We start from the raw sequence: 72,089 nt of genomic DNA, 5'->3' as shown, positions 1-72,089 counted from the left end.
TTCATTTCTTTCATTGCGGCTGGAAAAAAGAAGAGAGAAAGAAGATTGCTTAAAGCTTTGTGGGCTGGAACAGTGTGGTTGCTCTGGGAAAGCAGGAATGGTAGTCGTTTTCAGAACAAGGCTTGGGATATTGATAGACTTGTATTACAGATTAAGGGGAGACTTTGGAGTTGGAACGAGGCCTACAAAATCGTGGAGTTAGGAATTCCTTTTACTACTTGGTGTTCCAAAGACTTCAAACTTGTTTTGCTGTTTTGATTGGCATTCCTGATGCCTTGATACATTTTCTTTCAATAAAAATTTTACTTTACTGACCAAAAAAAAATAACATATGGAGAACTATAATAAATAAATAAAACAGTTTTATGTTAGAATGTCCACATGTAATTAAGAGAATAATACATAGATTACGAAGTATGTGTTTAACACCATTCCAATGTCTTCGTGTAGGAGAAGCACTGAATCTTGCTAGCAAGTTAACCGCAAATGCTATGTCAGGCCTTGTGCAATTTGCGAGATAAAGTAGTGCTCCAATTGCACTCAAATAAGGAACTTCTGGTCCTAAAATATCCTCATTATCTTCTTTAGGTCTAAATGGGTCCTTATCTACTTCTAGTGATCGGACAACCATAGGTGTGCTAAGTGGATGTGATTTATCCATATAGAATTTCTCTAAAATCTTACTCACATAAGTTGACTGGTGTACGAGAATTCCTTCAGGGAGATGCTCGATCTGCAGGCCGAGACAAAACTTGGTTTTACCCAAGTCTTTCATTTCAAACTCCATCTTTAAGCACACCTAGATACCAGTAGAAGCTATGCTTGAATATCTATGTTCTGTTGATAATTATATTTCTCCAATCTCCCATTGTGTTCTATGCAAAATTTAGCGGTTTTTATTGCTTAAAAAAAAAAAGAGTTTAAAATCTTCTCAATTCAGTGTTTAATTGGAAATTTTTTGAATTATTTGAGTTTATTTCGATGTATTCTGCGAAAATTCGAAGTGAAATACATCATGCCAGTTTGCCAGAAGCAAATTTGGAGTTTAATGCCGATGATGATGATTTAATGCAACTTGATCTTGAAGATTATGGAGATCAAAAGTAATTTGATGTGTTGGACTATTCAGACATTTTAGGATTTTATTTTATGGTTCATGTTTTATTTGCAAACTGTTAGTAATTTAGTTTGTTTTTGTGTGTTTGCAATACTTAAAATTCTATTATTATTGTGACTTATTTGCTATCTTTATTTGTTATTTTCTTGATTTATATTTACTTATTTGCTTTTAGAGTGTCAAACTCAAACTTGCAACTCATGGAGAATGAAAGTACATTGTGTCTAGTGGATAGTGCCACAACACATACTATACTTACTGATAGAAAATATTTTCAAACTCTTACTGAAAAAAGGGGGAGCGTTACTACAATTGCAAATGACAATATCCTTATTGTCGGCTCTGGAAGAGCTTCTCTAATACTCCCTATGAGTACAGAATTAATTATCAATGATGCACTTTTGTATCCACAATCAAAACGTACCCTTCTTAGTTTTAAAGACATCCGACTAAACGGTTTTCACATTGAAACTGAAACCGATAACAATAGTGAATTTCTTCTCATCACTCAAAAAGTTGGATGTAGGAAACAAATTCTTGAGAAGTTCCCTTCTTTCTCCTCTGGGTTGTATTATACTCATATTAAATCTAACAATCATGTTGCGTTAAGCATAAAATTTAAAGACCCAAAATCTTTTATATTATGGCATGAACGATTGGGTCATCCTGGGCAAAATATGATACGTCGGATTATTAATAATGCTATTGGGCACAATATACAAACAAAAGATCTATCACCTTCAAATGAATTTGTTTGTGAAGCATGTGCAAAAGGTAAGCTTATAGTACGACCTTCTCGTACCAAAGTTAAATTAGAATCTCCTTCTTTTCTTGAACGAATTCAAGGAGATATATGTGGACCAATTCACCCGGCGTCCGGACCATTTCAATATTTTATGGTCCTAATTGATGCTTCTACTCGATGGACTTATGTATGCTTATTATCTACTCGCAATAAAGCATTTGCAAAGCTTATTGCCAAAATAATTGAATTAAGAGCTCAATTTCCTGATTACCCAATAAAGTCCATTCGAATGGACAACGCTGGTGAATTCACATCAAAATCTTTTGATGAATATTGTATGTCATTGGGTATCAAAGTGGAGCATCCTGTTCCATATGTCCACACGCAAAATGGTCTAGCTGAATCCTTAATCAAACGTTTAAAACTAGTAGCTAGACCATTGCTACAAAAATCAAACTTACCTATTACTTGTTGGGGTCATGCGATTTTGCATGCTGCAAATTTGCTCCAAATCCGACCAACTGCATATCATGAATATTCCCCAATACAATTAGTACGTGGTAAAGAACCAAATATTTCCCATCTGCGAATATTTGGTTGTGGAGTTTATACTCCAATAGCGCCACCAAAACGTACCACAATGGGCCCTCAGCGTAAGCTAGGTATATACGTGGGTTATGAATCTCCATCTATAATTAAATTTTTTGAACCCATGACTGGGGATCAATTTACTGCCCGGTACGCTGACTGTATTTTTGATGAAGATCATTTCCCGACATTAGGGGGAGACAAAAGCCCAACTTTAACACAATGTCGAGAAATTTCATGGAATGAAAAGAATCTTCACTATTTAGATCCACGTACTAATGAATCTGAACTGGAAGTTCAAAGGATAATTAACTTGCAATATTTAGCAAGTAATTTGCCAGATGCATTTACTGATCATAAAGGAGTGACAAAATCTCATATTCCTGCTATGAATGCACCACAAAGGATTGAAGTTCCATATGGACAAAATAAATCAGCTGATAATCCCGAATGCCAGAAGCGTGGGAGACCTATTGGTGCTAAAGATAAAAATTCCCGCAAAGCAAAATCAAATAAGAATATGATATCACTCCAACAACCTCTTGAAGATGATCATCATGTAGATGATAATCCTAGTACTTCTAAAAGTGCACTAACTAATACTGGGATTGCGGAACAACCAGATCATAATATAATGGGAATTGATAAAAATCTGGTTGATGTCAACATTGAAGTTGCTATGAACTTTATAAATACGGGAGAAACTTATAACAGAAATGTTATTGTAATAGACGATGTATTTGTCTCTACAATTGCATGTACTATTTCAAATGATAATCTGGATCCAGAACCAAAAACAGTAGCACAGTGCCGGAAGCGCTCTGATTGGTTGAAATGGAAGGAAGCAATTGAGGCAGAGTATAACTCGCTAAAGAAAAGAAAAGTTCTTGGTACTATAATACTTATACCCGACAATGTTGAACCATTGAGATATAGATGGGTATTTGTACGAAAGAGAGATGAGAACAATGAGGTGGCAAGATATAAAGCGAGATTAGTAGCTCAAGGGTTTTTCGCAGAGACCTGGAATTGATTTTGATCAAACATATTCTCCTGTTTTAGATGGCATAACATTCCGCTATTTGATATCTCTGGCATCATCAATGAATTTAGAAATGCAGTTAATGGACGTCGTGACTGCATATTTATATGGGTCACTAGACGCTGATATCTATATAAAAATCCCTGAAGGATTCAAAATTCCTCATATGAAGGAAAATGAAACTCGTGACATGTATTGTGTGAAATTAGAAAAATCGTTGTACGGTTTAAAACAGTCGGGAAAGATGTGGTATAACCGACTTAGTGAATTCCTCTTGAAGAAGGAATATGTGAACAATGATATATGCCCTTGTGTGTTCATTAAAAGATCACAAAATGGTTTTTGTATCATTTCTGTTTATGTTGATGATATAAATATAATTGGAACACGCAAAGAGGTTGAAGAAGCTCGTTCATGCTTAAAGATGGAGTTTGAAATGAAAGACTTAGGTAAAACCAAGTTTTGTCTCGGCCTGCAGATCGAGCATCTCCCTGAAGGAATTCTTGTACACCAGTCAACTTATGTGAGTAAGATTTTAGAGAAATTCTATATGGATAAATCACATCCACTTAGCACACCTATGGTTGTCCGATCATTAGAAGTAGATAAGGACCCATTTAGACCTAAAGAAGATAATGAGGATATTTTAGGACCAGAAGTTCCTTATTTGAGTGCAATTGGAGCACTACTTTATCTCGCAAATTGCACAAGGCCTGACATAGCATTTGCGGTTAACTTGCTAGCAAGATTCAGTGCTTCTCCTACACGAAGACATTGGAATGGTGTTAAACACATACTTCGTTATCTTCAAGGTACAAAAGATCTTGGTTTGTTCTATCCAAGAAACCAAGACATGACATTGGTAGGCTATGCGGATGCTGGTTATTTATCTGATCCCCATAATGCTAAATCTCAGACTAGTTATGTTTTCCTCTGTGATGGTACAACTATTTCTTGGAGATCTGTTAAACAGACTCTAGTTACTACATCCTCAAACCACTCAGAGATTATCGCTTTACATGAGACCGCTAAAGAATGTGCATGGTTAAGATCATTGATACAACACATTCGCGGATCTTGTGGTATTGCGGATGATAAATCTCCCACTGTCCTATATGAGGACAATGCTGCTTGTGTTGCACAAATGGATAGCGGGTACATTAAAGGAAATTTAACAAAACATATATTACCTAAATTCTTTTACCCGCATGAGCTCCAGAAGAGCGGCGAAATTAAAATAAATAAAATTCGCTCTTGTGATAATCTGGCAGATTTATTCACAAAATCCCTTCCTACGTCAACTTTTGAAAAACATGTTTATAATATTGGAATGCGTAGGCTTAGTAGATTATTAGTTTGAGGGGGAGCGAATTCATTATGCCTTGAAGGTGTATTTTTGTTGTACTCTTTTTTCCTTACTAAGTTTTTCCCATTGGGTTTTCTTAGTTAAGGTTTTTAATGAGGCAACAAATGCAACACAAAGTTATACATATCACATGTACTCTTTTCTTTGACTGTTTTTTCCCACAGGGTTTTTCAGCGAGAGAGACATGAACATAATCAAGTAATGTCCAAGGGGGAGTATTGTAAATAATATTATTTATTATATATTGTACATTACTTATTCATATATATACATATATATATATATATATATATATATATATATATATATATATGATGGAACTTGGAGATACGGTTAATGAGAATACATAATCAGTTTTCTCTCTGGCAAAAATGTGTGGATTAATTTGCATTTTGGTCTTTCGAATAATAGATGACTTCAGACAAGCTAGAGTTAAGTCGAACAATAGTAGATTCGCAATAAACAAGTCAAAACTCAAAAGTTGAAGCTCTCGAAACAAGTTGATTGATTTCTTTCAAAATCCTCGTAAGCTTTTTACAGCTAGCCTTGAGGCCAGCTAAGAAAACTAAAGCCAATAGTTTTCTCGAGCTAAAAATGGCAATGACTAGACTTAGCTTTAGCAAAATCAAAGAAAGTAATCGGAAATGTACGTCGAAAAAAATTAAATAAAAGTTAGGGTTATTTGCTACCCAGTCAATAGGCGTTGTAACTAATATCATGCACAAAAATTTAGAGAAGGACTGGTCCATTTTTCAGGTCGAATTGCTACTTTGTTACGGCTTGAAAAATTTCCGACCAAAAATTTATGTAGCCTAATCTAAGCATATAACTCGATCGGTTCACTTTTCACAGCTCTAATAAGCTTTGTATATTTAGAAAAGAAATATAAAACATGTACATTTTTAATTGCTTCGAGAAAGAGATCGACTATCATCACATGGGAATCATGAGATCCTTTTGTTCCAGAATTTAGTGTGTACCACCGTATTCCACTCTTAATTAATTTTTCTTCAATGTTAATTTATTGTGTTTTAATATAACAAAAAGATAATTAACAAGGATTCAATCATCCAATTAAGATTTATAATTATTTTTTTATATTTATTTGAATTAATAATGGATTATTTTGGTTAATCAATCCAAAGTTAGGATACATATATATTTTTTTAATTTTAATTTTTAATGATAAATATTAATTAGAGCTCATTATATAATAATATTTATATATATATATATAACAAATACTTATAAAATAGAGAAATTAAGAGAGAGATACGGTGGTACACACTAAATTATGGACTATCGTCCAAGAAAGCTAGAAATGTTTTACTCATAATTAATGAGTCTTATGATCACCTTCAACACCGTCTCGGGAATGGGATGAATACAATGTTCTGGGAGGACGTGTGGGCTGTTAACAAACCTCTCAAGTTCTCTTTCCCGAGATTGTATAACTTGTGTTCGAATAAGAAAAGCCTAGTCGGAGAGTGTGGGTTTTGGGAAGGAGAAGAGTGGGTGTGGTCGGTGAATTGGAGGAGGGATTTGAGGGAAAGGGAGACTGGACAGGTAGAGGAACTTTTGAGACTTGTTGCTGCTTTTGTCCCTTCTACAGGTTTAACTGATGGATGGAGTTGGAAGGCAACTACGGACGGTAAATTCTCAACAAAGTCGGCTTATGATTTGGTGGCGGCTCCCAGAGAGGCACAACAAACTCAACCGGCTGAGATGGCAATGGTTTGGGAGGCTCCAACATCGCACAAAGCCAAGGTGACAGCGTGGAGATGTCTTAGAAATCGTTTGGCTACCTGTGACAACTTAAGAAGACGACAAATTCAAATTAGCTGGGAAGAGAGAGGATGCAACTCTTGCTTTGCTGGAGAGGAGACGACGGAACATCTTTTTCTTCATTGCCCGAAAGCTGCAGCGGTGTGGGACAAAATCTTCCAATGGTTACACATCAAAACGGCAAATCCTAGAGGTACTCTTCATTACTACACTTCCTTCATCTCTGCTGCCAAAAAGAAGAAAGGAAGAAGATTGCTAAATGCGTTATGGGTGGGAACGGTTTGGACGTTATGGGAAAAAAGAAACGAGAGTCGTTTTCAAGGAAAGATTTGGGATATTGAGAGACTTGTTTTACAGATCAAGGGTAGACTTTGGAGTTGGAATGAGGTATATAAAGTTTTGGAGTTGAGAATCCCTTTCACCATGTGGTGCTCAAAGGGTTTCAATCTTTCCTTCTTGTTTTGATTGGCATCCCTGGTGCCTTGCTTTTTATCTAAATAAAATATTAATTTTACCGATAAAAAAAAAATGAGTCTTATGATAAGTAACTCCATCTAAAAAAAATGGTAAGTAACTCGGTTAAAAACTACAAGACAAATTAACCATAAGAAATGACCTTCAATTAAAATAGAATTTATCGTAGATTGTGATTTTATGTTTGTAATTTAACATTTAACTACTCCTTCTGCCTCATTACAAATGTTCCATTATTTTTTGGCACGAAAATTTAAAAAAAAAATGTAATTAGTAAATAAAGTGAATTGATGGAGAGAGAAAATATATTGAAATTTGTAAAAGTAGGTATATATATAGAGAGAAAGTGGTGGTTAATTAGTCTTTTGATTATTTGTCAAAAATGAGGAATATTAGTAATGGGATATTCTATTATGGAAAGTGAGACATTTGTCAAAAAATAGTCTTTTAACACTATTTATTACTCCACTCACAATACATTCAACTGTTTTTATTAAAATTTGTGTAGTCTTTTTTTGGGACTAGCTAAGTTTTGTAGACGGATGAAGTATGTTTGTTAACATCATTTTTTCAAAAAAAAAAAATATGATTACTGCCAAAGAAAGAAAATCTACTCTTAACATTAACCCTTTATGTGATTCGAATCTTCCGCCTATTAATTGGAAGGAAGTGTCATAAACAAGTGATTTGTTATTTTATATATTTGTTGATGTTATGAAATTTTTATGGATAAATAATTTTGTGCAACTAAGTGCACAATTACTTTAATTAAATCTTATTTGCAATTAATAAAATCTTAGTGAGAGATTAATAAATTATAATTTAAAACTAATACAGTATAATTAGGGATTAGCGAATTCAAATTGAACTTGATTGTTTATATATGATATAGATGGTGGTTGATTTAGAAGTTATGCTTGATTACACACCAACAAATTGTACTTAGTTATTTATAAATGATGTAATTTGAATTTACATAAATATAGTATTATAATGCCTCAGTGCACGGGTCGGAATACTAGTTAATAAAAAATCACAGTATTACATACATATATAAGATGAAAGATTAATTGCTAATAGAAAAGGTTAAAACGTTACGGATACTCAATAGGAGTTCTTGCACAATAAAAAACTTGAGTTGTCACGTCGTACTGGTATAATAATTCAAAGTGAGGCAAAATAAAAGACAAAGCTCACACAATATGACTACATAGTTCGGTAATAATACATCTACGTCTGAGGATCTAGGTCAGAAAAACTTTCCACTATCTAAAGATAAGTAACGAAAGATTTACAAAAGATCCAATCTCAAAGCTTAAGTAACTTCCCAAACATTCACCTTTGGTGGAAATTAGCAACGAATGAAACACGCGTTGCTTGGAAGAGAGTACCGACACTCACCACCCAGCCCTTACAAAGTAACATAGATAAACACTCACGGTTCCGACCACAACAAATAATACAAGTCGATTATATGCACACAATCTTTCACAAGCACAAGACACTTATGAGAACACAATGAAACAGGACTTCAAAAATTGTACCCTTTGTTAGAGTCTTAATCCTCATATATATATAGGGTTGCTTGAAAAATCCCTAGATGTGTTACCATCTTTCGCCAAGCTGATCTTTCCATGCAGGAAACATTCCAAGCGATCAGGTACAAAGAAAGACAAGAAAATATGTCCATTAGATGCGCACAATCCAGATTTCTCGCTAGGATCCGTTCTCAAGATCTTTAACAAAACACATAACTTCGCACAAGGAAAGTTTCCACAAGCCCAATAAAAAACAACGAAGCACTCGTACTATCATTCAAGATGTAAAGAGGCTTTCCTGAGAGGTGTCTATATAATGACAAACGTGTATTAGCACATGCACTTACAACTAATTATTATAATTTATTTGAGCTAAATCAACTTAAGCTTCTAAATTCTTACTTCTTTTGTCCCTCATATTTATGCATATCTTTTTTTTTTTTGTACGTCCCTCAAATTTATGCACACTTTAATTTTAGACGTTACCCCACACATAATTTTTTATAATTGTACCCTTGTAATTTACACTATTACCCACAATCTACTTAATACCCTTAATGTGGAACCATTTATCCATTATCAATACTCCAAACAACTTTTCATTAAAATTAATTTGTATCGAAAGTAGTAATGTATATTTTTGGCGGAAGAAGAGAATATTATATAGCATATGTATAATTCTAATATTAATATGTAAATAACCGAAATAATTATTCATCTGAAACCAACTAAAAACATTAATATCTTATATATAAGGTACAGACATAAAGTTCAATCCTCGCAACTCTTTACCTCCCTTAACTTAAAAAAAGAAAATAAATGATTGATAAATAGCTAAAGATTTTTTTAAGAGGTGGTCTGTTGTACACTCGGGTTGTACCCGACCCGAATTCTGACTCAGTTGGATTATCATGACCCATTTTTTCTTGAAATGACACTAACATTAACACGAAATGATACTAACACTAATACGATCTTGGAATGACATTAACACTATTTTATTTTACAAATGACACTATTTCGAAAATAACACTAACACTATTTTATTTTGCAAATGATACTTGTAATAGGTAAAATCCGTATAAGCCTAACTATACAGCCCTACGGGCTAGCCCGGTAAAGCGATCCATACCACATTCACAACATAAGGTTCAAAATAAGCCCATATGCGGTATGCGGGAGATACGTGAACCCACTAGAAAAAACCCTAAACGCGACAGTTACTTGGCGACTAAGTCAAACGAGAATCGCGGGAGTTCGTTTCCTAAGAATTCGGAACTGTTAGGGTTTCAAGGAGCATTCCAGCAAACCCTAATCCTAGTCGCCTCCCTGTAGGCCCGTGACCTATATATGCTAATTCACTAACGCAATCACGGCATCCACAATCACTCGTATCCACTCTTGCACTCGCACACGATCTCTCACTCTCGTTATCTCCCGCTCTCTCCACTCTTCCGTTCCGCCTCCACGCTCACAACTCTCAAGGGTTTCGATCGCCCGACTAGCCCCGCTAGCCCGGACGTCCGTCGCCCCTTATTCCACATCGCTCATTAGCTTTGACTCCGATTACCGAGACACCCCGATCATCCGGAGAACTCCCTTATTGCTATCTTTTCTCTGTCTCCTCTCCATCATTTATTTATTTCATTACGTTACTTACATCTCTTGTTTATATTAATTCACTGACTTGAGCGTCAGAGGCCCTTCCATCGACACCCTCACCGGTGCTCGTCGGAGGGCTCTAACGTTGCTTGTGGTTTCAGGTTGCTAGTGCCCGTCGATTCATACGTGACTGACGTCGCTTCCGTAATTGTCGAATTCACCCCCAACAATACTATTTCGAAAATGACACTGACACTATATTGAAATGACACTAACACTATGTGTAAATGACACTAACACTATCGAAATAACACTAGCACTTGACATTCGGATAGAATAATTCAATTGGATTGGATCCAGATCAGAATTTGGGTCGGGTATGATCCGGATGTACCATACACCCGGGTGTACGCAAATTTTTGTGTTTTTTTAATTGGATAAATAGCCAAAGATTGGAAGTAATAAGTGGGGCTATTTCGTAGTAACCCTAATCAAATGATTGATTCTGCCACGGAACACTTTCCTTTTCCTTACCCCAATAGGTTAGTGGGATTTTGGGTATTTTTCCTTGTGAAAATGGTAATTATTTTTATTAAGTTATTTATGTATGAAATTATATGGCAACAGGGAGGGACACGTGGCCATTGGCAACCTTTGTTGCTAAGTAAACCACTATTGGCAGAAACCAATAAAGTTACAAACCACAGAGAGAGAGGGAAACTTGTTTGCTTCAAAAGAAACCTTTGAAAGTGAGAGAATCATTTTTTATTCACCATTAACTCCCAACCTTTTTTCTGTGAGGATCCACTTTCATTTAATTATTTTGATATGCATTAATTGTGGGCATTGGGAAAAATGTAAAATGAAGTATCATAATAAAAATCATTAATGTTCAGTATTCAGTTATTTCTTTGAGCTCTTAGTTTCTTACCCTCGTCGCAATATGAGCAATTATTTGTATGCATTAGGTGAAAATTGTGCTACTTTTTACCAAGAAAATCTTTGCATCCATTATTATTGGTTAGGAATCTCATGTTTATTTTTATACAAATCTAATGTGCATAGCTATCTAAAAGAGTATTTTGTCCGGATAAATTTTGTCCAAATAGCATTATTGATCTAAAAATGATAATAAGTTTGATCACACTATAATAAAGAAAATGTTGCACATAATAGTAAACTTTTTTAGCATATGTATATTTTTCTTCCTTTTTATAGGTCAAATTGCAGCCTGGAGGTGAACATTTAACAAAACTCTGAAAATTTGAGTAAAGACTAAAATGAGAAGAAACGTGAATTAGAAACAAACCTAAAGTTTTTATAAGGCGTTGAAAGTAAATAAAGTTGGAAAAGGCTAGAAGAAAGTGACTGAGCCGGCCACTTTAACAAAGCAGCTACCACATTTAATTCCCACATTTTTTACTAACAAATAATTGCAACTTACCTATATATGATATTTTCTCCTAATCATTAACAAAAATCTAATGCTAACTGCAACCCTAATATATATCTGCCGATAACTAAACTTGCCAAGGTAATTACTTATATATATATGGTTACTCAAAACCAAATTGGTTCTTTTGTTTAGATCGTATATTTATCAAGAGATAAATATTAATTTGAGCGATGTCATAAGTTAAATACCCATCAACACCTTTTAAGTCAGGATATTCGTGCATGGTGTGAAAAAAATATCCATATAATAGCAATTGAGATGGTGTCCATATTTTCAAAAATAATAAGGGGATCCAAACATCGAATTACATTAGTTATTAAACCCCAATAAAATTGAGCCATAATAGTGAATTAGTGATTAAAGGAATGAGAATTGGAAAGATCTAAGAGTTGTAAATTATCCTAGGTTATAGTTAATTATCTTATGTTGTATGCAGTAAATCTTTTTACGACGAGCTTTTTGAAGTTTTTCGGCATGCAAGACAACACATATGGTTTTTGAATTCTCTCACGCGTGACGTGCGCCTAATAGAGCAGCACATAGTTTTGCCCATCTAACGGTTGTTTTGCAAGATGTAATACTTTCTCTGTCCCAATTAAGTTTATCAATATTTTTTTTGGGTTGTCCCAATTAAGTTGATCATTTTTCTTATATGGAATAAATTAGGAAAAATCTTTGTGACTTTTTTCACTTTATTATCAACACACTTAATATACTCAACACTAATTTCTTAAATTTCATGCGAAAAAATTGATCAACTTAAATGGGACAGAAGAAGTAATTTGAAAATAAGAATTTCCATCCTAGATTTTAAATATTGTACGATTTTATATATTTAGAATAACACAATCCTTTTTACCCTTTAAAAAGAATCATGATTTGATTTAGGTTATTAGGTATCATCCTTCAATTACCTTGGTTTCGGTCGAAAACCATTAGGAAAAAAAAAATGTGGACGTAGGGAATTAAAGGAGTTTCAATTGAACTGTGAACTTATGGAGGCCTATAAAAATCAAACTAATTTATTTCCAAATTCTTTTAAATAAATAGATATCCAACTAACTTAGCCCAATAAACAGCCAAACAATAATTGGGTGAAACTATTGTTTAAAAATTTAAAATCACACGTTTAGAAGTTTCCATGAAGCTCGAGACGTACTTCCCCCACTGCCAAAAGTACAACTCCATGTGCCACTCTCCCTATAAATACAGCCCTCACATTTCTCCACTTGCTCAAACAATTTCCTTCAAACAAAAATCCTACATCCCTCTCCAAATCATCAATCTAAATCCAAACTCAAACACCAAAATCTTTTATAGATTCAAGAAATCAATAAAAAGAAATGGAGCAAAATCTACCAATCATAGCGAAGAAATTCTGGAGCATAGTGAAAGTGGCGTATTTCATGTTGAGAAAAGGCATATCTAAGGCCAAGCTGTTTTCCGATCTTAACATGATGCTGAAGCGCGGCAAGATCGCCGGCAAAGCCGCCATGCACAACCTCATCTTCCACCACCACCACGCCCAAGAGCCGCAGCTCGCGGAGTTACGAGTTCAGCTGCAGCAGCACCCCGGCCTTCCGGCTGCCGTTCCACCTCAGCAAGCGCAAGGGCGAGAGCGAGCTGTGGGCGGCGGCGGTGGAGATGGCGAGCAGTGTGGCGCCGTCGCCGGCGCTGCCGGGGTTCGGGCGGACGCCGACGGTGAGGCAGCTGAGGATAACGGACTCGCCGTTCCCGTTGAGAGAGATCGAAGAAGATCACCGCGTTGATGAAGCTGCCGAGAAGTTCATCTCCAAGTTTTATAGGGATTTGAAGAAGCAAAATGCATTTGCTCCTTGAATTTTTATTTTATTTTTCTTTGCGGGAAAATGGAAGCATGTTGCAGTTTTATGTGATTATGCTGCTATAGATTTATGTTTCTATATATAGAAATTAAAGGAGATCGAAGAATGATATGCGTAGAAATGTTTTTAGGTTTCTTTTGGTCAAGAAAATGTAATTTAATTAGCAATATACCAAGGAATAAAAGAATTATATATTTGTATAAATTGATGTCTGTGTTTATGTGCATTTGATGCATTTCGTGTTTCATTTCATGTAGTCCTAGTTCTTCATAGTTTCCATAGCTACTAATAATGGACTCTGCACTACTTATAAATACAAAGTTATTTAAAATTTCATTTCCAAGCTAGTCTAGGAAAACATTAAATCATTTGTAGATTAAATTGCAGATGAGATCATATGTTCCACTATTTAGTGTATAACACCGTATACCACTCTTAATTTGTTATAATTTTTAATTATATTTTCTTCAATTTTAATTTATTATGCTTTGATATAATAAAAAGATAACTCATCCAATTAGGATTTATAATTTTTTTATATATATTTATTTGAATTGATAATTGATTAGTTGGGTTCATTTATTCAAAGTTAGGGTATATAATTTTTTTAAATTTTAATTTTTAGTGATAAATATTAATTAGAGATCATAATATAATAATATTTTTATTTTTATAAAAAATAATTATAAAATAGATAAATTAAGAGTGAGACTAGGGATCTCATCCAATTAAATTGAAGCTTGCTTTTTCATCATTTCAGTGAAATTCAATCACACGAGGAAAAAAACGCAAAGGCAAAAGTTGCGCTCGTTTAAGATCTATCGATGGCCAAATTTCTCTCAATCTCTTATCATCATATACGCATTAATTACTCATTCAACATAATTCAAACATTTATTTTTGCCTTAATTTCATAATTGACCGATAAAATCACAGAACATCAGAGTAGATTCAAATTGATGATATATACAAAATCGAAAAGAGCATCAACACAAAATCGGAAACAGATTAAAAGAAATAGAGAAATTCAAACGAGGTCTAATCATTCCTAAAAAAGTAAGTTTCCAAATTAAGCAAAACATCGTCCACAAACAACTGCATCAAACCTCCAAAAAAGAAAAAGTAGCATCTGAGCGAAAATACAAACACCAATTGTTCTGCAATAGTAACACATTACTCACTCAAACAAACGACCAGTTCACGAACATAAAGCAGATGCAATGAGCATTCTCGTCGTCGTTCAGAACTTTCCACGCAATGGCTCTCTCATACGAGACAGGCCTGCCCATGCTCGACGAACAGATGCCTCCCGGGAGAGTCGCGAAACCCTGCCGTATGAACCATGGTTTTTAGGGTTTTTCTGTGTCGAGAAATGAAAAGGGCAAAATTAGTGTTTGCTCACCTGATTCATTATCTGTGGGAACTCGGAGCAGACGTTCTTGCGCCCGTGATCATCGAATATCTTCTCCAGAGAGATGTCTTGAAGCGCAACGAGGGTCGTCTCCAGCATGTCTACGCCGGCCTGGTTTGCAAATGTGAAGACGGACGCGGCCTGTAGAAGCAAACATACAAAATGACATCGTTTTAGTGGTACATAACAGACACACTTTGATCAAAAACTGAAGATGTTGCAATTGCAGAGGAATACAATAAGTGGTGTTGAAATTGCAACGTTTTAAAAATAGTGCGAATTTTTTGCAAATTCGGGTTAAACGTTGCATTATATCCAACAATTTAACTGTAAATAGATATGAGCAAATGTATCGTGATCGTACCTTCATAGAGCAGCACATAATAGCATCCGAGTGGTGCCACAGTGCTTTCAGGATGGAATCGCTCCCTCCACTGCTCGATTTGAGAAGCTCGACACCCATAAAACTCCTGAAAGAAACAGAACGACCTTCATTAACTGGAGAAATGACAGTGCTCAGAGGTTCAAGGAGAGTCGAGATGCAATAATACGCGTTCAAAATGTGGCGTGAACTATATACCTATAGCTTTGGCTGATCCAACGAGCGAGGGTATGCGCTTCAGGAGTACCAAGTGGTGAGCGTAGACCGGCATGAGGACCGAACCCAGAGGGGGAGAGAGCTAATGCCACCCGTTGGACTGATGATATAATGCTACGAACATATTGGCGGGCCATGCATGCCACGTTATCTTGCATGTGGCTTTCAAACGCGAATTGGAAGGCGATTGTCATGACGGACCTTGTAGCGCAACTGTTAGTAGAGAGGCCGTTGGGCGGTTTGTTTCCTGCTGCCCCAGTTTCCAGAGCAGAAGCAAGGTCCAGCGTTCGATTTGGACTGCTGGCTTCCTAAATCAAATCAATCCAACAACAACGAATCTATCAACGAAAAAATAAAAAAAATACGAATCTCCAGTTCTGTATATGCACTTAGAGGACAAGAAACGAGGAAAGCAGCAGATGAAAACTGACCTTGCCCGAATCAAGGGGAATGATGCGAAAACCAGACGGCAGCAGCGGAGCATCATCAGCGAAAGAGGCGTCAATAGGGGCAAATATGAGTTCAGAACATGTGCCCACTGCATTTTCATCCATTCCACAACAGAGCTGCCAGGATTCGAGATGAGCATCACACAAGATAAAGGGAGCAAATACAAGAGAAGGAAAATGATAAAGGTACAGCTTTGAAAGCATAATCATAGCACGTTTAAGGCACAGCAAATTAGTCGATGAACATGTAAATAAGTTAAAACAGAAAGGGAGCAGAATGCATGAGACGGTACATACAACAAATTTAGGCTCTTGCAGATGATAAAGTTACGTCTTTCACCTCAAAGGGTACAGAATGCCAAAACCGAAATATATTATCTGAGGCCAGTTAAACCTACTACTTCATAAAGCAAAACATGTTCTACATTCCCATTTTAAAACCAAAACGAAATATACCTGCAAGAGCAATACGTCCCTAGGCATCATCGCTTCTTCAGCAGTATGGGCAATACCTTCCAGTTTAATCACCTCCAGCAGCTATTTAAGCATCAGGATATATTGTTGTAAAACAAGATGAAGGGTAGTAAAGCTCTAAACTTCCAAGATTAATTTACCTCAAATAGAAACTGTAAATAGGAGCATAAATTTAGAATAGAGTGAAAAGACAATTCTATACACTTGCCTCTTCATGCTCAATAGTCTGAGCCAAAGGAAGTATAACTTGGCCACCGTAATTACCAACTCGAGGACCTAAGAAATTACAAGGACCAATTTTGACGGCAGCAGCTGAGTAGGCATCGATGTTGGTGTCTGCCCATTCTGATCTATGCTCTCGCAAAAATCGCAGCAGTATTGCAGGAGGCACATTCTGGACACGAAAATAAAGACTAGCTTATTAAGATTACAGCGCGCGCGCACTCCAACACGGAGATCTCGACTCTTGAGGATAATAATAGGTCGACAACATCAAATCTTACTCACCTGTAAAAGCATTGAGGCTTTGGCACACAGAATGGAACTGCAAATGGAATTATATCCGCTTGTGAAAGAGGTATTCAACCCCATCAATTTTTCTGGATTTGAGTTCACAAGAATGGTGATATCATCTGCGCCATCATTGCCTATCAACGACCACCCCTCGTCACTAAACCCATTAAGAGCCTCATTGAATCCCCTGCATTGTAAATTTGTAATCAAAACGAATACATGCAATTCACGACCACACGGAACAGAATGCAGACACCAAATGGAGGAACATGGAGAATATTTTACCTGCTCAACCTGTGGCTAAGCGCTCGTAGAGCTGCTGGCCTTCTGCCCCAGTTATTCACACTAGATTGTGAAATGTCGAGAGCTATCTGCCTAAGATGGCGTACAGCCTACATTTAGAGACAAAAAGAAAGAACAGAAGGGAAATAATCATTCACGAGAATCACAGCAAAGAATAAGCTTTCTTTTGATCAAAAGGTTTTAGTGAGTTGAGAGTGTCTCTCGGAATATTACAGCTGTTGTGATCCTTTGAGCAAGCACTGTCGACGATTCATAGAGTGGGCGCAAGACCTCAGGAACACTCCATGCCTGATGAATAGATGGCAATACCAACAACGAAACAGCAAGTTACAGAAGCTAATCATTTTGAGGAAAAGCTGTCCAAAACAAAACCTTGTGCAACAATAGTTTCAAAAGATGTTCTCTATATTATACTTTCACAGTGACTAATCCGCTCCACAAAGTAAAATGAATAAAAAGATCAAGACTAATGTTAAAGGGTCAGAAATGGCAAATATAATTACCTCCAAATTCATGTGATCTACGATGTGGATGATCGAGCCTCCTCCTTCACAAGGTCTGATTAGGTAACCACTAGGCAGCATCTCGGCTCTCACATAGTTCTGAACAGGTGGCATGCTCGGACCATTTTGGGTGTTGCTTAGTGACCTCTCACAGACCTGAGCACAATTAGGAATGCAAAAGTTTTAATTTCCAGGATATATAAACCATAAACCACTGGTGTAAAAGGTTTTAAACTTCACATACCACCAAACTGCCATCATCCATGACAGAGGTAAAGCGTAACAACCAAAAGTCGCGACCAGGCGCCAGAGTAGTTGGCGCATATAGCTAAATTTTCAAATTCATAGATCCATGAGTAACATACAAAAACAAGGTAATAAAAAAATGACCCCTATACAATTATAAAACTCTACCTGCATGTATAAAAGTTCTATGGTTCCACCATTGGCAGTAGGCAGCACGTTTACCACATCCACAGCTCGGCAATCGCGAAACCATGAAGGTCGATCCTTCAGGATTTCTGCAACCTGGAACATGTAGTAAGTAAGATGACACCCTAGGGACAAAGGAAACAAGTGATAGTGTACTTACTCTGGTGGGTTCTAGACCGACCAGACCGCAAGCTCGTGCTGCCACGCCAGGGCAACCATGAGAAATAGCAACGATTCCAATGGAATCCGGACCAGGCTAACAAAAAATTACAAAAACACTTAGTTGAATTGATAATTCCAATTTGAAGCAAGCTATTCAGATTGCATGTGAATTATTTAACTAGTTCATTATGAAACAGAGAATATCAATCCAAAAATTTACATAACATGAGGTAGCACAGAATTATTGCAGAGGCGGATGTTTGAGAGGACTTGAATACCTTCATTCCAGGCATTTGGACCCACTCAACAGCAGTTCCAGTAGCCTTCGATAGAAACTCTGCTAAAGTTTCTTCTGCAATGGACAAAAGCCTAGGAAAATACAAACGAGGATAGAACTCTGTGAGCCACCACAAAAACATACACTGAAAGTTCACTCGACCATACAGCAAAATAAGTAACAGCAGATATACTCTTACTTCCATTGTAAAAATTCCTAAACAATCATAACCCCCCCTACTAACCCTGCAGGACTTGCATCCCTTGGCGGATGCTGAGGCGTCAAGTGGTGCTTTTGACCACTTGTCACCACTGAATCACAGCTCGTGTCTTTAGTAGAAAGTGGATTCTGCAAGCAAATTAAACAACTTTGTTAATTTACCAAGGCCCCTATTTCATATTGCACAAGAAACTACAATTTCATGAAACTAAGAATGCTGAGACCAATTCCAAGGTTCTCACATTTGGTGTATGCTGGCGAAAGTAACTGTTTTCATACACCAATTGTGACACTTGTTTCTGCAACCTATCATTCTCCTCCATCAACAGTTTGTTCATCGCTGTCAACTTCCTATTTACACCTTGAAGCCTTGACGCTTCTTTTCTTTGCTTCTCTCTGCATCTGTATTCAAAGAGAACAGTTCAAGATTGTATTTTCCTAACACAACAAATAAATCTAGAAGGAACGCATGGAACGAGCAACTTCTAAACTCTAGCATATGAAACTTAGAAGTGCCCACTTCATATGCCTCTCTAAAGATTCCACTACACTTACACAACCAATCAACTATAGTGTTAAGCATCAACAACAACAATCTGTAAAAATACCTTCTGTTTTGGAACCAAACTTTGATCTGCTTAGGCTCAATGTGGGATAAAATCGGGCACTCACGAATGAGCTGCTGGCGACGCATCGAGCTCGGTTTTGGACAATCGTGATATAGCCTCTCGAGGGCTTCAACCTGCTCGGGCGTATAACGCACATACTTCCCATTATCCATGCCTGCAGCTGCAGCTGCAGCGGCGGCCGCAGCTGCCTTGCTACTCTCTTTGCAAGACATTGCCATCTTCCACAACTACAACCTCAACTAATACAAATGTCAAATCAATCCTTAGCCCCACCTATAATTTAAACGTAATTCTTTTCCCTTTTATTTCAAAACAGCTCAAGCACTTCAGTCTTTCTGCAAGAACCCTTTTCTCGAACAGAATCCAAACATTCTAAAAACCTTGAGCATAAAACCATAAGCTTGCTTTGCTAATAAACGACCATCCTACATCAAAAGGTACAAAAGTGGAGAATATTCCTCACCTGATTCTTTCTATGGAGAATTCTGCAAATATAAAATCTAATTGATCACGAAACTTAGCGCGAGACAAACAAAAGACAGCTGAAATGTAATGGTGACTAAATCCCCCTTGTAAACAAAATCAAGAAACACTTATTCTTCCCTTCATTTCTTGAATCCACCAAACGTTCCTCCAATCCCACCAATTATCCTTCATAATAACTGATTCAATAACCTGGTAGCAATCCTATTTCAAGCAAAGATCGAAGCTTTGAGCCTCCCAACATATATAAGCATACCACACATAACATCTCATAGCTGTTTCCAAGATTCCCCTTCCCCTTGCCTAAAAACCGAATCTTTCTTCAATGGTTGACATGCAAAGACACTGGAAATACATGTATGTGTATTATATGGATCTGGGGGGGTTTAAACGAAAGCTGAAAATGAGTTGTTGGTGAAGAAAAACAGAAGGGAAAAAAGAGGCAGAGAGACCAGATAGTGCTTGGTGGAGCCTTTATTATTTTTCTGATTGGTTTGCGTTTTCTAGCTTTGGTTTATTTATTTATTTAATTTCAATGTGTTGTTTCCATTGGTTGTTTGCTTTTTCACTTCTCTCTCTGTGCGGTATATCTCTGCCTTTAGATTCTCTCTTTCTCTCTCTGTGAAACTGTGCAGAGCAGGCAGACTGGATTTGGAATATTTCATGAATGGGACTCTCTCTCTCTCTCTCTCTCTCCGCAAGGACTATTCTGTCCTCTTCATGGGGTCAATTTCCATCATTTTTTACTGCTCCACCGAATTCCCCTACACCTGCATTTTTCCACAGTAAATCCTTTTTTGGCAAATTCAACCACAAGTTTGGCGAGTGGCAAGGGCGTAAAAAGGTGGGGATGGGAGTGGCGTAAATGAGAAATGGTGGAGCAAGAAAAAGATTTGAGGGATGGGAGAGAGAGAAGACATCATGATGAGGGTTCTGCATGCGCCTCCTCGATTCTACTTCACTGCTCTCTTTTATCACACCTTTTTACAATAGGATTTATTAGCTTGTTTTTTTAGATAAAAGCTGTAGACCTGTTGTATAAAGTGGAAAAAAATATTAAAATTAAGTAATTAATAAATAGTTGAATATGAACGAGGTTTAAAATATAAAAATATAGTATGTATTAAAAAAAATAGTGCTGAATTGATTAATAAATAGATTTTAACAAATAAAATTATGAATCTAACCCTTACGCCCCATAAAAAAGTAGTATTATATTTTTTATTTCCATTTGTTCCATAATAAATTATCACTTTCATTTTGGGATACAACCATATTTTCTTTTTTCTTTTTTTTAACCACAACAATATTTAAATTTTCACATCAAATTTTCTCTCTTTCTTTTTTTATTTTTCTATTTTAATTCTTTTCAAAAAATCATTAACTCTGATTCATGAAAAAAATATCAATATCAATCTTAAATTAAAGATTATAAAGAGATGTTTAGTTTGATATAAAAATTATAAAAAAAAATGATTTTGAAAAGAATAATTTGATCAAGAATCGAAATTAATTTTTTTTGTTGGTGGAAAAATAACTAGATGTTATTTTTTTCCAAAAAAAATTACATGATTGTTTAGTTATATCTATTTTAGATTTAAATATTTTTAAATTATAATAGATTTTAGTGCAATTAAGGAGAAGAAAATTCGTATTAATTTTAATATGAATTTATAAATAAAAAAATATTTATACATATAAAAAATAGAATTTAAAATATTATGTATATTTATTTAGTTATGTGTATGATTTATTTATTTATATAAACATATTTGTTGTTATATTTTCCTTTTTATATTATTTGTATTTTTTCCGAGTTGTTAATTAGTTTTAATTAGTTTTGGCCCTTTTGGGCTATGTGTATGAACTTATAATAATAATAATAATATATTTTGGACTTGTAAGAGCTCAAAATTATTATATTAAATGATGACTAGTAATTTTATTATATTGATGGGTGTTATTTGCTCAAAATGATATTGACTTAAATTATTTTCTTGAGAATCTATAAATTTTATTATTATTATTATTATTATTATTATTATTATTAAATTTAATATTATACCTATTAAGTTGATAAATTGTTATTATAACTATTTTAAATTAATGTAATTCTTTTTATATCAATTAATCTAACTCATATATTTTAACATTTTTACATAATTTAAAATTTTACTCCCTCCGTCCCATTATTGAAGACGCACTTTCCTTATTGAGTTGTCCCAATAATAAAGACGCATTTCCATTTTTGGAAAGAAATTAGGCCTTAACAACACTAATAATGCATCACACTAATTAGACTATAACTAACTAAACCCTAAAACTAGATGGGTCCGCCTCCCATCTCTTTCTCTCTCTTGAATGTTTTCTTCTCTCCGGAGAACAACACCGCCGATTCCTCCCTCAAATCTCCGGCGAAGCAACGGTAGGCGAGCCCACCGTCGGACCCTCGATAGGGTCGTCGCCTTTGCTGCCGCCAACCAGAGCCCCAAAACCAGACGTATGTGAAGAGAGGTGAAGTGAAGAGGGTGACACGTTCTTCCTCTGGAATCGCCGCCGACCTCCATCTGGAATTGTCGGCGCCCTTCACCTCGTCCCTCTGTCGCGTTCTTCCTCTGGAATCGCCGCCGCCCTCCACTCCAACCCTAGATCTCCGGTCCGGCTGAAAACCCCTGGCCCCAATTTCCAACCTCAGATCTCGTGGTGAGAAAGGCGGTCGCCCTCCCTCTCTCTCCTGATTGCTCGCATGATCTGCGCCGGGGAAGAAAGGAGGTGGTGGGCGGTCGCCCTCCCTCTCTCTCGTGGTGAGAAAATCAGAGAAGCACTGCTGCTCAAGCTCGCCGACGACGTTGGCGGTCGTGGCCGGCGATGATTCTGCCATGAAAGGGAGCGGCGATTTCGGGTTCAACTTTGTGTTTTTTAGCTTCAATTTCATTGTGTTGCCCTTTCTAATTTTCGTGTAAAACAATTGGAATTTGAATTTTTAAATCTGGATTGGAATGCAGTTGGAATTTTTGGTTTGATTATGCAATTTGCTTGTGTGAGTTCACAGTTATGGTGACAATGGTGGTTGGCGGTGTTGTCGGCGGTGCAGTGGTGGTCGGCGGTGGTGTCGGAGGTGGCGGTGGTGGTTGTCGGAGGCGGCGGTGGTGGTTGTCGGAGGTGGTGGTGGTTTAAAATTCAACTAAAACATTAAATAGAAATAAATAAATACACTAAATTAAAACTAATCAACTACACTAATAGTGGTGGGCCACAACACTTTAACAACTAATCTACCTCTCCTTAATCTCCGTGCCCAAAAGACCGATGTCTTTATTAATGGGACGGAGGGAGTACATTATTATGGAATCAATTTTAACGTGACTTTTAAAGTGTGATGCAATAAATCATCATTTTTCCCAAATTTTTTCAATCGTTATTATGGAATCAATTTTAACGTGACTTTTAAAGTGTGATGAAATAAATCACCATTTTTTCCCAAATTTTTTCAATCGTCGGACTGTTGAGTTGGAATTTACGTAGATTAATTCGTCACTTAATATTCATGTTACAACATTGTTTGCAATAAAATTGTTTAATATTGAAAATGATGGTGCATATACTAGATACAATCTTTTAATAATTTTGAGAAAATTTAAATTGAAATTGTACGAAACATGTAACACCCTAATCTAATTAAGGAGTTAAATATAAAATTTAAATAAATATTTAATGCGAAAGTCTTTTAAAATAATTTAAACTCACTTTTAAAATAAATATTTTTGAAAATAATTTTAAGAAAAAGAAATCTTTAAATAAAATTGGTTTTTAAAGCACTTTTAAAACGATTTATAAGATATCAAAAATTTTCAATAATGTATTCAAATATAAATCTTGATTTTGAATTCATAAATTTAAACAACTTTATTTTCAAAGCACGACATGAAGATGTCAGAAAAATAATTAACTAATTAATAAAACTTTTACTAAGGAAAAACTCTAAGTATAAAATAATATCTTTTTAGCAGCGGAAAATATAACAAAATAAAATCTTTATATGATTAAAAATTATGTATGTATCCATGTATATATTTTCGTAAAGATATGAATTTAAATATAAATTAAACAAGTCATGACATTAAAATAATATAATAACATTTATTTAAACAAATCACACACAAATCTCAAATAGTATAGAATTTCAGAGTTTACATAATCAAGAGATATCACATAATATGTTTTAGGAAACATTTATCTTTAAATAGATTCGACGCGCCCATTCGACTCTCCACGCGCCTCCGATATCAATCACCTGAAACTGTTGAATATGGGATGAGCATACAGGGTACACACTCAGTGTGGGAACATGCAATAATTGTCCATGTTAATAAAATGGTAACACATATTGTCATAACGTAACATAAATTCCATACGCACTGTGGCAATCCAAGGACTTTAATGTCCCGGACCCTATATGTGGGCCCCTGGCGACAATATAATGGTTGCAACCCTGTAACATGAAATCGCATTGTGGCATACCAAGGACGGTGAAGTCCTGGACCAATTATGCTGGCCCCTAGCGATAAATATTTTTACAACACATACGGTAAACACATAATATTAAAATGGACAAATATTAACCACGTGCATGTACTGAAATAAATCCCACACCTGGAAATTTAACTTGAACTTGAACTTCAACTTGAATGCTAACTTGAGTAATACAATTAAAATTCATATCCTAGTCGCGCCACACCTAGTCAGATAAATTCAAATAATAACATATAAGGGCCTATTTGAACTTTAAAATAATTTAGATTATTGGATCATATAAAAATAATAAATTTAAGTAATAAAATATATTTTCTTATAAAAAGATTTGGGTGGGTTGATATTTATTTAATTAAAACTTGAGTATTTGATTTATAAAATTCTTAATCCATTAAATATAATAAAATGAAATAAATAATGAGATGCATGCTTCTTTAAAATTTGGGTTAGTGTTAAAAATACCAAGTCCAATTTAATTAAAAGAATTATGCAGCCCAAAGCAAAATAAATGCAGCCCAATTACTTAATTAATCTGAGCCCAACTATCTTAAATAAATTGAGCCCATTAGCCAGCCAAGGCCCATTTCCCTTCCATTCACCCTAATTTATATTCACACCACACACATACGCAGCAGCGCAGCTCCCATTTCCTCACTCTCTCTCTGCCGCTCTCTCTCCTCCCTCTCCTCTTCTCGGCCCTCCTCCTGCCGCCACCACCGGACGGCATCGCCGTCGCCGGAGCCGGCGACCCTGCCTCATCTTTCTACTTTATTTCCTTCAACCTCTCTCCCTCTTCCCATATCTCTCTTTCCCTCTCTGCCAGACGGCCCTCGGCGAAGCCGACGCCGCCCCCTGTCCTCTCCTCACCGCGCCCAGCCGCGGCGTCCACCCGCGGCGTCCACCCTTCTCCGGCGACAGTCGCCGCCAGCCACCACCCTCTCTCCCTTTTGGCCGACAGCAACAGCCGCCTGCGCCGCTCCCGGGTCGCCAGCAGCTGTCCCAGCTACTTCTACCCTCGGCCGGACAGCACAGCAGCGGCCGAGACTGTGCCGCCGCCCCTGTCTCCTTCCGCCAGCCGCCGTGGCGCACAGCGCCGGCGGCGCTGTTCTTCAGCCACCCCCCTCTTCTTTTCTCTTGTCTAAATTCTAAACCAACATTCCCCTTCTATTTTCTTTTCTTTTTGTAAAACAGTGAATATGATTTCGATCAATTTAATATCTGTATATGCATGTTTAAATTTATAAAAACAAGAATTTTGTGGAAGTTTGGTTGTTTTCTGTAAATTGAAAGAAAGCAGAAATCTTTGCATATGACAATAAACTATACAAGTTTTTGAGAATTACCGATGGAGATTCGGCAGTGGGAAGGAAACAGGATGAATTATAAAAGACCTTTTTCCTGTTGGATTTTGTTGGGTATTTGCGATGAAGAAGATTAGATATACATATATATACTGGATTGAAATATCGTGGTTGAGGAGTAAAAATCGAATTTGTGAATTTGAGTATTCGTCAAAGATTTGAAGTGTGAAAGAAATCCTGCTGTGGAAGGAAAAAAATCAAGATTTGAAATCAAAGTTTTGCTGCTGTGGTTGTCAAATTTTACGGAAAGGGAGTTTGATTAGTGAATAGGTGTGTGCTTGTGATTTTTCTGAATATATATAGAATGTTCAGAGAAATACTTGTAGTTGTAGAGATGTAAAAACAGGAAATGATAAATTGTACTGAAATAGAAATTTCATAGATTGAAAATTAATACCATGTTGATTGATCTGCAGTTAGAGAGAAAAACTTGGTTATCTCGAAGTATAGTTTTTGCTTTGTAAAATTTGCAGAGATGGAGTAGAAGATGTATATATATATGATGAGCATAAAAGTGGCTAAATGAGAAAAATAGGGCGGTTAGATATCTGATAAAAAATGAAAATAGGAATGGCTGGCTTGGAGACTTCTTTAAACAAATGTAAATAAATAGAGTAGAAATTGTTAATTTATAGATACGAAAATAAGGTATCCAAATCCTTGAAATCATTAATTAACTATAAATATTGAAACTTGAATAATTGTTTTAAGATTATTGCAAAAGAATTTTGCCCATTAATAATAATAAGTCCAACACTAATAAAATTTATGAAAATATTTTATTCTTAATCCAAAATTAATATAATGTCCATGATAAATATATTTAAGTAAATAAATTTATTTAGGCCCAAATTTATATAAAAATATTTTTGGAATATAAAACTTTATTTCTATAGGTATAACCTAGAATTTAGAGTCATACATCTAGCTAGGGGCGCGACTAAATAATTTACCACAAACTCGACTCATAGATTTATATTTTTTTAATATCTCGAAAATATACTAATTTTCAAATAAAATTTGTAAAGGTAGTAAACGGTTTTGGGCTGTGACAAAACAACATTATTTAGGTCTCATAAAAATAATGTTATTTTTACTAATTTACGTAAGCTTCAATTTAATACTCCGTCGATCGGAAAAAAAAATTACAAAAATTAAAAGACTGATGATATAATTCATCACACTTAAAAATTATGTGAAAATTAAAATTTCAAAATAATTTATGAATTATTTTGCCAAAATTCCGTTAAAATAATAAAAGAATCATTTTTTTTAGAGCAATAAAAGAATCATTGTTTTGTGGGCGGAGAGAATAATATACAGTAATTAAAAGATGCAAATACTCACGTAAAGTGATTTTTGAGCGCTTTTTTATGCAACCCTTTTTACGCAAGTTTTTGACTCTCTGTTCGAACGTAATACAAATAATAATAATATGGTTTTCCACATTTTTTCCGACTTTTTGATTGAGCAGCGCATGGCATCTTACCACGTGCACTATTGGTATTTGTAGCATATATGAAATTTATGAAAATACAATATTATACTTATTTAGTTATTTATGAGTCATAAGAGGTGTTAATATATATATATAGGGAGATGTTCAAGAAAGAGCCACTGAATAAAAGAAGAATTGAGAAATATTTTCAGCCATTCTTTAGTCGACTCTTAACACCCATGAAATTTTTTGGTTGAGAATACTTTAGTCTGACTCTCAATATTCTTTATATTTATGTGTTTGATAGGCCTTATAAAGCATGTATAACAAAATAGTATTATGATTTTATGTATGTATTTGATACCTTATATTATTAGAGAAATAAAGACAAAGTCTAAACGAAAATTATTGTTCCTTTTGAAAAAAAGAAACTCGACGATCCGATAATTAATCAAGACGATACACTATATATCTTTTATCTTAGATTTTCTCTATCTCCTCTTATTTAAACATGGTTATCAAATATGTCTAATATAGCGAGCACCTAAATAAGTGGAGATTAAGAAATGATGGTTGAGGTAGATTTGCATTTGACAAAAAATGTGAGAGCCGTGTCAAATTTAGTGTGATTAAACTACGTTTGTCTTGCATAATTACAGATGATGTAGGCAATGTGTTTGATACTATGCCAATGTACCATCTATATATTAATATTAATATTAATATTTGGATTGATCACATATATGTTAACAACTTTGATCATTTAGTACTCGATTTACATTCAACAGTGTAAATAGAATGTTAAAGTAGACACTAGATTCATGACTTGTTGAACACTAAATTTCGAGTTTGTGATTATGCTAATTTCGAGTTAGTTCATATATAGTGTTTTATTGCAGCGTATATATAGTATGTCGACAATCATAATGCAATGTATGATAACTGTTACATATATAATATGGCAGTCATTAATGAATCTGTATGGTTGCTATAAAGAGAACGTGTAATGTAATTACTTTTTGAATTAACTAATTCCATGGTTGCTTCATGTTATCATGTATATATGAATATGAAAGTGTCAAACTTAAAAGGATAGTATTAATCAGAGATATAACATTAATCAATTTCTACTTTTTTTTGATAAATTAATCAATTTCTACTTGTTTATAATTGATTGTTCCCGTCTCCATTACTTTTTTTTTTGTCTCTTATACGTGCATGCCATTTTATGATTACGTGCCTACTTAAAGCATAACTCATTCTCTCTTTCATTGTGAATAATTTCAAATAAATTTAAATAAATGGCATTCTATAACTTTTCTTCTCGTAATTTCACTATTATTCCCAATAACTCACTTCAAATTAAAATCCACATTTTACAATATTCACTAATTACAAATTCATACTAGTTTATTACTTATTAGGGATAACTTTTGGCAAAAATAATCTTTAAATTCATAATATAAGGCTAATTAAAATGACATATAGTTTGGGTATGACTTTAAATTAATCGATTATAAGATAGTTTCTGGATTCGATTTTCGTATGTAGTAGCATGAATTAAGTTTCCTAAATGTGTTACTATTAAGTATTGACATGTGTATATTATTGCGTCAATTAAACATTACTACTATATACATACTCCTTCCGTCTCATAGGAAAAATATCACATTTTTCATTTTCGTTCGTTTCATAAGAAAATATCACTTCTATTTTGGGACATGACTAACTTTATCTTTTAACCATAATACTTCATTTTTATGTAACTCCATAATTAATTTAAACGAAATCACTCATTTTCAGTCAACACAATATCTAGTATTTTTTTCTTAAAATTCATGTCCATTCATAAGTAGGGGTGAGCAAAATATCCGAAATCCGAATATCCGATCCGAACCAAACCGAAATTTAAAATTTGGTTCGGATTTTTCGGATTTTCGGATCGGATCGGATTGAATTTTAAGCAAATTTCGGATTTTCGGATCGGATCGGATTGGCACCTTAAAAATCCAAAATCCGAATTATATTTATAATATAATTAATATTATAATATTATAAATAAATATATATAATTATTAGTTTTTAAATAGTTAAATATTTCTAAATTCTAACCCTATACTCCCATTTTGGTTGATTATAATTAATGGCTTGTTAATTATGACCTTAATTTGATTGTAATTATCTAATATGTTAGGTTGACATCTATTTCGGATTTTTTCGGTTTTCGGATTTTTTTTGACATTTCGATTTTTTTTTCACATTTCGGGTTTTTCGGTTCGGATCGGATTTTATCCGAAATTTTTCGGATTTTCGGATTCGGATTTTCGGATAATATGGTTCGGATCGGATTGAATTTTAGAAAAATTTCGGATTTTCGGATCGAATCGGATCAGGCAAAAATCCGATCCGAAATCCGAATGCTCACCCCTATTCATAAGTGGACGAAGTGAGTATAATATAAATATAAACATAAATGAAGAATGGAAGATGAAAGTGGGTAGCAGGTCCAAATCTAAGGCAGCTCTCTAATCATGTCCATATCTTTCATTCCGTGTTGACTCAATTTCTAGGGCGTATACTCGTCATCAACTCTATAAACTCAGACTACAATTGCAATTTGCACACTCATATATTTATGTCAATTTCAACCATAAATTGTAAGTGTTGTTTTAAAAATTGTTTTAAACTATCAGTAACATCCCTCTAACATTGATTGTGTGTCGTCGGGCCTGAAATTGACCTGTGTGATATTTTAATTGTTTTTCGAATAATTTGTTATGTCTTTAATTGAGAGTACTGATAGTTCATGACTTGTAAAATTTGTTAATTGTTTAGGATTTAATATATATTTAGCATTTTTATTTATGTGCACAACATGGTGGTGTACCATCTTATTGTTTATTTCCTTTTTTAATTTTCATACGAAAATGATAGTATCATTTCGGTTTCTAACTCAAATGTACGACGAGCCATGTCACTCTTCAAACATTAGAACAAATTTCATGACACGATTGTCAGTTGTATTAATTCAATCTATTATTTGGAGATTTGTTGATAGAACTTAGAAGTATATAAATAACAAATTAAATCATCAAAAAGTTAAATGTCATATTAAACGAGATTATATGGGTAGCCAGAATCATTCAAATCATTATTTATTTTAAGGATTTAAATATTCATTGCAGTTTTTTCTCAAAAAATAACTAAGCTATTACCTATTGCATGCAGTTATAGTTAATTTTTCAAAACTTTGAAAGCTAAAAATCTGTGTTAAGAAAAAATAAATTAAATAAACAATAATTTCCAAATAGTATAAGATATTTTTCTTAGCGGCTCAGAAGAACATAGAATGAGCTTTTGACGTCCTTCGAGCTCGTTGAGCTATTTATCAAATGACCTATTTGTTTACAGAAGAAAGAGCATCTAAGCAATATCACGTTTGCGTGCATTATTTTGCACATCATAATAATCGAAGACGAAGGAGAATACACAACAGAATGGGAAGATAAGGGTACCGACAACCGAGGTGTCAAGTAGCACGGCTCCATCTTGTACTCGCACCGAAATTCTGAGTATATTTAGCTCAACATTCCTCTCTTCGTGACCGTCAAGTGCACAACCGCCTCAATTCAAATTTAAATGTGCTCGATTTGGTTCGATCCAATCATAATTAAATTATTGAATATTTTTTTATTATTATATTTTATTTTAATTGATATAATGATGAATGTTCAATTTTAAAATTAAATAGATTAATTTGGACGAAACGAAAATAATTTTTTTGAAACTTATTTTAGAGCCCATGTATGTGGGGTAGTGGTGCATAAGTAGGGCCCAGCCTATTAGGGCCCCAAAGGAGCTTTTGGAGAATAAATGCTCTTATAATATACGTGTATATATATATATATATATTAATAAGAGGTGTGTATAATCTCTTAGGGCATGTTTAATAGCCTAAGTGAGATAAACAAATATAGATAAAATTCAAGATATGTATTGTTGATAAGTAAGATTAATAATGTATTTTAGTATTTGATAGATCAAGATTAAAATATAGATAACATGATTTAGTTGTTTGATAGTTTAGATTAAAATTTAGATTAAATAATCAATTACGGTTTTAGCCTCTAAATTATTAAAACAAAAGAAAATGAAGAAAAAAAAACAAACAAATAAAATTTATCTCTTTCTCCATCCTTTATCCCGTCTCTCTCTTAGAAGTTTCACTCCACCGCCATCGCCGACCTCCACCGCCATTATTACCAAATTTTCTCTTGATCCCTCTCTCTCCCCTCAAAATTCTTCTCAAATTATTTTCAGTCTCACCATTTTGCACCAAATTTCCTCTCCAAGGCGATGCACAGTTTGACAACAAACAAGGAAAGAACCCATGTGTATAATCTCTTAGGGCATGTTTAATAGCCTAAGGGCCCGTTTGATATTGGGTTATAGCCTGTATAAGTTAATTTATTCCAGATTTATGATGTGTTTGCTATCCTATTAGGCTTATGCGAATGGCCCAGGTTTAATAAAGGGCCCGGTCTTAATTTGCAAGAATAACCCCGTCTAATAATACCTCCTTCCCCATCCGATAACTTTTATCCTGCGAATCTAGATTACATTTTTGCTACCCTTCTCGCGAATTTCGATGAGAATTCTGCCCTAGCTTCTCACCGCCTCCATCGTTTCCCATACCATTTGCGACTACAGTTTTGGGGGAGAAAAATTTCAAAGGCAATTGACGGACGCCCATCGGAAATCTGGACACAGCGGGACAGCAACATCGGTGAATCAACGTCGTCTTCCGGAACAGGTCAGGCCTAGCTCTTCAACCCCAATTTTTTGTTCGTCTGTTGTTTTTCGATTGTTGTTGTTATTTTTTCGCCAAACTGAATGCACGATTCGTCGATGGTTAAAATGAAAAATCGATGCATAAGGTTCAGAAAGTGATTCTCACCCAATTCTCGAATTATTGTATTTTAAAAGATTGATAACTCATCTATTGTAATTAAAAAACTCAGCTTTGAAGATTATGCTGCTTACACCCATTTGCACTAGAGGGTTGTCATAAGGGATCTGTGTTAATATGCTTTCATGTTATAAACTTATACACTCATAAATTAATCAACATAAAATGCATGTGCAGAGACCTCCATTTGTGTTAATCATATTGATATGATTTATGTTAGTTAGATCCAGTTTTTATCTCTTGTTTCCTATAACAACATCTGACGCAACTTAAATCTTTCCTGATGTTGAAAATGACAGCTATAGCTTTAAGATTCAGAATGTGATGGTTGTCTGATGAGTATTAGGCTTCTACTTCACACCATTCCCATCCCTGTTCCCAACCAAAAACAGTTATATCTAACGAAAAGCTCTAGTAATCAATATAAGGAATCAAAATTCACTTCACACAGCTATACTTCGTGGTGAAAAACGATTGATCTGTGCTTGCTTGTGATTTTCTGAAAATTCTGCCATCTTGTGAGTATATATCGTATATTTGTATTCACTAAAATTCTTTGAAGAGGATGGGGGTTTGTTTTCTGAATTATTGAATGGTTTTCTTTTGCTTGTTTATTGGGCTGTTTTGCTTGTTTATTGGGATGTTTTGCTGGAACGAAATGTTTTGCTGGTACCTGTTGATGATGTGTTTTGCTGGTACCTGTTTTGGTATTTCTTGGTTTGAAATCTGATTTTACCTCTTTCATGTTGTGTTTTGTTCATTATATGACAGCCTGTGCTTCGTGGATCTATGGTCTGTTTAATATAATTCGAGGGCTTTTATAAGGAATTTTTGATGTGGATTTGTCAATTATTATTTGGTTCATGCGAATCTCTATTTGAATTTTATTTTTTATGTGATACTATATTTGTTAATGCACTTATTTGAGCTTATTAATGGGCAAATATTTCTTTGCTATTAGGCTCTTTAGATACCTGCTATTTCCGCCATTGAATTCACACTATGCCGTGGATGATGCTTGTTCTAGTGTCACGCCGTCCGCCTATTCATGGAAGGCACTTAAAAACAAATTTAGACGGCCAAACAATCCTCCTGCAAAGAAGAACGACGGTGGAAGTTCTTGCGCCTCGTCTTCCCCATTCAAGTAGATCATGCTCGCGCTATTGCATTTCTCATTTAGTAATTGGTTGTTCCTTCTCGTATTGCAAGTTTCAATATCCTTGTTTTTATTTCTTGGTGTAATGGCTACGTTTATTTCGTTTTTCACATTATCAATTGGCTTCAACAATTTCTATTCATGAATTACGTAAACACAAACAAAATTAAATATTTATTAGTTTAGTTAGTGCTTTTTATTCCATTTGTTAATAATTCTTTTTCGAGCAGTTAGTATAGGGAAAGAATTATGCTTCCTCAACCGATTTTAACAAAATTTAGTTGCTTCACTATTCTTTTTTTTAGCTTACAGACACATAATTAGATGCATGTGAATTAAGGATAACCATCTGTTTTTTAGCTTAGAGACACGCATAAAAATTTTAACAAAAGTTCAAGCTGAAATTTTAACAAAAGTTCAAACAAAATTTCTAGTTCTCAATATCCATAGGCGCATGATGTATTTGCATTTTACAGTTTCTCCAACTGCCCATCTCTGAGGGAACGTATGACAACATAAAGGGAAAGAATTATGCTCATGTCTTTGAATTAAAATAGAGTGCAGAAGGGAAAGAATTAAGTTTAACAAAAAAAACTATCAAAGAAAAAAAGATAAACAGTGAAGAATAAGACAAACTTGAAGCTCAGGTCCACCATAACTTTCGAACTCAATTTTTCCAAACTTTAGATATCAAGCAAAAGTAGATACCAAATGGATGAGGATACGCTAGGGATTTTAAAAAATGGATGAGGATAATTTTGGTATTTTAATTATTTATCCAACCTATTCATATGGATACCAAACACATTTTAGGATTAATTAGCCAGGATATCAAACACCCATTCAATATTAGTAATCCATCCTAATCCACGCTAATTATCTGAATAATTTTTATCATGACTAATCCTAAACTGAAAACCAAACGAGCCCTAAGTGAGATAAACAAAGATAGATAAAATTCAAGATATGTATTGTTGATAAGTAAGCTTAATAATGTATTTTAGTGTTTGATAGATCAACAAGATTAAAATATAGATAACATGATTTAGTTGTTTCATAGTTTAGATTAAAATTTAGATTAAATAATCAATTACGGCTTTAGCCCCTAAATTATTAAAACAAAAAAAATGAAAAAAAACAAACAAATAAAATTTATCTCTTTCTCCATCATTTATCCCGTCTCTCTCTCTTACAAATTTCACTCCACCGCCATCGCCGACCTCCACCGCCATTATTACCAAATTTTCTTTTGATCCCTCTCTCTTCCCTCAAAATTCCTCTCAAATTATTTTCAGTCTCACCATTTTGCACCAAATTTCCTTTCCAAGGCGATGCACAGTTTGACAACAAACAAGGAAATAACCCATTTTTTTTTACGAATCCGAATGAGTTCTGTTGTTGTATTAGCAGGTTAACGCCTTTAATGGCGACGACGAAGCATATTGTAGACGTGAACAAATTCTACCTCCGTCATACACCGCCAATTCACATAGAAATAATTTCAATTTCATTTATCTTGCTTTTTGTGTTGGCATTTTGTTGTTTATTTGTGGATAGAATTATGTTTATAGTTGTTGCTTGCTGCTGGGAGGGAGAGAAGATGAAAGAGAGTGGAAGGGTAAATATATCTTTTCAATTTTAATCTAGTTTACTATTGGAGTTGGGGTTCCTTATCTCACGGTGGGGTGATATTTGTATTCTAAACGTAACGGTTGTTTTTCTGCGGGCTTTAATTTTAGTGCGGGCCTGGGATATTATATATGTTGCCTATCAAACACAAGATAACTAAGCTATCAGCCCCAATATGCCCTATCAAACGAGCCCTTAAGATTTTTTTTGAATAAGGGGTGTGTACTATTTTTTTTTTTTAACAAGGGATGCAAATCTCTTATATATATATAGGGGAAGACTAAAATAAGAACGCTTCTTAAAATATAAATTAGGAACCATTTTCAGCCCTTAGATCATCAAGATCTACGGTTGATTCATCATCTTGTTGGATAAAATTCATGGTCCTGAGTTCGAATCCCGAAGGTAGCAAAAAATTATTTTTCGCAATTCATACCTTTATACAGTTTATTCATGCGTGTTATACATAAAATTCATGCATTTTTGCTGGTTCGTAATTCTTAAAATAAGGGTGGTTTATTGAATAACCGCCCCCTATATATATATATATATATATATATATATATATATATATATATATATATATATAATAAGGGGTGTGTACAATTCGAATTGGGTCGAAGAATCGTCGTCGATTCTATTCTATATGAAAAGTTTCAATTTCGACCTGACTGTATCTACAAAAAATAGTACTATACTATTATAAATTGGTTGTTAGCAAAATTGAACCGAGCCAAAGTATATTTTATTTTTCCTAAAATAATTATTTGATAATATATAAATGAAATATCAAAATAATGTATAAATTGAGAAGGTCAGTCCTAAATTAAGATGGGTTTTATCGAATGAAATAAGATGGGTTTTGATTTTGAGTGAAATTTAAAATGACGATGTCTACTAAATTTATATGAAAATTATTGAATTTTATAAATATAAGTATTTGTACTCAAATTAATTAAGTTATTCTTAATGTCCTAATTATTATTAACTTATTGTACTCAACACCCTATATATTCCTGATAAGTTCTGAGAAAAAAAAAAAAAAAAAGGAACTCATAGTTATCAGTCAAAAGTCCATCTAGCCGTCCACCAATCAAATTATTTTATTAGGTACGTAGAGAGACTTTTGACTGATAACTCCCAAATCGTTATTTTTTCATATTTTTTTTATATATTTCTGACACAATCATACATGCGTAAGATTTTTTCGCAAAAAATCAAGCAAAGTCATCAAAGTATAAGGGTATTTAAATCTGACTACTTAATTTGGGCATAAAATACATGTATTTATATGTGTGTGTATTGGTCTAGTAAAGTGATTAATACCTAAAATCAAAGGTCTTAAATCCGAGTTCACTGTATAGCGATCATTAAATTTCTTTATTTAATTGTTAATTTATTAAAAATAAAAGAGAGCATTTTTCATATATAAGTTAAAAATTATAATATTTTTACTTATTAATACTTTGATTTATGAGATGTGCTTCTTCTTTATGCACAACAGTGGTAGAAATTGATGGTTTATTTATGCATTTATTTATTCAATATGCACATTGCATTCATCTTTTTTTTAGATGGCACTTCATTAATTAGATTTTAGTAGTAGAGAACACTTTTGAAATAGCCATTTTGAAAAAAAAATACAATATTTGGCCACTAATAGAAAAAACATAAAATTTGGCCATTTATTATATGTAAAAACTGTTTTGCCCTTAATTAGGGCGGATCGGATTAGGGTCGAATTCAGATTTACGCGCGAGTTAGGCATAATGGCACTATTAGTGCAATATGTGCCAACCGAAAAGAAAATCTAAGTATGTGGCACTAGTATGGCCATAAGTACCATTCGTGCAACACTACATAAGAGAATATATGACACTAATATGGCCATAAGTACCATTCGTGCAGCATAGGGGTGTGCAGCGGGTCGGACCCGGACCGACCCGTCAGGTTTGTAGACCCGAATTTTTTTTAAAAACGGACCGACCCGGACCGAAAGTTTCGAGTGGGCCGACCCGGGACCGGACCGAACCCGAGCAACGGGTCCGGTTCGGTCCGGGTCAGACCTGCTAAAAACCTGATTTTTTTTTCCTATTTTTCACCTATTTTTTTTTCCTATTTTTCGGCGTCTGGGCAGGGGAACACCGCGTCTGCACGTTAGGGGCGTGGTCGGCAGCGGTGCTGGGCGTTAGGGGCGTGGTCGGACCAGTAGGCGGGGCGGCGGGTTTGAGTGAGGCCGAGGCGTCTGGACTCTGGGCGTGGGCGCGCAGGGGGGAGACCTCAGACCGCGTCTGCGCGTCAGGCGCAGGCTCGCAAGTCGCAGCGGTGCTGGCCTGTTGGGCGTCAGGGCGTGGGCGCCTGGGCGGTCCGGGCGGCGGGGCGGCGGTTAGATTGAGGAGTGGATGATGGGTGTGTGCGGCGCAGAGAGCAGCAACAGATTGATTTTTATTTTTTAGGGTTAGATTCAAAAGTATAAGTTAGATTAATATTATATTACTATTATAAATATTAAATATAAATATTAAATTTTAAATGGCACGGGTCGGTTCCGGGTTCGCCGGGTTTCGACCGGGTTCGACCCGGAAAACTCTCGGTCCTGAAAATAGGACCCAACCCGGACCAAACACCTATAGTGGGCCGGTTCGGTCCGGACCGAACCCGTCGGTCCGGGCGGGTTCGGCGGGTCCGGGTTGGGTTTGCACACCCCTAGTGCAGTATACTAAATGGAAAATCTAAACCCTAAATGTAGAATCTAAACCCCAAATGATAATTTGAATCCTAAATGGATAATCTAAACCCTACAGGAAAGTGTTCAAAATGATCATATAATTGTACCCAGGTATATGGCACAAATGGCACTAATATGGCCATAAGTACCATTCGTGCAACACTGAGTATATGATACAAATGGCACTAATAGTGTCATGTGTGCCTAACCCGCGCGCAAACCCGAATCCGATCTGAATCTGGTCCGCCCGAATTAAAGGCAAAACAGTCCTAATTCCTAAAACGTAAAAAAATGATCAGATTTTGTGTTTTTCAATTAGTGGCCATATATTGTGTTTCATTCTTCAAAATGACCATGCAAGTATATTTTACGTGGTTCAATCATGAGATCTACATTCACGAATGAGTTTTCAAGGTTTTCATTATGTTTTTGGTGGAGATTACATCTACATTGAGAGATGAAATAAATGAGAGGTCCCTCAGCTAATAATCAAACTCCTATTTATAAGCATCAAAGTAAACCTAAAGCCCCTTGGCCCATTAATTCAAGTGGTTGGGTCTAAGCTTCTAGTCTTCGTCTTGGAATGAATTGTCAGCGTTGGTGTTCGACGCAGCTAAAATATCGGGGTTAAGACAAAACTGATGATTCCCGATTGATAAAGTCAGCCATGTACCAAATATTTGAAATAACAGTAACAATAGCAATGATAATAATAATGTTCGAGAGAAGTATTCAAGCCTTGTTAAGCATAGAGCTAGTGCATATTTTAGTCCTCATCATTCTTACTTTTTCTTTTTGGGACATCTATAAAAGAACTTTATATCTATTTTGGGCTATACTCCACTACTTATCAATATTTCATTTACCTTTACTCTTAATATTTTCACAACTTTCAATATTAATTAAAACATCTTTTTACTATTCTCAATACACTCAATAATATATTTTTTTCACTTTCAATACATTCAACAATTTTTTTTTTTAAACTTGTGTCACTCCCTCTTAAAAAGTTCTTTGATGGACGGAGAAAACATATATTTTTTTACAATAAAGTAATTTAATGGTGAAAATGGTCTAAACACAATTACACACACATCACATTTACCCATCAATCTTAGCCGTCTGCCGCACCACCACCTATCCTCCACCGGCTAGCCGTTTCTATGCCCGGCAGAGCCCACAGGTCGCAACTGCCCACTCCCAATATCGGTTGCACTGCGATTGTGAGCACGCAACCATCCGCACATCTACGTGCCGCCCATTGCTAGCCGGTTAGTTAGCTCTTCAGTAGAATTTCTAAATTTATTGTATATTAATGATATTTATTAGATATAAAAAGAAGTTTGAATATGTTGATGAGCGCAAATTAAATTTAGCCATTGAAGATATATATATATATATATATATTAAAAAAAATTGATAATCGAAGTCGATTAATCAATTCCATAATTGGATAAACCGACTTTAAAAATCAAATAGCCGAATTGAATTCATTGTGAAGTCATCTATTATATAATAGGATTAAGCCTTAACCTATGTGGCATATCTAAAATCTCACCATTTCAAAATTTACCATATATAATCTTCATCATTTATTAATTAATTAACTATTACATTCTATATAAAGATTCATTAATCATAATAAATATAATTAATAATTAATATATATATATATATATAATATCAACATTACATATAATCTAAATTAATAAATTTTATTATTTATTTTTTCTAGATAAAAATTAGATTTACATGTCTGATAAGAAAAAAATTATAATCTATATACGATAAATTATTTTAATTCAATGTTAGTGATTAGATGTATATTTGTTATTAATTTTATATTTCTCAATAGCGTAGATATTATATGTATATGTTGCAATATATTATATTGTGTGTGTGTGTATATATATATATATAATATTTATATTCTTAATTTTCAATAAAATTAATTTTGAATTGAGACATGCACGTATATGTGAATTATAAACGGGTCCGGTCATTGATTTACATGTTTGCATAATAAGGCACAAATTCTATAAACTGATTACTTTAAAACAAAATCTTATTATATGCCTATCAAAATAATTAAAATTTTATTTTTATTTTTTATAAAATAAATCCATACATTTTATTTATATAGGGAAGAAAAATATATTTTTCATTTCTGCAAACTTTATTTGTTTTTGTTCGTCCATTACTACAACAACAACAACAACAACAACAACAACAACAACAACAATAACAATAATAATAATAATAATAATAATAATAATAATAATAATAATAATAATAATAATAATAATAATAATAATATCTATTCTGTAATACGATTAGGCCTTAGCCTACGTGGCAGGCCTCAAATTCTTTCTTTTCAATCTCAATCTGCAACGTGGCATTTGAGAATCCAATTTATATATTCTCATTCTCACTTTTAAAACAAAAGTCAGGCCTCCCTCTTCCTCACGCCTCCATTTTCCTCACCCCATCGCCGCCGTCCCTGAATCAGGTCGGCGTCGTCTCCCCCTTCACTGTCTCTCTCTTCTCTCAATCATTTTCTCTCTCTAAAGTCGATTGCACACTCAAATTGAGCCCTAATTCCCCCCTTAAACTGCCCGCCTCTCTCTCCCTCTAAATTCAGGCGTCACCGCCGTCCTAAGGGCGGCGTTGCTCCGCCTCATCTCTGACTCCCTTTTCCATTCCTTAATTAGTTTGATTTTGTTTCCACTTCTTAAACCAATGAGAATTCTCCATTCAAAGCAATTAATACAAGAGCCCTAAGATTTCTTTTTCCTATAACCCGTTTTCGTTCCTTCTTCTAAACTCCGGCGAAATAGTCGCCGTTGAGCTTGCGGTTCGTCCGCTACCGAGTCACCGCTGAGTTGAGCTGCCAGAGCAGAGCTACCAGAGCCAGAGCTAGCCAGAGCAGAGATGCCAGAGCCAGAGCTAACCAGAGCATAGATGCCAGAGCAAAGCTTCCAGAGCAGAGCTGCCAGAGCAAAGTTGCCAGAGCAGAGTTTCCAGAGCAAAGCTGCCAGAGCCAGAGCTAACCAGAGCAGAGCTTCCAGAGGGCCAGAGCCAAGTTGCCAGAGCAGAGCTGCCAGAGCAGAGATGCCAGAGCTAAGTCATTAAAGTCAGAGCCAGAGCCAAGTCGCCAGATCCAGAGTCAAAGCTAAGTCGTTAGAGTCAGAGCCAGAGCCAAATCGCCAAATCCAGAGTCAGAGCTAAGCTATTGGAGCCAGAGCGCGGAGCCACACGCCAGAGACAATTCGCCAAAAGGCGGAGCTATTTAGCAGAGCGGAGCCAAAGAGTAAAAGTCTGCCCCAAGGAAGGAAATCCAGAGCTACTAGACAGAGCGGGATGATGAGGACAGAATCCAGCTCTGTAATTAGGGGACAACGATCTAACAAGTTATAATCTAATAATAGCCTTAATTAGTATAATGGCGAGCATGCGGAATAGATGACCAAACGAATTTACTACTTTACCCCGACTGTAATGCCTATAAATACCTACGATGATGAAATAAAGCACACGCTCTCTCTTTTACTGCTTTAAGATCTCTTCTCTTTCATTTCTCTCTAGAGTTTGAACTAATAAAATTACATATATAAATTGTTAGAGTTATGTTTGTTAGATAGTTGACAATTGGAGTCATGATTGAATATAATTTCATATTTGATGATGCTCTCTCAAACTCTAGATGAGATGATGCTCAAAACTCCAGACGAGATGATGCTCTTTCAAGTTTTAGAGGAGATGATTCTCTTTCAAGTTTCAGACAAGATAATGCTCAGAAGTTAGAGATGATCTGTCAAGTTTGCGACGAGATGATGCCCACAACTTGGTTGGTCTTAAAACTCCAAATGATACGATGTTCGATAAATCAGTTATGGTCTTTTAAATATCAGGTGAGATTATTTTCATAATTAGTCATGCTTTTAGAAGTTCGGAATTATATGATACTCACAATTCAATTATGATTTTTCAAACTCCATATAAAATTATGGTCAAAAGGCAAAATAAAAAAAAATTGAACAAAATTAATAAATCTTGTAATAACAAATGCAACAAATCAATCCGCCATCATACCTATGTCAAATTTATATGTATTTCTACTCTTTTTTTTTTCTTACGCGTTAACTTTTTATAAAATTTCATATGAAAACTAATGGGTATTTTTATGATCTCAACAAAATTAATAATTTAATTGCTAAAAGTTGTTAAGATTAATATAATTTAAAATGTATTACTAATTTAATTTAATTTAATTAATTATATAAATAATTTACATAAAAAATTATTTTATATAATTATCATAAGAATAACATAAAATATATAAATTACAAAAAATATGTACCCGTCGAATTTCGACGGGTAATACACTAGTAAGCCATTAAGGGCTCGTTTGGTTCCTTAGTTTATGCAGTATTAGCAAATGAATCATGGCTTATAAGAGAGTTTGATATCCTTTTTTTTAATACGCATGGCCCTTGATAAACATAAGGCCCGGACACAATTTCCGTGATGAGTCCGGATTACAAATCGCGCCTCCCCCCTCCGATTCCGTTGCCAGCAGTAAAGAAAAGAATTCATTTGTCTCGATTGCCCTCCAACACACAACATTCATTTCTCGAAAATAATTAGGGCGTCGTGCCCCTCTCTCTCTCTCGTCTTCTCTATCGACGCAATCGAAGCTTTGAGAAGAAAATTATTTTGCTCTGGTAAGGGATATCTCCTTCGACCCAGATTTTCCATCAATCAAAATCATTGCATTTGTACATAATTTCGCCGATTGTGGTGTGGGTTTACCCAAAGCTTGATTAGAAATGGTTGATTTTTGAACTGGGTTTGGGAACTTCTTTCGCGATTTCAAATCTTAGTTTTTTTCATCGACCATTAATCTATGGCTAGATTTACTGAGTTATATTTCTTCTTAAGGTGTTTTTGGGTTTAGTTATAAGTATCAAATGCTTTTTTGGGGCTGCTGTGCACTCCAAGTGTTTGCTTTTTTGCTTATGTGATATAGTTTGGTTGATGCTTTTCTTCGAACACATGGAGTGCGGCTGCTGGTGCATGGTACCCAGGCAGTCCGCTTGTTCTGCTGTGAATGGGAGGTGGATCTTTGGGTTCGCTGACCTTTGTGGTGGGCGTGTGTCTGCCGTCGGGTTTGGCGGCCGGGAGCTTCACCGACCATCCCGGCGTTTGGTCGTTTTCATTGTGTGGAAGAGAGAGTTATTGGTTGCTTTTGTCTATTTTTTCTTCTCTTTTCTCTTTTCTTTCCAGTCGTAGTAAGCCGGGATTGACTAATATTCTTTCTTTTTTGTCAGCTGAAGCAAATCTGTGATACGCACGAGGCACAGGGGAGTTGAGAATCACAGACAAATTGGACCAAATCAAGGCAAGTAATGTCCAGTTTTATTTTGTTGCTTCCTAGTTCATTATTTGCTGCAAATGTAGTTCTCCTTGTTTGTTAACTTCGTTCCTACAAATGAAGGCAGCGATTTTGTATCAATGATTTTGCAAATATAGTTGTCCTTATAAGCTCCGTCAACTTCCGACTGCTTAATTGCCGATTTGAATTTGTTGTGAATACAGATTTTATTGCATCCACATTTTAGAGTAACATATAGTATTTTCTGCTACATATAGTTCACATAATAATTCTATTTTTTTATATCAAAGTCCTCAAATATTACTTCAATTTTTGTATAATATCTTAGATGATATAGTGAAAATTCGTTGTACACTATTATCTTTATGCATACAGGCAGTGAGTTGTGTCTTTTACTCCATACAATTTATAAAGTTGGAGCTTTATCTACATCTACTGTTTTTAATTGTCATTGTGTGTTAGCTTTGAGATATTCTGGCAAAACTTTATTGTTGGTTGTGGCCATGGCGTTTGTGTTTGCCCATATGATTGGAAATATTTGTTTGTTTATCAGATGCACTACATCTCAATTATTCAAAAGTTGTTTTTTTATTCAATGCAGATTGCTCTAGTGTGCTCGGTCAGTTTTGTTAAGAATGCCACGTGAAATAGTTCGTCTTCGTGACTGTGACATTTTGTTTTTATTGTTACAAGAAGTATTGCGTCAACACATTTTACAAATAACTCTTCTTGTTGCATATGAAGCTAAGTCCAGGGCTAAAAAAAGGAAACGGGGGGGAGCACAATCAAAATATGACATAATTGCTAGAATGCCTGATCAAGAGAAACACTTAAGCCGGATGATAGGTTTAAATGATGTAGATTGTATTTCAAATTTGCGTATGGATCGTAATACCTTCGGTAGATTGTGTCGTATATTGCGGGAAAGAGGAGGGTTAGTTAATGGACGTCATGTTATTGTGGAGGAACAGGTCGCTATGTTCTTATCTGTTTTGGCTCATCACAAAAAAAATAGAGTTGTAAAATTCGATTTCTGGCGGTCGGGGCAAACCATATCCCATTATGTCCATGCGGTATTAGGTGCAATATTGAGGATACATGATATTTTCTTAGCTAAACCTGAGGCTGTCCCCGACGATTGCACTGATCCGCGTTGGCAATGGTTTAAGGTATCTAATCCAAAATAATACTTTTCTTACTTTGTGGTAAAATGTCCTTGCTGAATTCTTATAACATCCTTAAATTTGTAATTAGGGTTGTCTAGGAGCATTAGATGGCACTTATGTCAATGTCATGGTGAGCAATAATGATAAGGCGAGGTATAGGACAAGAAAGGGGCAAATATCTACAAATGTGTTAGGTGTTTGTGACCGAAACTTGAAGTTCGTATACGTTCTATCCGGTTGGGAAGGTTCTGCTGCAGATTCTAGGATACTTCGTGACGCCATTAACAGGCCCCATGGGTTAAAAGTGCCGAAAGGTATTTTTCAATATCTAGTATTTTATAGTATTAGTTATAGCCCGATTTATATTATGTCCATACTTGTGTGAATTTAACTAATTTCTTTTGATTTATTGGGGCCGCACTAGGATTTTACTATTTGTGTGACAATGGTTACGCAAATAGTGAGGGATTTCTAACACCTTTCAAAGGGGTTAGATATCACCTCAAAGAGTGGGGTCCCAATTCTGGCAGGCCACAGAACAAAGAGGAGCTCTTTAATTTGAGACATAGTAAGGCTCGTAATGTAATCGAAAGGGCATTTGGAATCTTAAAGATGCGTTGGGGGATTCTTCGATCCACGACATTTTACCCGATTAAAATTCAAAATAGGTTAATCATGGCAGCATTTTTAATCAATAATTTCATTCGCTCGGAAATGGCGATAGACCCTATAGAGCAACAGTTCGACACAATGGAGCAAGCACTTGGTGATAACGAAGTGGGACATGTTCTTATATTTGCCATGAAGACACTAAACTCTCAACTCAAGGCCGACTTCACACTACATGACGTCGAGACGCGTGTCGATTTTCTCCGTGATCGATATGTGAGCTTCAAGTACCTTCACAACCTACCGGAGACCGATTGGGATGCGTCGTCCAATGTTCTTCATGCCCACGACGAACTATGGAGGCGGCTATTCAAGGTTACTTTCGATTTCACTTATTAATTTCGCAAAACACCTATTTCATTCATATAATGGAGTCAATTTATATTTTTTTTATAATAACTTCTTAGAACTTGTTCTTATTTATTTTTTGTCAAAAATAAACTAATAATAAAGTATTCTTAGAACTTTTTCTTATTTGTTATTTGTCCATTTTTTGTTTCTTACAAATACTTATTGATCTTGTAGGAAAACTCTTTTTTTCAAGCATATCACCACAATGGTGAGCCAGAGTTCTTTCAACTGTGTAAGCTATTCGGACTATACGACGTGAAGGAAGAGATATCCCACACTGTTGTTGTGATAGAGGACTCCACGCCTAGTAAAAAAAATGTGAGCTTTGTAGATCTCGGTGACTCGGCTTCGGATGACGAAGTAAATTCTCCTATAATAAAGCCTAAGCCAATTGTGTGTCGTAAAATAATTGTTGAAGATGCATGTTCCAGTGTGTCTCCGGGATTTCCAAATTCTCACACGGGTCACGTCGCAGTGCCATGGTCGTCTATAAAGAAGAAGTTCGCGGCACCATCGGGGTCTTCCGTTCCACCAAAGAATGCTTTTCCCGGCAGGCCGAAAGAGAACAAAAAACCCGACTCCACTTATGGCGGTAGCTCATGTGCTTCGTCCTCGCCTTTTAAATAGCTTACAAGGCGTCACTACAACCTTTCTTCTCATTTTTGAGATATTGTTGTTTCGACAACAATATTAGTTATCCAAATATTGATCAAATAAGTTAGTGATATCTATGTTCTATTAATATTTTCAATCAAAAGCCATGAGCAAAAACTCAAGTTTTACTGAATCCATTATAATTTGTTATTGAGAGTTGGTATGTTAAATCATAGCGCTGCAAGTTTTATTATTTTCTGAAGCAAAATGACATGCTATATTTGCGTGATGAGACTGTGAGTTAAGGTTGTATAAAGCATTTGATCTACTTGTGTTGCCTCATGCATTGATGATCGCTCGTTGATATTCACTGAAGCATATGTTGGTTCTTGCATTATACAAGAATTCCTGGTTTTAGTTTAGTCATTTTAACATGCTTTCTTTAACAGATTGATATCAGTGTTCCTAATGATCTGTTAAGGCTTTCTTTAACATGCTCTTTTCAAAGATCTACATTCAAGAATTACAGTAGCTATTCAGAGATTCAACTCCATTGTGATTTGTTATTGGACAATGCTTTCTTCCTCACAAAGAAAAAGACCAAACGTCGGGATGGTCGGCGAAGCTCCCGGCCCCAAAACCCGACGCCAGACACACGCCCACGCCCACAGTTATTAGAGATACCGAGCTTCACCCACAGCTCGAGGAGTTATAACTTGGGGGTACGTGACCAAAGCTTACAATCAGTGATCAGAAAATAACATTTACTAAGAAATTTTAGATAGAAGAAAACGATTTACATAAACTAAGGGAGAACATAAATCAATAAAATCAACATTAACGATAATTGAAAATCTGCAAAACTCCAATAGTCTTCAAAACAAGATCAAATTCAGCAAACAATAAACCACGAATTCCTAAGCAAAGTAGTGACCATACCAATAGACTTGTCCAAATAAAATAAAAGCAAAGGCACAAAGCAGTTCACGTGAAATTAGTCATCGAGTGATGCTAAATATGAATCGCTCATCTCTATTTGTACTTCTCTTCGAGGAGATGTTTTATGTAATCACATTTCGCTTCTTCCGGCAAGCTTGAGAATACGTCAAGGCGCTCCACTTCCTTCGCAAGTAGGTCGGTAATTTCGAACTTTGCCTTTAGACTCAACCCCTGGATTGAGTTTAACTGGGCGAAGACCTCCTTTCTCGCTTTGGATATGTCGAAATCATAACCCATTCGACTAGCGATAGTATCAAGCCTTTTGTCAGTTGCGCGGTTGATCTCAGCCAAAACCTCATACATCCTTTCGAGTCCATCATCGTGCTTCCTTCTTTTGCTCACACAACGAACTTCAGCTTCGGATTTTTGTGTTTCACTCACGCTATCATCGATTCCGTTATGCTCGAACACATCATCAAGTGGAACATGATAATCTCCATCAACTTGTGGTTGGCTCAGATCGATGTTGCGATACATCTCATGTGCTGCGTCCATAAGATCTTCAGCTACGTCGCCAGTTGCACGATCTTTTCCAAAAACTTCAGTCCATTGGTCGTAGTAGGGCCAGCTCTTGAAGCGCATATTTTTTGCGTTACTATCCTTCTACATAAACAAATTTAACTTATTACAAACAAATTACATCTTGAATTAATTATACAAGAAAGTGACAGCCTAGTACCTTGGCAAAGCCCTCCCATTGTTCGTCGTTACAGTCAATCATATGAGTGCCGTCCAAGTTGAATCCCACTCCACTTTTACCCAATATAGTAGACAGCGAGTTGTAGTTCTTCTTCCATATTGTTACTTTGGAATTGATATGAGGCATCCCCTTCAAGTCAGTTGCCGGAAATGCTTTTTTCATTGCCTCCTCCAGTTTATTTAAGTATCCGGCGCGAAACCCATTATCGGATTTCCATCCTTGCGCCACCAATTCTTTCAAAGCTGCCAATAGGACCTCTTCCTCCCGCGATGACCAACTGCGACGAGTCTTGTCGGTCTTGTTTAGCCGACCACCACGAACAACTGGGTTACTTCCTGAAATAGTTGATCGTCATCAACATCATGCTTAATAATCACAAAGAAAGTCGTGCTGAAAATAAATTAGGCCGTGCCTATTGATCAATCAAAAATTTATCGTATGCACAATGGTAGCATTAGGGATTCTATTAGCTATTAGAATAACATGAGCAAACAAATAATGTTCTATTGATCTCAATGTCGACAGGGAGTTGCAAACAAATAATTCCATAAAATAATTTAGTTCACAGCGTTATATAATCACGTGAACAAATAACAGACGGCAACTAAAAACGACGACACTACCTGGGATTAAAAGCATAACATACCTTGCGTCGCGGAACTCATGATCGGAGCTGCTCAAATATTCTCAAATCCACGTTATCTCTTCTGTAGACGTTCTTAATGCCAAAACCCTAGTCTTCTGGCGCTAGAATGGTTCTTCTGATATATATAATGATGTAAAAAAACCCTAGTTTAAGGCCACGTTGAAAAAAATCTAGTTCTTTTGGCGCCAGAATGGTTTTTTTTTTTTTTACTTTTGGCGCTAGAATGGTTCTTAATTGAGGTAAAAGATCGTATGATATTATCGTTGGTTGAAAAACTAGGGATAAGCTGGTCCAATGTTAATTAACGCATGGGCTTTTGTGTCTTTCTAATTAATTATCTAGGGCACATAATAAGATATCAAACACCAATATTGTGTGACTAATATAGTTGTTTAATATATCAAACGCAAAAATAGGATTAATAATATCCACTAATCTACCAAAGATATCCGTTCAAAAATAATATGGCTTAAACCATTATGGTGAATCAAACGCACCCTAAAAGAATTTGGCAAATTTGGGGTTGGGTTAACTTAAAATTTGCATTCGATTAATCCAGTAGGAACCGAGCGATCGGGCTGAGTCGAAACTGAGCCAGACCGGTGGGATGTGATTTTTGATCATCGCAACAGAAAGTAATCACCCGCCAAAGCCATCGCGACCAACCTATTAAGCCCTAAACCTTCACCACTTCTCCGCAGGCGCATTTCGTCGAACATTTCTAGGGCTCAAAATTCGTTGCTATCCTTCAGTCGCCCAAGCGAGCATGGACATGGATCTCGACGATTTCGACGATGGCCCGAAACAGGGCCCGACCCGGGCTTCTCGCTTCGCGCCTAAGGGCTCAAAATTCCAGCCCAAACCCAAACCCAAGCCGAAAACCGAACCGCCATCGTCGTCGGCATCTTTGTCACTGCCCGCGCCCAAGAAGGAAGAAGTCGATGTCAAGCCCGAGATAAAGCCCGAACATGAGAACGGCGCAGTTGCAATGGATGTTGAGCTAAACCTCAGTGAGAAAGAAATGGAGGTGGCAGGTGAATCAGTGGATACTGAATTAGCGGATGGAGATGGAGATGAAGATGAAGTTGTTCGAGAAATCGATGTCTATTTTGCTCCTTCGGTTGATCCTGAGACTCGGGTAAGTAGCTATAATTGTTTTTTTTCTGATGAATTTTATTTTATTCGCTTATGCGCATTATTTTGGTTTGTAGTTCGTTTTGGTTTGCTGATGAACTTTGTATTGACGATGGCATTCTAATGATGGTGCAACATTGTTTTTTTTCCTCAGTTATATCTGTTTCAATATCCACTTAGGCCGCTATGGCGGCCATATGAATTGGATGATAGATGCGAAGAGGTATGCACAACTTTCTATCTGCAAATGTTGAATGAATTGATAATGTTTCTAATATTGCCAAAATTCTTGAAATATTTTAGGTGAGAGTGAAGCCAACAAGTGCAGAAGTGGAAGTTGATTTAGCCATTGATGTTGACTCCAAGAATTATGATGCTGATGCCGATCCCAGGTTGAAGATGAAGAAGCAGGTTTTCTTTTAGATGTTTCAATTATTAATAAGTTTGTCATTGTAATTGTTTTCTTGTGGAAGTCACTGATTACATTATGTCCTTATATTTCTTCTCTTGCTAGACTCTTGCTCCATCATGGAAGCCACCTCAAACCAATGGATACACTGTTGGTGTTCTTAATGGAAATAAGGCACATTCTTTCACGTCCCTTTGATTTAACGTTTCTTATATTTGTCTTGGTGTTTAGTTGGATCCTAACATCTGCTTGGGTGCTAGTTGTTCATTTATAATTTTTCTGTCATGCAGTTACACTTGAATCCTATTCACGCAGCCGTGCAACTTCGACCATCGATGTCTCATCTTGATGAGACGGAATCTAAAAAGAAGACTGGCGTTTCCAAGAATGTTGAGGATGCGGTGAAGTCAGAAGTACAGCAGGAAGCGAAACCTTCTGGCATGTCAAAGAAGCAGGTTACTTTTCTTTCTTTGACGTACATAGTTTATAGAGGTCACTCATATAATTATAGTAGTTGATGAGAGGTTATATATAATCATCTCATTTTTGGTTTCTAAGTATTCTTCTTATTAGTCGACATGACAGAAATATAGTTGTATTTGTACCAAGTGGAGAACCTTCTGAGAAGGTTCTTGTGTTTCTGTTTTTTCTATTCCTAGATTGCCTCTATTACGTTAACTTTCATATGATTTTACTTATCCACTGAATCCAAAATCCTTGCAGAAAGCACCGGAGCAGACCAAGGATAGTGTAGAGGTATGCAATTATTCTCTTCCATTCTCTATGATCACATAAATTCACCATCCTTACAGAATGGTCTGAACATCTGTCTTGTTCCATGATTTATTAACTCTATAGTTTTTGGCAAGGGAATGCTAAGGAAGGCCAATGGTTTGGAACATTTTATGCCTACTTTAATCATTGTTCTTTGTTTCCTTGTCAGAGCTGGATTCCTCTCAAGTACCACAGCGTGAGGAGTGGCATAACAGCAGGATACCTTCAAAAACTGATAGCACGAGAAGGCTCCCAGATTTCCTTTTCCATGAGCTCGTATGTATAGCCATTTTTCTAAATGTTCTGTTGATGCCTCTTAGGTTAATATGTTCACAATTTCACCATTTCTGCTTCCTTTTCGTTGTTTGAAGGGATGATTATCTGAATAGCTTGTGCCCTGGCATTTCCGGTGACAGTTTGAGTTCCAAAGTTCCTCCAAGAAGGTAGAAAAATTGTTTGAGGATTTTTGATTCCGTAGTTCTTCTTTTCATTTATAAACAAGGTGGAAAAGCTATAAATTTGCTGATTTTTAGCTGCTGCCCATCCACAGTGCATTCTTGTGCTGATCACATATATCTTTGTACTCTGTAGAGGCGATTTTCAACTTAGATCTTTTAATCTTTGACAAGCTTACTGTCCATGGTGCCTAAAAAATCTTTTTCTATCCATGGTCTTCTTATTACATTGACTTATTTTGTTTGATAGCATACTCTTTATCTAAGTGTTTCCATATTTCTGTTGGTAACATACTCTTTATCTAAGTTATTAGCATGTTTCTGAGTAGATTCAGGGATATTGTGCATGGATGCTGGTCTTGATCTTACACTTTGATGATTTTGCAGGTCCTTGCTGGCTAAACCACTAAAAGAAAGGTTTAAAACTTGGCTTCTTGAGGTCTGTGACCAGTTACCTTTATATTGAGACTGTACATAGCAGTTCTTTATTTTGTGTGCCCCTGTTATTTACTTTTATTTGTAGGAGTTTGCTTTTCTTCTTTTGCATGTGTAGATTATTTCTTTTTGGTCGGGGGCAGTTACTGTGCTCTAACCAAACAAGTCTTGTACTTGTTTGTCACTTTCACAGCCATAAGAGTATTTTGAAATTTTATTACCCATCACTAGCTAGAGATACTTAATTTATCCTTTTCCTCTTTTGAATAAAAAGGATTGTAAGATCCTTCTCCCACCCATATTGTTGTATTTTCTGCCTTAAATATCTTCGTCTTGGAAATCTAATTAGAAGTATATCTTGCCACCAATTGATTTTGTGATGTTTCTGGAACAGGGCTCTCCACTTCATAGATTCGACACTCTGAAGTACCTAGCTCCAGATGAGCCTATTGAAGAAGTGTTAGCAGTCTTGCAAGAACTTGCTGTGTTAGTTCAAGGACTATGGGTTCCAAGAACCTCATTGGTGTGTGGAACTGAGGGAGTTAATGTTTTAGCTAGGAATTTTGTTCTTCTTCTATTTAGCAAGGATGTTATAATTAAGGATAGTCAAATACCTAAATCGCCTCTACTGTCTAAAGCAATGAAAGAAGTCCTGCATGGATTGGCTACAAAGAGACCTATCTTTAAAGACTGGAAACTAAAAGAGCTTCCAGATTTGAACTTCATAAAACTCTATCCTGCAGTTGTAAAGAAACAACAGGAACAGTGGGATAAGGAGGAAATGTTTATTGGTGATCGTTTTTCTGGAGGAAGGAACGGGCCTGTTGTGAAGACCTCAAAATCTAATACTCCGGCGAACCTTGTCGGATCAAAAGGTTCCAATAAACTAGCTGCAGGGACTTCAAGTGGATCAACGCCGAGAAATGTGATGTCGGAAGAAGTTCGCGAGGCTTTAAGGAAAGCCCTTCAGAAACTTTTTAAAACTACAAAGACTTGCAGGTGATTTTTTATCTAGTTTATGTTTCATGTTCTATTGTGCGATCCTCTTTTCTTTTAGGGAAGTTCATGCCCGTTCGCCTTTGATTAATGTTAATTGAATTTCCTTCCTAGCAATACAGGTGTAATAGAATTTGTAATATAGAAAGGAGTGGGGCTCGGGTTATACAAAAGTGTTGTTAATTCTTGTATTTTGAACCACCAGTGAGTCGTAACGTGCGTTGTTAGCTTCGTCCCTATTCCTATAGATATTATGTATGAGAACCACATGATTATTCGGAATTCACTTCCACTTCGTGCCAAACTAATATCCTGAAGTAGTTGTCTGTTTTTAGCCAAAAACCTGAAATAACCCTTTAGTGGAAATTGTGATTTATTGCTATGTCCTTTTTTTTTTATCAAAGTGGAATGGGAAGGTGCTGTCAAATCTGATCATTCTTTTCATCTCGATTGAATATGCTCCCCTTAGTCAACACATCGTACATCCTTTCTATTTGTATCGTTAGGGATCAGTAAGATAATGTCTTTGCAATCTAATTTGATTTTTTTCTATTGCTCTATGGGATTCTACATTTATATTTTTAGGAAGATACTAGTTTTTTCCTGTTGCAAAAATCTTCGTTAATATAGTAAACATAAAATCTAAAGAAAAATGGCTGGATTTAGTTGCCATTGCTCCTTAGTCCTTTCTACTTTAATTGTCAAGAGAATTGAGCTGAACATAAATTCCATCACTCATGGTATACCCGAAAATAATACATGTTTGTTATCTCTTTTACCATTTAGTTGGACTTAATTTTCAAATTCTGAGATATTGCTATTTTCCAATAATTTGCAAAAAACTGTGAAAGTCAGTGAACAACCATAGATCCCGGAAGTAGTATTTCCTTCTTTTGTATTTATTTTCCCCATTCTGTATCGAACCAAATGGATATATTGGTCAAGAGTGCTTTATTGTTAAGATTTATTGTGATTTAGCAAGTGAAGGAAATTGCACTTTATGATGTTGTAGTTATCAACAAATTAGCCAGCGGCTAAGGGACATGGCGGTTTCCGAGTCTGCACGTTCAAAAGGATTTGCAAAAGAGGCTGTGGCTGCAGCAAACAGCATTGATGCTTTTCCAGATGAGCTTCAGGCAATTATCAATGAAGTAGCTGTTAACATTCATGGCATCTGTGTTCCAAAATCATCACCAGATCATCCAGAATATGATGATCTGAGGTCATTCCTCTGCTCTAGCTTTTTACTCATACCTTTCTACTTGTTTCTTGACCATCTAATTTTTATGTGTGTATTGATGCATGGTACTTTTGTGTGCAGGAAACTTGTCATCGATCTTTTTCTTGGTGAAGGACCAAATGCAAAGCTTAAAAAGGCTCAAATAGCTGAGGCTGCAAAACAGAAACATATGGACATGAGTGAGGCTGCGTATAAAAAGGTGATCATGCGAGTAATAATGATGATAATTGCAAAATGGATATCTCATTTAAGATTAATACACTAGCTATTAGGTTTGGCTCAGATGTGAGCACTTAAAATATCATGTTATTGTTATTTTTGTTGTTGGGGTGTTTGAATGTGTGTGTGGGTGATACTGAAGCTAAGCATATTTTTGTTCTGGACAAGTCAGTTTTTCATAAAAACTATTGATCTGTCAAGTTTTTTTGTAACAATTATTACAACGTCCAAACATTCTTATGGCAAATACAATGGCCTTGAGAGTTCTTTTGGCTGACTTAGATCTAAGCTTTCTACATTTATGTTTATGTTCTACATGAAAGTATAATAAAGAGCTCATTTATGGGATTCCGAAAATAATTTCCACTAGGATATATATATTTTTTCTTCAGATTTCCAATATGTTTAATCTTCTGTGCTTTCTGCAGGTCTTGCATGAATTTTGTGAATCTAATGGCTCTGCATGGATCCTGAAGAGTGCTAATTCAAATTGATAGTGTTGAAGTTTGCGTGAAAAGTTCACCAAGTATTGTTTGAGGTAATGAAGTACTTACCAATTAGTTATCTGTAAACTAGGGCTGAATAGCACTCACGTATCACTAAAAGATCTTCTGGAAATGTAGCAACATATCATGGTCTCAGGTGGTTGTTTGCTTGATAATGTTTCTTGATAATCCTTTTAGGAGGCATTTACTTTGCATGATTAATAAGATAAATGGTTGAGTATTTTTATCCCCAATACTAGGATTTCTTCAATCCCACCCTTTCAATAGGATATGAATCAAGCAAACTATAGCTCAAATGATAGAAATTATCAAGGGCCTTGGGATATCCCAAGTTCCAATCCATCAAAGTAAACAAGAGATTAGCCTTACTATTTTTATCTATCACGGGCTAATCCTCAAAAGTAAACTCCCCCTTGAACAAAACATGCTACTCTTACACTCACTAAAGTTCGGTGTTAAAGATATGCATGTGAAAGTGGGATTTCTTAGAGTGTGTGTGCCCATAATCAAATTTTCATACTTTCTAACTTGACCTAAGTGATGATGGATATATTGCTGCCACTTGAAGAAGCTCAAACACATTCAAGTAAACCTTCTGTGTGTCGTCAGGCCTAATATTTGGACAACTAGATGACTCTTGTAGTAACTTAACATCCCAAAAGTTTGTACAACGGAATAGGCATGCCTTTAGCTTAATTTTTTCCTGTGTAAATCCGAGTTGCTATGCTGCACTTGCTTCTTATCCATACTCATATGCCTACTATTTCGTTGTTGTGGCAAGCTGAAGATCTATTTTCTACCAGGAAACAGTTGTTGTGATTGACGACGCCACGCAAGATGGGAAAACGCTGCGAGTAAACCTGTGTCTAGAGATTTGATTAAACAAGGGAATGTGTACAGTTGAAATAGAGATTAGGCTTGTGTTGCAAATGGTTATAACAACAGTGCATTGATACTTAGTTAGCTTAGTAGTTAACAGTTAAGAGACTAACAAGCTGTGATTATTCGAAATTCATTTTTTTGTATTGGATTGAATGGGTTGCTCTTGTTTCATTCCATAAGGCAAATATATTGTACATGTTCTTAGATTGCTGAACTAAATATATGCACTTAGTTTTAGTATGTTGCAGTTATTTAGCCTAGGATTTGTTATATAATAAGGACAAACCATATTTTGTAAACAATGCCCTTGTTACTATTGTATAGGAGTATTAGTTATTTGCTAATTACTCTTAATACTCGCATTAAGTTTCCTAATAGATAACAAACTCAATTGCTAGTTATCTTTCATTACCTCGTTGTCAAGAACGGAAGACACACTATGGAATGTAACTAAATACACAGAATTATAAAATTAATGAGTTGTGTAATACACATAATTAAAAAATTCAGGGAAATGAGGAATTATTATTGATTTTTTTAAAATTAATATTGACAATAATAACAATGCCGCCTTTTATGTCTTAATTTTTTGAAAAAATAATTAGTGATCATCGTTTCATTAGGGTGATGGACCGTAAAGTTATAGACTTTCTCACTTCATTCATCATAGGCTCATAGCCCATTTGTTGTCATATTGAGAACCATGTTTATTATTTGTATTTTTTAATATATATATATACCAGTATTATTGTATCTTTCCAATCTCAAGATAATTTGATCTTTTTTTTGGTCAGTTATTAACTAAACGGAATATTTTAAGTGGAATTTGTTGTATTAATTATACACGAACAAATCAAAACATCCGAGCTGTTGGTATAAAAATATACCCATTTTCCTTCATGAGCTGATTTTAAAAATGCTATCTAATTTTACTGACGATTTTTTACTATAAAATTGATAACTGTATCAAGTCTCGAGCAGCGTATTTATCTATGATTATTCAAACGGCGTCGTTTTAACGGGACTACCTCGTATAAAATGAAACATGAAAATTTCCAGATTTCAGTCAGAGCTCCTCCTGTTCCTCAGGTCAGTCTTAATTTGCTCGAGTTAATTTTTCTGAATTTATGCTCGATTTGCATAATGCATTCTGTGTTTTAGCTGCTTCTTGATCTCATCATTGTTTTTTAATCCCGTGTTTGATTTACTTTTTATTCATCAATTAGTCGAAATTCGATTGGGGAAATCGATTTGATCATGCGTTCTATTTTGAGCCTTCTCATTTTGTTTCTGAGATTCTGCCCCGCGAGTCCAATTTTCGTCCTCTTTATCTTTGTTACTTGGAATTTTAGGGCTGAAGAAGCTGTTGGCCACTTGATAAATTTCGTTTTTTAATTTTGGTGTGAATACGAAATAGGTAATGCATCTTCGCTTCTCATAATCTCCTAATGTTACGAGCAGGGTCTTTGTTTGATGTCACTTCTCGTCAATGCTTAGTGTTATGAAAAAGAAAAAATGTGACTGTTTGGGCCAAACATAATTGTGCACAAAGGTTTTTTTTTTTTTTTTGGTTCTTGTTTTGTTTTACTAATATGTTGAAGGGTAGAGGAAATGCGAAGGTATTTTTCTTACGTTGAGGATGGACAAAGGAGAAGTAAAAATTTAGAACTCAGTAAAATCTAAACATAAAATTTTGTTATTTGGCAATCATATGCCCAAAATTCTTTTTCATAGGCTGAAGTCTTGAAGGTAGATGAAGGAGAGGTACAACTCGAGAATTTAGGAGCAGCTAGACTTGAAATTCTAGCGATGCTTTGATATTATTAACACATAATGGAGAAGATGTTGTGTTTTTCTATGTAGGCATCCTGTGAATCTTGATTGTTGAGATCTGCTTCCTGGCAATCAAGTTTGAGAATATCTTTTCTTCGGAACTTCATTGTTTACAGTAGCTACCATGATAATGTGAATGGACAAACAACAAATTGACAGTCATTGTTGATTGATATATGTGGTAATAACTTCTGGGCCTATTTTCTTTAGAGCTCTTATGAGTGGAAATGTTCGAGCTTTTTTCTATTTTTTTTAGTTTTTCATTATTATGATCAATTTTGTATGGTTTCGTGAGGAGAATTCTGTTGAAATCGGAGAACCATAAGTTAATCAGTCTAACTTTTTAACCACTTAGTTCTCATTATCTGATTTCATTCTTAAATTGTTACTCCTTTACAAATCAAATGGTTTGGTATTTTCTTGCTTGCATATCATGTGTCGTATACTCGTATATACCTAATATCTGTTCTAATTGCAGTAAGTAATTGTGCCAGTTATCTGTTCCTCATATTTGTCAGTTCTACATGTATGCTCAATGATAAATGAATCATGCTATGACCTTCTGCACTTGATTTCTATCCCTTTTTTCAGATATCTGTGTTTATCCATTTTATGGGCTACTACTTTTACGTTTTTGGGCAGCGCTCGTGATTAAAATTGAATTTGTAATACTTATTTCCACATTTTCCCTTCCTTTCTTTGGAAGTAACATTTCGGGACTTTTATATTCATATCGCTTTTACTGCAGCATTTGGATTATTTTTGTTTATTTGGATTGTTGATGGCAGGCAAACTGAAGTCCTTTTGTGGGAGCTAAAGTGGTGGGTGAGATATTGAGTAGTCGTGGAACTTGTATTTTGTGTTTATTTGGAAACTAAACATGCCTGGGCAAAAGGTTGAAACTGGTCACCAAGATGTTGTTCATGACGTGGCAATGGATTATTATGGTAAACGTCTTGCTACAGCATCTTCAGACAACACTATCAAAATAATTGGAGTTAGCAATTCAGGATCTCAGCACCTTGCAACTTTGACTGGTCATCAAGGACCTGTGTGGCAAGCGTCATGGGCCCATCCTAAGTTCGGTTCACTCCTTGCATCATGTTCTTATGATGGAAAGGTTATACTCTGGAAGGAGGGCAATCCAAATGAATGGATCCAGGCTCATGTTTTTGACGATCATAAAGCCTCTGTCAATTCTATTGCTTGGGCTCCTCATGAACTAGGCCTTTGTCTTGCATGTGGATCCTCAGATGGAAACATCTCAGTCTTTACTGCAAAATCTGACGGTGGGTGGGATAAATCTCGAATTGAGCAGGCTCATCCGGTTGGCGTTACCTCCATCTCTTGGGCACCCTCAACGGCTCCTGGTGCTCTTGTGGGTTCTGGTCTACTCAGCGCTGTTCAGAAGCTAGCATCCGGTGGCTGTGATAACACAGTAAAAGTGTGGAAGCTTGACAATGGAACTTGGAGGATGGACTGCTTCCCTGCTCTCCATATGCACACTGATTGGGTCAGGGATGTCGCCTGGGCTCCAAACTTGGGACTTCCAAAGTCTACCATTGCAAGTGCTTCTCAAGATGGAAAAGTCGTAATATGGGTCGCGGTCAAGGAAGGCGATCAATGGGAAGGAAAAGTTCTAAATGATTTTGGAGCTCCCGTTTGGAAGGTGTCGTGGTCACTCACTGGGAACATCCTTGCTGTGGCCGATGGTAAAAACACTGTAACGCTGTGGAAAGAAGCGGTAGATGGAGAATGGCAGCAGGTGACTGCAGTTGAATAGTAAATCTAGTTGATCTTCTCATATCTTTTCCAAATACAAAATCTTTCTTGGCATCTCTTAGACACTTCAGGTCTTTGGCCTCTTCTTGAGACTGTTTTGCTCTCTGGCTAATTGTGGTATAGTTTAATTTTCATTAACCCTTTTGATGAATCTGATAACTCTGCCAATGAGTGGAAAACTAGTAACTGGTAATCTCTACATTTTCAATTTAAAGGTGATTCATGGGCAAAATCATTATGTTTGACAGTTATGAGATTTGGATTAAATTAATATTTATGTAAATTATTTACTGTGTTTGATGGTTAAACTAGTACATTCACCCGTGCGATGCACAGTCAATATCGAAATTGAACGACATTTTGAAGAAACATATATATATATAGAGGTGAAGGATCAGGTGAGAACTGTATTTTTTCGTTGGAACGAAGAACCATGAACAAATACATCATACACATGAAATTACTCAATAAATACCATAACTTTAAAAATATATGAATTTTTATTATTTAGAACACCAACTAATTGGTTTTAATTGATAATGAGTATAATATATAAATTCCTCAAAAAAATCATAAGTATAAAATGAGTATCATTAATTCGTTATGTATCATATAGATATTTTAAGATGTACAAAATTATCTATTTGCATGTAGTTTAATATATGTTTTTAATACATATTCAAATAATATTTATTTAGTCATTTTGTTTAATTTTTTTTTTAAATAAAGTTCATATTATATATGCTTATATACATATATATAATGAGAAATGCATTTTTTTCGTGTGAATGTTAGAACCATTGTAATTAATGCATCAACTATTAAAATTAATGCACTCGAAAAAAAACAATATTTTTGCTTCCATCGATATTCGAACTCCGATGATGCTTTCATCCAGAAAGATGATACATCCACTGTAAATTAAAAAATTAAAATTAAAAAATACTCTTATTATATTACATAGACATCAAGTGACAATAATGCACAATATATTTAATTAATTTTTTTTATTTAGACATTTATTATATATTTTTTTTCTATAAAATATTCGATACATAATTATGATGCATTTTGTTTCTTCATTTTTATTCGAGAATAAAATTTATCATTATGTATTTACACCCAGACATATATTGATCAATTTTGAGATCTATATATGATTTATTAATTTATTAAAAAAAAGAATTATAAAAATAGATTAAATAAAGATTAATAAAAATAGATTACATAAAATAGTTACTTACTTTTTATTACTTATACACACACATACATTTCTATTTTTTTCGAATTTAACCAAAGTCACATTACGACACAAATTAATAGTAATTAATATGATGTTATTAACTTAATTATGTGTTTCAAAAAAAAACTTTAATGGGAGATGAGAGAGAAAAATTAAAATTGTCAATAGATTATTCATTTTTGATAATTTTTACACTAATACTAAAGATCTTGTTATGATATTTAGTTTAAAATGTATATTAAATAGTACTGTTTATGAATCAGTTCTCATCATTTATAAAACAGAATCAAAAGTGACAAAAAAAAATAGCTAAAACATTAATGACAGTAAATTGATCACACCATCTTATAGTACTATTATATAACAATATTTGTTATGTGCAAATAACAATATATTTTTTTGTTTATAAAAAAATAATAAATATTTTTGCTTTAAATTAGTGCCAGCACACGAGTGCTAATTTAAAATATGGATGTCCCCTTTAAAGGATATTAATACAACTAAATATGGCTAATATCCCAAACAATTTAGAAATGCCGATGCATCACATAAATCATGATCTTTTAAAAAAACTGTCGAATTTGGAGGAAAAGAAATTGCTCTAAAACTGTGTTTTCATATACTACTAGTACGACCATCCGTGCGATGCACGGCGAAATCGAAATTAAATGATACATTTAAATAAATAAATATAATAAATGCAAAATATGGTTTAAAAATAAAATACTAATTACTCAATACAATTCCGAATTTGAAAACGTAATTTTCAATTATGTATAAAGTGATATGATAATTAAAATTATTACATTATTTTAAATTATTTGATAATAAAAATTAATATTACACATTATTATTATAGAGTATTTCTCATAATAATAATAAATAAATATTTTCTTACACAAACATAAATAAAAAATTGTAAAATTTAACAAAGAAAAAGAAAATAAAATATTTTAAAATATTAATAACCTATTCGTTTTAAATTAATTTTTTATAATTTTTATATCATATTAAAAATCTTCTGACGAACTTAAACTTAAGATGCACATTGAATATTTTTTTATAAATTAAATTTGACAATGTTTAGAATAAAATTAAAATTATAAAAATAAAAGAGAAAAAAATGGATGGAAAAAATGAAAGGAGAAAACTTCTCTGTTATATATTATAAAATAAAAACTCAGAAAGAAAAGAGTAACAAAAATAATTGCAGCCTTGCATAATAAAATGTACATAATTTTCATGATTTCAAATAATATTTTATGCAAATAAAAAAAATATAATGATAAACTAACTTCCTTTATAAAATAAGAGAGAGAAAGAGATTAATTTTAAAAAATTTAATTTGAAAACTTTTTATTTTAAATTTATTTTTTATGTATTATAAATCAAATTAAAGCTATTGTCATAGTATTTAATTTGATACGCGTAATGAATTTTTTAATTAATCGAACTGTATAAATATTAGAAAAAATAATAATTATAAAAGTAAAAAAAATGAAGAAAAGAAAAAAAATGAAAACACGTAAAGAAATGGAGAGAGAGAGAGAGAGAGAGAGAATGACGGTAGTTAGTTAAATAGGGAGAGAATAATGAGAGAGAGAAAATTTGGCGGTAAAAAGTTACCGTTGTACTGATCTTTTATATAATATATAGATTAAATAGATATGTGTCATGCTGCTTTCAAATAAAAAAAATAGATATGTGCCATGCTTTAAAACACATCATTTACTTTGGAATATACACCCTCTATTTATGAATAAGTGTTTAATTTGGAAATAAAACATAGTATTCTATATCAAAATTTTATATAAAAAGTTAAATCAAGCTTTCTATTTTATGCGCTAATTAAGGATAAAAATAGTAAATTTATTTACTTTCTTGGCTTATGATGTTTTATAATATAAGACACTTATTTGGAAACATATACAATGATGAGTTCCTCAAGCCTTGAAGTTTCATTGCTTTGGTGTAACTCTTGGAATAGGAGGGTTTTTTTAAAAAAAAATAAATTATACTAACAAAATAAATAAATTTAATGACCGCATTACAATAGATTCAAACATAAGACCTCAGTCTTTGTACATTAACTAATTACCACTAGCACAACACACACTAAAATTGCATGTCGGTTGATACAAAATATCTACATCCTAGCATTTTAATTTATATATATATATATATATATATATATATATATGGGAGGGCTACGGTAAAAACACTTCTTAAAATATAAATATAAACGTTTTTTAATATACGAATTTTATCCAACAGGGTTACGAATTCATCAAACATGGTTACGAATTGTGAAAAATAATTTTTTGTTACCTTTGGGATTCGAACCCAGGACCACGAATTCATCCAACAGGGTTACGAATCAACCGTAGATCTTGATGATCTAAGGGCTGAAAATCATTTATATTTTATACACTTAAGAGTGTTTTTATTATAGCCCTCCCTATATATATATATCGGCTCAGTAGCTAAAATTTTCGAAGCTTTACGACTTTATGCAAATGTCCGTTCCCTAAAATTATCAAATAGTGATTTGGACATTTGATATAATCAATCAAAATAGTCAAAATTAATTGAGCTTATGACAGCGATGAATTGAAAGGCTTCTCCGACAGCAACTACACGATATTTGCAACTAAATACTAAGCATAATGAACTTTTGACTAGCATCGAACGTTTCATCATTCCTTTTATTGAAACACAATATATATATATATATATATATATATATATATATATATATATATATATAGGGTGCGGTTATAGTGAGAACCACAATTATCGTGAGAACATAAGAACCAATAAAATTATTGCATCTGCTATACAAATTAATGCATCCGCTATTAAATTTAATGCATCCGAAAAAAATAATTTTTTGCTCCCTTCAGGATTCGAACCCAGCATCTGCATCCATCCACCAAGATGATGCATCCACCGTAGATCTTGATGATCGAATGGCTTAAAATGGTTCTCCGTTCTTATTTTATTAGTGGTTCTTATTTGAACCTCTCCCTATATATATATATATCCTTTATGAAAATAATGCTCGAAAGCACTCATGGTGGATAAAATTCACACTTGATGATGAAAATAAAAAAAATTCCAAATTGGTATTTCTCTTTTTTCTTCTCATGGGGGGCATCACCCATGATATTTCCAAAGGATATTAAAAATATCTGGAGAAAATTTTATAAAGAAAATAATCATCTTGAGAATATTTCTGCTATTCTACAATTCGTAAATCATTATCAAGTCCCATGGATTATTAAATGGGATTATAACCTTGAAAATCAACAGTTCGATAAAATCGAAACAAAGATGACCGCTATCATACTTAAAAGAATATATATATATATATATATATATATATATATATATATATATATATATAGGGTTAGTATCTATGGAGAAGTTCTTAAGAATAGAGATTAAAGAAGTAATCAGGACTGTTAATTTTCATCAATCTAACGGTTGATATTAAATTGTCAATATATTCTACATTAAATTCGAAAATTTGCTGAACAATTTTCTGTGAATTAAAAAGGGTACTACAGTAATCTTGAAAATTGGTAATCAATGCGCATCAAACCAATCCCAACTTTTTCGCCTTTCCTTTTCCAATTCATTGAATAGTTTTGGGTATCTTTTGGACTTCACCAAACGGCGGTAGAACGCAATAGAGTAGGGATTTTATTTCTCTCAAATGGCCGCGAAACCAATTTTTTGCCGTTGAAAGTCATCTTCTTCCTCTCGATTTCTGCAAAAGATCATAGTAAGAATTCACTTAAACTTTGAAAATTTATTTTTTGTATTGTCGATTTGTGAATGTCGATGTTAAATTTGTTGAATATGTGGTGTTTTTCCTTTTGTCTGAATTTTTTCGAAAACCCTTTTACGATTTCGAGTAATATTTGGGTGAATTTTGAGTCTGAACTTTTGGGCGAGTAATTTCTTGGCAAATTTCGAAAGTCCTTTTACGATTGTGTTGTTGTATTGCACGTAGTCATTGGAGTGGATCCCAAGTTGCACACAATAAGAACAATGGATTTGATTTTTGCTAGTAGTTCGACACATATGAAAGACACGGGCGTATCACAATCTGCCCTCAAAGATCTAATCTTTGAATCATGGTAAGTTTGATTAATCGTATTATTCATAAAAAATGTTATCATGTGCATATTTTTGTTGATTATATTTGAGGTTATTCATTGAAAGATTTGTTACAGAGTTGTTATTCATTAAAAATGGTGCCTTGTTCATTGTTATGTTGGATATATTCAATGTTGTTCTATTTGAATGTTGACACATATTAATTATTCATTTAAAATGTTGTATTGTTCATCGTTATGTCGGATATATTCGATGATTATTCATTTTTTTTAATATTCATTGTTTGTATATTAATTTATATTTTGAAAAAAATGTCACAGCTGAAGGGCAGAGAATCAAAGGTATGTGACCCGGAGAAATCCACTGTTGCCGAGGAAGGAGACGGGTTACAGTATACTTATGTTAGGAAAAGTAAACGACTTAATCCGTAGTTCAATGTGGTTGTAATAACTATATGAAACATGTGTTTGGATAGCAACAAAAGTTTAATAACAGTAGACGTTTGGCGTTACGCGTACTAGACCCAAATGTATGTATATGCACCTTTTGACTATTTTGGCTAGTCTATATTATCTGTGGTGATATATAATATTGTGCTCTCGTATTGAATTGAATATCTTACTACGTAAATTGCATAATGTGTCGTTATTGTTTGATTGTTTGGGTGTTATCTGAAACATAAAATCACGTTCAAACAACTAAATAAATATTAATTGTGATCTGTTCAATTAGAAATTGTGTTATGTTATTATTCAGCAAATTATTGTCCTTATTCACATAAATATGAATTTAGTCATATTTTATTTGGTCCATCTTGAACAATATTCATGAATAAGATATATTCATATACGAAATTTAAATGTTAACCTAATGAACATGTTGTGTTAATTTAATGAATAAACTATATGAAATTGGTGAATAACAAGGAACCTGTTAAAAAAATGATGAGTATGTGTTGAATATTGTTTAAATTTAATTGAACAAATAAGTGATTATGACGAATAAGACATATATTATTCACTAATTTTTAATTTTAATATAAAGAATACATAAAAACGAAAAGAATATATACAACATATATATACAAAATGCAGCAAATAATAATAATAATAATAATAATAATAATAATAATAATAATAATAATAATAATAATAATAAAGCAACAAATTAGAATTCTAAAGTAATAAGACTTTGAAATGATAAAGCAAAGATCTGGAAGGCATAAATAAAGTCCATGCGTTAATTACCAAATTTATAAAGATTTGGTTGTACATAATTATAGGAAGATGGGATATATACGCAGATTATGGGTATCTTTAATAAGGAAAATTCGGTTATGTGATTAGGCAAGAGGACAATTATAACCTTTGAGATATTTATTATGGCCGAAAATTTACTTAATTGTGGACCCTCAGATTTAACGAAATCAAGGCATGAGATTTCTTCTCTATTCTCACAACATATAGTCTTCTCAATAGATCCCTTCCCTATATATATATATATATGGTGTGGTTCTAGAGAGAACTACATTATTTATGAGAACGTGAGAACCAACAAATTTAATATATTCACTGTAAAAATTAATGCATTCGCTGTTAAAATTAATGCACTCAAAAAAATAAAAAAAAATTGCTCCCTTCAGGATTCGAACCCAGGATCTGCATTCATCCAACAAGATGATACATCCACCGTAGATCTTGATGATCGAATGGCTGAAAATGGTTCTCTGTTCTTTTTTTATTTATGGTTCTTTCTTGAACCTCTCCCTATATATATATATATATATAGGGGAGGGCTAAAATAAAAACACTTCTTAAAATATAAAATATAAACAATTTTCAGCCCTCAGATCATCAGGATCTACGGATGATTCGTAACCCTTTTGGATGAATTTGTGGTCCTGGGTTCGAATCCCAAAGGTAGCAAAAATTTATTTTTCACAATTCGTAACCATGTTGGATGAAGCCGTAACCCTGTTGGATAAAATTCATACATTAAAAAACGTTTATATTTATATTTTAAGAAGTGTTTTTACTGTAGTCATCCCCTATATATATTATAATGAGAACCACACTTATCGTGAGAACATAAGAACCATTAAAATCAATGCATCTGCTATATAAATTAATGCATTCGCTATTAAATTAATGCATCCGAAAATAATAAAAATTTTGCTCCCTTCAGGATTCGAACCCAGGATCTGCATTCATCCACCAAGATGATGCATCCACCGTAGATCTTGATGATCGAATGGCTTAAAATGGTTCTCCGTTCTAATTTTATTTAGTGGTTCTTATTTGAACCTCTCCCTATATATATATATATATATATATATATATATAGGGTTGCATTATACAGAAACACAATATTAGATGGAGAATGGAGTCGCAATCTGGTTCGTCAGATCAATCTTGATCAAGGGCTGAGATTAGAAGTTAATATAATTAAAATTGGTAAGATTCATAATATCCCTTAATTTACTCTCTTCTCTCTCCTCTCTCCTCTCTCCTCTCACGTCACCCCTCACCTCTCTCCTCTCTCCTCTCTCTCTCTCTCTCTCTTAAAATCAAAATACATAATTAAGTTCATGACAAGTTCAACACAAGTTCAGAAGTTCAACAAATTCAGAAGTTCAGAAGTTCAAGACAAGTTCAACACAAGTTCAACAAATTCAGAAGTTCAGAAGTTCAAGACAAGTTCAACACAAGTTCAACAGAATTATACGTATAAGTTTAATAAAATTATTGAACTTATACGTACAAGTTCAACTGAACCCGCCGTCCGCCGCCATCCCCGCCGTGGCGAACGCCGTGGCCGAGAGCCCCATCAGCAGCTGCATCTCCACCACCATCGCGTAGCACCGCACCTCGCGCTAGATCACCTCCATCACCGGCAGATAGACGGCGAAGGAGATCCCCGCGCCTAGAATACCTGTTACAACCTTTTGTGTGTGTGTGTGTGTGTGTGTGTGTGTGTTCTGTGTGAGAGACGAGAGAGAGAGAGGGAAAAAGGGAAGAGAGAGAGAGAGAAATGAGAGAGGAGAGAGGAGAGAGGGAAAAAGTGACGGAAGAGAGAGAGAAGAGAGAGGAGAGAGGGATGTGAGTAATTTAAGGGATACTAATATTAGCTTTTAATCTCAGCCCTTGATTAAAATCGATCTAACGAACGAGATTATGACTCTAGACTTTGCAAATATTTATGTTCTTGTTGAACTCTTCCCTATATATAGGGGAAGGCTAAAATAAGAACGCTTCTTAAAATATAAATTAGGAACCATTTTCAGTCCTTAGATCATCAAGATCTACGGTTGATTCATCACCTTGTTGGATAAATTCATGGTGCTGAGTTCGAATCCCAAAGGTAGCAAAAAATTATTTTTCGCAATTCATGCCTTTATACAGTTTATTCATGCATGTTATACATAAAATTCATGCATTTTTGCTGGTTCGTAATTCTTAAAATAAGTGTGGTTTATTGAATAACCGCCCCCTATATATATATATATATATATATATATATATATATAAGGGAGGGCTAGAATAAAAACACTCTTAACTGTATAAAATATAAATGATTTTCAGCCCTTAGATCATCAAGATCTACGGTTGATTCGTAACCCTGTTGGATGAATTCGTGATCCTGAGTTCGAATCTCAAAGGTAACAAAAATTTATTTTTCGCAATTCGTAACTCTGTTGGATAAATTCATACGTATTCTACATAAAATTCGTACATTAAGAAACATTTATATTTTATACACTTAAGAGTGTTTTTATTCTAGCTCACCCCTATATATATAAATGAATGAAATCAACTGCATTAAAAGAAAAAAAATATAATTTTCGTTTCTCATAGAATTTGTACTGAGATAATGCATTCATTATACATCTTCGCGATTGAAAGTAAAAATGTTTCTCACGTTCTTAATTTAAGTAAGAGTTTTTATTTAGAAACAATACATTCGCGTGACCATATTGAAGAAGAAAATACAAACTTTAGCCATTGATTTGAAAAACACAAAATTTGACCATTTTTTACGTCATATGACTGTTTTACCCTTAATTAGGGCGGACTGGATTCAGGTTTACACGTGGGTTAGGTACACATGGCACTACTAGTGCCAAAAGTACCAACAGAAAAAAAACAAGTAAATTGGTACACTTGATACTATTAGTATCAATAATATCATGCACGAATGATACTAGTGACCACTTGGCACTATTAGAAACATGCACGAATAGTACTAGTGATCATTTTAGTGCCAATAGTGTTATATACTTGTGCTGATACACTGTCTTGTCTTATATAGATGAGTGCAATATTATATGGCCATTTCATATACTTTTCCGTAGGGTTTAGATTATCCATTTAGGGTTTTGATTATCATTTAGGGTTTTGATTATCATTTAGGATGCTGCACGAACGACCTTATGGCCATATTAGTGTCATATATACTCTCTCTTATGTAGTGCTGCACGAATGATACTTATGACCATATTAGTATCATTAGTGCCTAACTCGCGTGCAAACCCGATCGAATCCGATCCACCCTAATTAAGGGCAAAATAATCTTAAAACGTAAAAAATGGTCAAAATTTATGCTTTTAAATAGATGGCCAAATATTATATTTTAATATTTAAAATGACTATCTCAGAATAGTACTCTTTTATTTATTAAAAAAAATAAAATACATATATATCGCTACGGTTTTACTACGGAATATTAAAAAAAATACCTATATGTCGCTACGATTTTACTATGGAATTGTAAAAAAAAGTATTTATATATAGCTACGGATTTCCTACGAGAGATTAAAAAAAAAAAATACCTACAAACCTACGGTTTTACTACGGAATGGTAAAAAAAAAAAACAAAACAATATTTATATATAGCTACGAATTTCCTACGGAAGATTAAAAAAAATAAAAAAAATATCTATATATAGCTTTTACTACGGAGGTTTAAAAAAATAAAAAAATATCTATATATAGCTACGGTTTTACTACGGACAATTAAAAAAGAAAATATCCTTATGGCTATGGATTTATGACAAATAAGTACAAAAAATGAAAATAAAATATGTTTATGGCTACGGTTTTACAACGGAATATAAAAAAATGACAATAATGAAAAAGTCAATTGACAACGTATTTCCCGTCGTTAAACCGTCATTAAATTCGTAGGTGAACAGTATAACCATTGTCATTTCATCGTGGATTTTGAAATTTCCGTAATTATTCGTTTTTTGCTACGGTTTAGCTACGGAATTTTTCGTAGTTAATTTCGATTTTTTTTATAGTGCCAACTCAAAGCGATCGATCTCTCGAGGCCAGAGTAATAGAAGCTGGTCGCATAGCTTTGTAATCTTTTTAGCTACTAGGCCAATTACATTTTGTATATACATATGCAATAAGTGGTGTGTAATTCTATAGGTAGTGGGTGGTCATCAATCCAATTGAATTTCAAATTTGACCATGATATATGAAATAGAGGTCTCGTACCTACACGAGTTGGCATTATTAACAAGCTCTCAAACTTTAATTCCAGAATATTTTACTTCTTTAATTGTCATGTTAAGTCACTCTTTATTAACAGAGAAATTAGGGTTTAATTAAAAATCTCTCCATAATTACTACTTATATATATAGATGCCATTGATAAAGTTTTCATTTCTTTCCCCATCTACGGATATTAACGCCTTATAAAGATACAATCGTGAGTATCACATAATTATTTTCATGCTGCTAATGAAGCACACATCAATAATATTATGATATATTAAACCTATCATTTTCAAGAAAATAATTTCGATTACCTATAGTTAGGCCACCCATCAAGGAGAGAGGCACGTGAAGTGAATACCAGCCACGTGACTTCCCTACACGTGCGAACACGTTTATTAGACAATGCATGGTGTTGACGCACGTGTGGGAAGCATCAAAGAAGTCACCCAACTCAAAACCGTAGCCAGCCCAAAAATATCACACAATGTTACTACAATAATTCAAATTATAATAATATAATAGATTAATTGTAGTATTATTTATTGAATTTTTAAATAATTCATATTTTGTACATCAATTTTAAAATATGTATTAAAATTACTCCAATATTGATTTTTTCTCATTTTACTAGTTCATCTCTTTTTCTATCAAAATTAGTGTTGAAGCAAGTGACAGTTTGAAAATATATTATCTCCATTTTGCTATCTTTGCAAATTGATGTAATTTTAATAATCGACGGATTTTGATATATAGGATTTCAAATTGTCACTATATACACTAAATTTGATCGAAAAATAAATAAAATAAAAAATATTAACATAAAATTTAAATTAATATGTAAAATAAAAAATTCAATAATTTATAATGAAATTAAGCCAATAATAAAATAAAAGGTCCAAATGGGATTCGAATTTTCCAGCTATTGGAATTTGACCACCGCTAGGTTGGCCTTTTAGGAACAAGCCCAACACCAAGAGTGGCGTACCACTACGTATGCTTAGAGTACTATAAACTATACATACAACCTTCTTGTACGTATACGGTATACATACTTCTTGTGAAAAAAATAAAATCAACATATTAAAAGGTTTGTCACATGCTGGCTGACAACACCGCTCATCTTAGTCACGTGCTTAGTTGGACCCCACGAACTACTATCTATAAAATGAATAAAAATATCAGAGTGAGATAAGTAATTAGGAAAATATCTCTCTAGATTATATTTGATGTATAAAGTTAAAGGAAATTCGAACAACGGCTACCGAATATATGATTGTTTGAAAAAGTTAAAGAAGAAAATACAGTGTTGACAATTGCCAATTGATTAAATAATTAGGATTAGCTGTAATTAGTTAAATGGGAATTTATCCATCTGTTGACAGTAAATATCGGGATTTGCACTAATTATTCAGGCTTAGAGAGAGTCATAGAGAATGATTAGAGATAAATAAACAGCATGAGACTTGCTTAGTGCGCATTTTGTTTCTCATTTTGTAATTTACGAACTAGTATATATGTAACAGTGTCCCCAAAGGGACACCAAGCGGTGCGACCTCTTGTGTATGAACAGTGAGGTCCCGGGTTCAAACTCACTACTTCCCCTCTCCAACTCCCCCAAATCAAAAAAAAAAAAAAAACTATATATGTAACAATAAATATATTTAGAGCGGAATATTGATGTATTGACATACGCTAACAATATAATACACATAGTATGAATATGGAATATAAAAAATAATTAACCTAACTAAATCATCAAAGTAAAAGTGGATAATTGTGGTGTGCGTGTGTAAATAAATAACACAAAATCTCTTGTACACCTGCATCGTACTCAACCAAGATCTAACCTAACTGGACTATCCTACCTGAATGTCAAGTGTTAGTGTCATTTCACTATAATGTGAGTGTCATTTACATGTAGTGTTAGTGTCATTTCAATATAGTGTTAGTGTTATTTTCAAAATAGTATAATTTGTAAAATAAAATAGTGTTAGTGTTATTTTCGAAATAGTGTTATTTGTAAAACAAAATAATGTTAGTGTCATTTCAAGATCATGTTAGTGTTAGTGTTAAAGTCATTTTAAGAAAAAAATGGGTCAGAATTAGAATACGAGTCTAATATAATCTAAGTGTATGGTAATACCCTAGTGTACGGGGCACCACCTCAATAAATAAATGAATCTTGTGTGGGACTTAGCTTAATCAGGG

At 34.4% G+C, this 72,089-nt stretch overlaps 5 protein-coding genes and 2 long non-coding RNA genes across 10 annotated transcripts; 6 read left to right on the top strand and 1 right to left on the bottom strand.

Moving 5' to 3' along the window:
- The first annotated feature begins 12,799 nt into the window (after window positions 1-12,799).
- Window positions 12,800-13,761, top strand: LOC130992493 (uncharacterized). The gene has a single exon (XM_057917143.1). It carries the CDS (start codon window positions 13,057-13,059, stop codon window positions 13,480-13,482), a length of 426 nt encoding a protein of 141 aa, XP_057773126.1. The 5' UTR covers window positions 12,800-13,056; the 3' UTR covers window positions 13,483-13,761.
- An 814-nt stretch (window positions 13,762-14,575) lies between these two features.
- LOC130992492 (homeobox-leucine zipper protein ATHB-15-like) lies at window positions 14,576-21,093 on the bottom strand. Its single transcript, XM_057917142.1, has 18 exons — window positions 19,507-21,093; window positions 19,141-19,300; window positions 18,924-19,027; window positions 18,681-18,771; window positions 18,401-18,496; window positions 18,223-18,336; window positions 18,053-18,136; window positions 17,809-17,964; window positions 17,519-17,593; window positions 17,288-17,394; window positions 16,997-17,189; window positions 16,698-16,883; window positions 16,472-16,552; window positions 15,998-16,132; window positions 15,549-15,874; window positions 15,333-15,438; window positions 14,960-15,109; window positions 14,576-14,885 (listed from the first exon to the last, which is right to left on the bottom strand). The coding sequence occupies exons 1-18, from the start codon at window positions 19,743-19,745 to the stop codon at window positions 14,739-14,741; spliced, it is 2,550 nt and encodes an 849-aa protein (XP_057773125.1). The 5' UTR covers window positions 19,746-21,093; the 3' UTR covers window positions 14,576-14,738.
- A 10,838-nt stretch (window positions 21,094-31,931) lies between these two features.
- LOC130992491 (uncharacterized) lies at window positions 31,932-33,656 on the top strand. Its single transcript, XR_009091298.1, has 2 exons — window positions 31,932-32,155; window positions 33,273-33,656. It is a non-coding gene; the product is annotated as an uncharacterized LOC130992491 (long non-coding RNA).
- An 8,598-nt stretch (window positions 33,657-42,254) lies between these two features.
- On the top strand, window positions 42,255-46,032 carry LOC130993805 (uncharacterized). Its single transcript, XM_057918841.1, has 6 exons — window positions 42,255-42,548; window positions 43,155-43,225; window positions 43,821-44,388; window positions 44,474-44,699; window positions 44,810-45,369; window positions 45,580-46,032. The coding sequence occupies exons 3-6, from the start codon at window positions 43,855-43,857 to the stop codon at window positions 46,030-46,032; spliced, it is 1,773 nt and encodes a 590-aa protein (XP_057774824.1). The 5' UTR covers window positions 42,255-42,548; window positions 43,155-43,225; window positions 43,821-43,854.
- Window positions 46,033-48,879: 2,847 nt separating this feature from the next.
- Window positions 48,880-55,613, top strand: LOC130992489 (uncharacterized). The gene is made up of 14 exons (XM_057917141.1): window positions 48,880-49,482; window positions 49,633-49,701; window positions 49,782-49,889; window positions 49,993-50,061; window positions 50,178-50,342; window positions 50,611-50,643; window positions 50,831-50,937; window positions 51,033-51,104; window positions 51,504-51,555; window positions 51,946-52,550; window positions 53,560-53,769; window positions 53,869-53,986; window positions 54,435-54,544; window positions 55,316-55,613. Exons 1-13 carry the CDS (start codon window positions 49,111-49,113, stop codon window positions 54,498-54,500), a joined length of 2,046 nt encoding a protein of 681 aa, XP_057773124.1. The 5' UTR covers window positions 48,880-49,110; the 3' UTR covers window positions 54,501-54,544; window positions 55,316-55,613.
- A 557-nt stretch (window positions 55,614-56,170) lies between these two features.
- On the top strand, window positions 56,171-59,241 carry LOC130992488 (protein transport protein SEC13 homolog B-like). Of its 4 annotated transcripts, none has more exons than XM_057917137.1 (3): window positions 56,343-56,483; window positions 57,258-57,408; window positions 58,016-59,241. In XM_057917137.1, exon 3 carries the CDS (start codon window positions 58,108-58,110, stop codon window positions 59,008-59,010), a length of 903 nt encoding a protein of 300 aa, XP_057773120.1. In that variant the 5' UTR covers window positions 56,343-56,483; window positions 57,258-57,408; window positions 58,016-58,107; the 3' UTR covers window positions 59,011-59,241. The 4 variants fall into 4 exon arrangements, with proteins under 4 accessions (XP_057773122.1, XP_057773120.1, XP_057773121.1 ...); XM_057917138.1 differs by lacking the exon at window positions 56,343-56,483 and adding an exon at window positions 56,492-56,811; XM_057917139.1 differs by lacking the exon at window positions 57,258-57,408 and having other exon boundaries at window positions 56,171-56,483.
- Window positions 59,242-63,781: 4,540 nt separating this feature from the next.
- On the top strand, window positions 63,782-64,991 carry LOC130992487 (uncharacterized). Its single transcript, XR_009091297.1, has 3 exons — window positions 63,782-64,039; window positions 64,271-64,397; window positions 64,698-64,991. It is a non-coding gene; the product is annotated as an uncharacterized LOC130992487 (long non-coding RNA).
- Window positions 64,992-72,089: the final 7,098 nt, after the last annotated feature.

The sequence above is a fragment of the Salvia miltiorrhiza genome, chromosome 7, assembly GCF_028751815.1.
Source record: "Salvia miltiorrhiza cultivar Shanhuang (shh) chromosome 7, IMPLAD_Smil_shh, whole genome shotgun sequence".
Classification (NCBI taxonomy): domain Eukaryota; kingdom Viridiplantae; phylum Streptophyta; class Magnoliopsida; order Lamiales; family Lamiaceae; genus Salvia; species Salvia miltiorrhiza.
The sequence above is the reverse complement of the archived record's forward strand: the minus strand, read 5'-3'. Positions and strand labels throughout refer to the sequence as shown.

What these genes read in the sequence shown, in the direction of transcription:
- LOC130992488 (XM_057917139.1), top strand. Translation starts at nt 58,108, where the DNA reads ATGCCTGGGCAAAAGGTTGAAACTGGTCACCAAGATGTTGTTCATGAC.
- LOC130992492 (XM_057917142.1), bottom strand. Translation starts at nt 19,745, where the DNA reads ATGGCAATGTCTTGCAAAGAGAGTAGCAAGGCAGCTGCGGCCGCCGCT. An exon ending in TTCGCCAGCATACACCAAAT is followed by an intron (nt 19,028 to 19,140) that starts GTGAGAACCTTG and finishes ATTTGCTTGCAG; the next exon opens with AATCCACTTTCTACTAAAGA. An exon ending in AGGGATGCAAGTCCTGCAGG is followed by an intron (nt 18,772 to 18,923) that starts GTTAGTAGGGGG and finishes GTATTTTCCTAG; the next exon opens with GCTTTTGTCCATTGCAGAAG.
- LOC130992489 (XM_057917141.1), top strand. Translation starts at nt 49,111, where the DNA reads ATGGACATGGATCTCGACGATTTCGACGATGGCCCGAAACAGGGCCCG. An exon ending in AGACCAAGGATAGTGTAGAG is followed by an intron (nt 50,644 to 50,830) that starts GTATGCAATTAT and finishes TTTCCTTGTCAG; the next exon opens with AGCTGGATTCCTCTCAAGTA. An exon ending in TTAAAACTTGGCTTCTTGAG is followed by an intron (nt 51,556 to 51,945) that starts GTCTGTGACCAG and finishes TTTCTGGAACAG; the next exon opens with GGCTCTCCACTTCATAGATT.
- LOC130993805 (XM_057918841.1), top strand. Translation starts at nt 43,855, where the DNA reads ATGCCACGTGAAATAGTTCGTCTTCGTGACTGTGACATTTTGTTTTTA. An exon ending in TGGGTTAAAAGTGCCGAAAG is followed by an intron (nt 44,700 to 44,809) that starts GTATTTTTCAAT and finishes GGGCCGCACTAG; the next exon opens with GATTTTACTATTTGTGTGAC. An exon ending in TATGGAGGCGGCTATTCAAG is followed by an intron (nt 45,370 to 45,579) that starts GTTACTTTCGAT and finishes TTGATCTTGTAG; the next exon opens with GAAAACTCTTTTTTTCAAGC.
- LOC130992493 (XM_057917143.1), top strand. Translation starts at nt 13,057, where the DNA reads ATGGAGCAAAATCTACCAATCATAGCGAAGAAATTCTGGAGCATAGTG.